General features: G+C 44.5%; 2 protein-coding genes across 4 annotated transcripts in view; both read right to left on the bottom strand.

The window, feature by feature from the left end:
* Positions 1-6761: 6761 nt before the first annotated feature.
* pnn (pinin, desmosome associated protein) lies at positions 6762-33102 on the bottom strand. Its single transcript, XM_084308646.1, has 9 exons — positions 32982-33102; positions 26546-26635; positions 24080-24151; positions 23548-23623; positions 23090-23184; positions 18084-18159; positions 15903-16058; positions 15548-15686; positions 6762-9477 (listed from the first exon to the last, which is right to left on the bottom strand). Exons 1-9 carry the CDS (start codon positions 33098-33100, stop codon positions 7883-7885), a joined length of 2418 nt encoding a protein of 805 aa, XP_084164772.1. The 5' UTR covers positions 33101-33102; the 3' UTR covers positions 6762-7882.
* Positions 33103-37320: 4218 nt separating this feature from the next.
* gemin2 (gem (nuclear organelle) associated protein 2) overlaps positions 37321-60000 on the bottom strand; it is a 30550-nt gene continuing 7870 nt past the window's right edge. For 2 of the 3 annotated variants that reach the window (XM_084337685.1, XM_084337686.1), the window contains exons 5-11: positions 53622-53681; positions 51773-51883; positions 48451-48495; positions 45869-45937; positions 43445-43555; positions 41713-41771; positions 37321-37949 (exon numbers count right to left, since the gene is read on the bottom strand). In XM_084337685.1, coding sequence (XP_084193811.1) covers positions 37910-37949; positions 41713-41771; positions 43445-43555; positions 45869-45937; positions 48451-48495; positions 51773-51883; positions 53622-53681 — 495 coding nt within the window. In that variant the 3' untranslated portion in view covers positions 37321-37909. The remainder of the gene's footprint in view (positions 37950-41712; positions 41772-43444; positions 43556-45868; positions 45938-48450; positions 48496-51772; positions 51884-53621; positions 53682-60000) is intronic. The other variant, XM_084337687.1, reaches the window with a different exon arrangement.

Below are 60000 nucleotides of genomic sequence, written 5' to 3'. Positions count from 1 at the left end.
AAAGCCGATATATCCTGTTTGCACCAGAAGCAAATAAATATCATTTTCCAAGAAGACCTGCCTGCATTGCCTCATTGGGAGACGGACGGTTTGGTATCAGACCAGACAAACAGAACGGCGCGTCAGCCAGGTCCATCTACGGGATCAAACTGCTCAGTAGCTCCATATAGGACGAGAGCTCCTTTAATAGAAGGTTAACCCTTTACTATCACACTACCGACGGTAATTTGAATTGTTTATCTGGCCGAACTAACGTTAACGGTATTAATCCTGCGACCGCAGGTAAACAGCCAATCAAATCCCCATCAATGGAAAATGAACCCGCCCATACCCATGCTGATTGGTCCTTGTGCAACACTAGAAAGCGGGGATCTTTGATTAAACACCTGCTATCAGAAGAATAGACAGTCAGATCCGCATTATGCTGTGGTTAATATTGTGATATTATTCAGGGTACTCCAGTATTCTGTCTTTAATATTGTGATATTATTCAGGGTACTCCAGTATTCTGTCTTTAATATTGTGATATTATTCAGGGTACTCCAGTATTCTGTCTTTAATATTGTGATATTATTCAGAGTACTCCAGTATTCTGTCTTTAATATTGTCATATTATTCAGGGTACTCCAGTATTCTGTCTTTAATATTGTGATATTATTCAGGGTACTCCAGTATGCTGTGGTTAATATTGTGATATTATTCAGGGTACACCATTATTCTGTTTTTAATATTGTCATATTATTCAGGATACTACAGTATTAGGTTTAGGTTTAGGTTTTTATTTTGACACAAAACATATACAGATTTTACTCCATTTACACTTTTGTCAAGGATAGATATTGTGATATTATTCATGCGGTGATGTGAATGCCGTCCATGTTAGTTTACCTTCAATGGAAAAGTGCATTAAATCATTTTAATGCAAAGAAAGTGTCCTCTGTTCTTTCATTTCAGCATGGTCTATCGCAGAACACATTCCATTGTGGGCAGAGTGTCTGCTTGGTTTCATTCCAGCCTTGCCTAAACACCAGCTGACGATTTCACTAATTGACTCACCTCTTCAACTAACTCACCTGGTGCAATGTACTGTATAGTTAAAATGAAAACTTGGCCCACGATGGAATGAGTTTGAGACCCCTGGTCTATCCCTTTCAAAAAATAAAAATAGAAATTTACTTTTTAGTACTTAAGTACATTTAAAAGTAGGACTTTTTTACTTTTACTCAAGTGTGTTTTTAGCCAGATACTTTGACTTGTACTTGAGTCAGATTTTGAGACGGTACCCATACTTTCACTTAAGTATAATATCTGGGTACTTTTTACACCCCTGCCTGACACTCAGGTGCAGAACATAGACAGAACTGTCCTTCTCTCCCTCTCTTGAAATCAGTGTTGGGTTCTCTCTCTCTCCGTGTGTGTGTGTGTCTCTCTCTCTCTCTGTGTCTCTGTGTGTGTGTGTGTGTCTCTCTCTCTCTCTCCTCTCTGTGTGTGTCTCTCTCTCTCTCAAGAGATACCGACAGGGAAGAGATCAAGTGGGCGAGTGAGAGACAGAGAAAATGAGGGGAGGGAGGGAGAGAGAGAGCCATCAGGACTTCTTCTAAGACAACAATGCCCCCTATGGCTGAAAGGCAGAACTACAACCCACATGTTTTTTTTTATCTTCTCCATCAGTGGGGGTGGGTTCATATTGAAGACAAGATTCAAATAAATACCAACTACAAAAGAGTTGTTCTATATGATTTGTTCTCATGTTGATGGGTTTAGAAATCTCTATAAGAGAACAATATATCTAGATACATAATAATATGAGTTTGACATGCTAGTATACTCTGATATATTAAAATAATCCTACATTGGGAATAGCTGCTTTAAGGAGTCAATACCTAAACCAGTTGGAAAATAGACCCCAAGTTATAAGAGATATCTAAAGAATAAACATGAATATGGAGGCATGTGGGCACACATACATGCACACACATAACCACACTATAGTGGTTTGACCTTTAATAATGCATATCCTCTGAACAGGCTGTCATGGTCTCTGTTAGAGATACAGCAAAACTATTAGTTCACTAAAACTACCAGCTAAACTATTAGTTCACTAAAACTACCAGAAAGATTATTAATAGTTCACTAAAACTACCAGAAAGATTATTATTAGTTCACTAAAACTACCAGAAAGATTATTATTAGTTCACTAAAACTACCAGAAAGATTATTAATAGTTCACTAAAACTACCAGAAAGATTATTATTAGTTCACTAAAACTACCAGCACAACTATTATAGTATCAAAGTTTTGCTGGTAGTCTTGTGAACTGAAATAAAATAAAAAGCTGTCATTGAAGAAGTCATTATTCATTGCACACATTGACAATGTCGTCATGCAGCGACACACGCAGGAACACACACACATGCAATTTTTGGGTCGCCGATGAAATGAGTCTCTGCACTTGACCCGTCGTCCTTCCCCCCCCAGGGCAGCCGGGAGCAGACAGGGGCTGTGGCGTGGGGCCGCGCCCCGGGGACCAATCCTAGTGCTCCTGGCCGTCTTCGTCAGGGACGCGACAGCGTTAGCGCTCTGTTCTGCATGTTTTTCCATTGGGTTTATCTTATTGGGAGGGGGAACCCTTGTGAGCATGGGGAGAACATGCGAACTCCACACAGAAAGGCCCGGGAGATACCCCACCTGGCAACCTGGTCCCCAAGCGGGAATCTAACCCTGGACCCGTTTGTGTGCTCTGTGGTAAAGCCGTCATGGTCCTCTCGTGAGACTCGTGTGCCTCATCACGTTTAACTGTTTGTTTGTTTGTTTGTTTGTTTATTAACACAGTTAAACAGAAGTAAAAACAATACATAATAAGTTATAACGCTTGTGAAGGAGAAGTTAGAAGCCTAGAGGCTTATCAAGAACGTCCCCTGTTTTATAAAATCAAACATACAAAAATACAAAATTATGCATATTATAAAATACCAGAATACATTAAAAGATTCGTGTTAATACAAACATACATACACACAGTACATACATGGATATACTGTGTACATAATAATATATAACCCACCCACCTGCCTACAAACCTACCCACCCACATAACCAAATGCATACCTACATGTATGACCTGTTATCTATCTACTACTTTTGGATGAGAATTTTTTTGTAGTTTGCTTTAAAAATAAGCAGAGATGGAGATTTCCTCAGCATAGGATCAGCTGCATTCCAAAGATTGGACCCTCTATACCTCACTGAGAACTGCCTAAGAGAAGCACCACAATAAGGTATATGCACGTCCCTGGACTGACATGTTGACCAATGAATTTAGCTTTTTACATCAAATTATCTATGCATCACATTATTTATCTAATTATTACTTTATCCATGAAAATAAGAAAATCATTAATCAATGAATTATGAATATAGAATATTTATGCAACAGCACTTACACTACATACTTTTAAGAAATTACTCAAATATAAGGTGATACATAAATGGTAAAATGGTAAATGGCTGCTTTTTTTATATAGCATCTTTTATCCAAAGCGCTTTAGTTTGTTCCTCACATTTTGACCCGTTCACTCACACATTCACACACCGACGGCGGAGGCGACCATGCGAGGTGCCAACCTGCTCATCGGCAGCAATTAGGGGTTAAGTGTCTTGCTCAAGGACACATCGACACGCTGCCCAGGAGGAGCGGGAATCGAACCAGGAACCTCCTGATTGCCAGATGACTGCTCTACCTCCTGAGCCATTACCTAAATATAAAACCTCAGTTATCCTAATTATATTTTATTTATAACATAACTGTATTCAAATAGTGACAAAGCGAAAAAGAAAAAACATATATATAAAGGAAAACAAAAGAAAAAACAAATAATGTGTATACGTTTTGTACATAAAACTATGAAATGTTTGTAACCTTTGCTAAATGATATACTGAATTATGTTTATTTTTTGTATTTTCTGTAAATATTTTTTTTTTTCTCCCATCCCAATTTTTGTATCGTCCAATTCAACCCTCCCCTGTCACGAACGCTGTTTCTTGCCTCCCACAAGCCGGCTGCAATGTGGACTAAGTCATACATAGCACTAGTCCCCTCCGATACTTGAGGTAACAGCAGTCGCATCTTTTCACCTGCGCGGCGCGATCTTTCAGCATCGGGGGTCTGCGCTTTGGAGGGGCGCCGCCCCCGTTGCTTCCTGATTCTACTGCGCAGGCGCACCAACCGACCTGTAGGAGTCGCTGTCCACAACGCCCGATCCCCACCCATCAGTTTCCCTCCCCCTAATACTGCCAATGTGTATTAGTACGGACGACCAGCCAAACTGAAAGCAATGTGGAGCGCTGGGCTCGAACAGGGAGATGATCTGTTTGAGCCCAGTCTCCTGTATTCGTGGTGAGCACCTTGCCCACTGCACCACATAGCCGCCTTTGTGTAAATAATCGAATGTAAAAAGGGTAGGCGATTATAAGCCTCGGCTTCAGACTACACCTTTTGTAATCTTTTTTGTTGTTTAATGTTCTACTACTATGCTTTGTAAAAGACCGAAATAAAATCATTGTGCTGCTCAGTAAAGCTGTCACTGTGCTCCGTATGGTCACAGCATTGATAACTGCAGGTAGACTGACATGTATCCTGTAGCTGGATGGAAGGTGAGGCAGGGGTCAAGGGTCAGGGGTCAGTTAGACTGACATGTATCCTGTAGCTGGATGGAAGGTGAGTCAGGGTCAAGGGTCAGGGGTCTCTCAGCAGAAGAGGTTGGGAGCCCGATTGCTTTTACCAACGCGTTCGTGTTTCCGGGTTCCCGTTTTGCGCTCCGATTGGCCACGCACGTTTCTGGTCATGTGACATGTGCGCCAAATAATGTGACGGCAAGTTTTTGGCCTGCAAACGACCTAACGCCTAGTTTATCACTGGTTAAGCTTAGGCACTCTTTCGAAGTTGGTTAAGGTTAGTTTGTCTTAGAGCGGGGCGATAGAACGCCAGCCCTGATTCCAAACTCTAACCTTAACCAACTGCGAAAGAGTGGCCTAAGCTTAACCAGTGATAAACTAGGCGTTAGGTCGTTTGCAGGCTGTTCGACGCGGAAATGGGCGCAGACACTGCTCGTCATGCGATTGGGCGCACACGTCACATGACGAGAAACGTCAGTGGCCAATCAGAGCGCAAAACGGGAACCCGGAAAGACGAACGCGTTGGTAAAAGCATAGACGCACTTGGGACGGCCGGTTTCATACCTTGTTGCAGTTCCAGTTCCAGACCACTCGGTGGCAGCAACAATCCATTACAGGTGTCCAGTTTCTCAGCTACAAACTATCTCCATTAGGAGGCGCAGTCTAATTGATTGAACATTTTATTAACAGATTGCAGAATGGGTACAAAATACAGTACGGCTCAAAACACACAATTGTTAAGGGGATGCAGACCAGAGAAAGACTTTCGTCTTGTTTACATCAGGGTCCCCCATTTTCAATTCATGACATATATGACATACATGACATACAGATAGACAGTACTGCTACATCTATACATTTATGACATACCAGATTTACAAATACAGTACAGTTTGTGATACAAAAAATTATCTAAAAAAAGAGTATATACATTTGACGAAGAAACTACATTAGGAGGGGGTCGGGTGGGGGGTTGGGACAAATAGCAGTCTCCCGTAGGTGCTCTTTGAGAGCGGTTTTGAATGTGGGTAGTGATTCACATTCCTTTACAGCTGTGGCCGTCAGCAGCGCCGTCGGTTGTGTGATCGTAAAGGGTTAACCGGCTGTCTTGTGGCAGTGAAAGGGTTAAGAGAACGTTGGATAAAAAGCTAAAATCAGCTAAATCAGGGGTTCTCAACCTTTCTGCTGCCAAGGCACCCGTGTTCAATAAAATATCCCAGGGCACCCCTACATACGATAAAGATGACGACAAAAGTGCTCGCTAAAGGGGTTCTTTATCCAGAGTACCTTGGTGATCCTTTTGTGTTTTATATAATGATTTTCAGATTTTGAGAAATGGTCAAACTTATCCAAATATGGTATTTTCATGGAAAACAGTGCAGCTGCAACAGATGGCACTTTAGCACTTTTTTCTGTAATCCAAAAAGGCCCTGGCAGCTCTCTGCGGCACCCTAGCCGTGGCACCCCTGGCAGCTCTCTGGGGCACCCTAGCCGTGGCACCCCTGGCAGCTCTCTGCGGCACCCTAGCCGTGGCACCCCTGGCAGCTCTCTGGGGCACCCTAGCCGTGGCACCCCTGGCAGCTCTCTGGGGCACCCTAGCCGTGGCACCCCTGGCAGCTCTCTGGGGCACCCTAGCCGTGGCACCCCTGGCAGCTCTCTGGGGCACCCTAGCCGTGGCACCCCTGTTGAGAACCGCTGAGCTAAATGACTCAAAATAGAGCACCCTTTGCCAACAATGTACACATTTCATGGGAAAGCTATAGGAAGCAATGTACTGGCATCCCATAATGTTCTACGTTGGGAAAAAAACATTTACACAGAACATACAATTACATTTTTGACAAGTCAAGGAATGACAGTAGAGACGTGATCATTTTATCGTTTTTCCTTTTTATTTGAATCAGATCTTTATTGGTACAAAAAAAACATTGTTTTCCAAAAATCCCAGAATGCTCGTACATCACACAGACGATGAGGTTAGAAAAGCATTTTTCAGTCATCAACTGAAAGCCCAACGGTCGCTACGTCAAACATCCCCCCCACGCCGTCGGAGCCCCCCCCGCCCCCCCCCCCCCCCGCCCCGGCACGGGCCCACGATCCACAGAACTACACAAACAAACCACCCGGCAGGAGGGAGGGAGACGCTGAACTGGGATTAATCACTTCAAAGAATTATAAAAACAGGACGAAAGAAAGACTTAAAAAGAAAAAAAATAATGAGTTGGGAGAGAGGACTGAAAACTGGCAGTGGAGCCTTAGTCGAAAAGCCATAACCCTTTCACTACAGACAGTTAACCCGTCTGGTAGTGTGGTAGTGAAAGGTTAATCTTCTGTAGTGTGGTAGTGAAAGGGTTAAGTCAACCAACTCCGTTTACACAACAGTCATGCAGACAAACCACATGGAGATCCTACGTCGAATAAACCTCAGTCCCGACAAACGGCGGTATGCTTCACACACAGACTCCAGACAGACTGTTCTACTTTAAGGGGGGTTTGACTTGGATAAATCCTAAACATTCATAATGTGGTCATCAAAGATTTTTCATTTCATAGAAATAATCTTTGTGGGAAATCTCCCCGTGTTAAAAAGGAAACCCCCCAACGTGAATAAATCTCTGTACTTCAAGAAGGTTTCATGTTGCGTTTTGGCCGATGTGATATTTTACTGTAAATGATCTACGTCGCATCTCCCCCTTTTTATACAGATAACCACACTAAGCAAAGGCTTCATCTTAAAGGGGAACCTGTCCATATTAAGGGTATGTTCCCCCGTGTTAGAGACAGTAGAGTAGGTCACGTGACTGAAACGGGACAGTTAAAGAGGACACCACGCTTTAAAGAGACACGGGAAAGAAGTGGACGCTTCTCTCCGCAGACGTCCACATCGAGCTAAACTCTCGACGACCAAGTGATAACTAAATACACGCTGAGAGGCGGGTTCTGCGACCGCACTGAAGCTGAAAACTGTGCTTTATCTTGAATGGGGAAGTATCATAGTCAACAGAAATATGGTTTCTAAATGTTGGATGGGTCGAGTGATGTGGTGGGTTCTGCTGGACCAGACCACGGTCCTCACCTTGCCTGTCCGGTGTGGTGGGTTCTGCTGGACTGGATCTGGACTGGATCTCACTGTGGGGACCAGACCACGGTCCTCACCTCGCCTGTCCGGCTCGGCCACGCAGCTCCAGAAACTGACTGAACGCAGCTTCAGCGTCTCTTGTCTTTCCTGTCCCTCTCCTTGTGCTCTCTGTCGCTCCTCCTTCCGCCCCCCCTGCCCTCCTCGCTCCTCCTCTTCTCCTTCAACCCCTTGGAGTCCCTCCCTCCTCCTCCTCCTCCTCCTCCTCCTCCCTTGGAAGACTTGTGCTGGTGGCTCCGCTCGGCTCCTCCCTTCCTCCTCTCCCTCTCGGAGGGCCTCCTCCCCCGCTTGCCACTGTCCCTGCTGCGGCTGCGGCTGCTGGATGAGGAGGAAGAGGAGCGACTAGAACCCGAGGAGGAGCTCCCGCTGGAAGAGGAGCCAGAGGAGGAGGAGCTGTGACTACGAGCCTTCTTCTCCTTCTCCTTCTTCTTCTTCTCCTTCTCCTTCTTCTCCTTCTCCTTCTCCTTCTCCTTCTCCTTCTTCTCCTTCTCCTTCTCCTTCTCCTTCTCCTTCTTCTCCTTCTTCCTGCCTCCCCTCTGCTTCGCCTCCTCCCTGCCCTTGGAGGGGGCCTCCCTGCTGGGGGGCTCGGGGTGGGAGAACTGGGGTTCTGAGACCACTGGTTTTCCTTGTACCTCCCGGTTCTTCTCAACTTGCGGCCCTTGGACCAGATCGAGGCCGGGGATAGCGGACTCCGGCTCAGGCAGGGTGAGGGGCTGAGCCTGTGGGGTTGGCGAGGCCACCTGGGGGTCGGTGGGCTCCAGGACTGGTTCCACCAGTGAGGGGACAGCCCGAGGTGGGTGGCTGGGCTCAGGTGCAGCGTGGCTGGGTAAGGTGGGGTCCGAGGCCTGGTTGTCCTGGCTCTTCTCTTTCTGGGGGAGATCTGTGGGCTCCTGGTCTTTCTCTCCCTTCTTTTCTTCCTCCTCCTTCTCCCCCCCATCCATCTCCATCTCTCCTGACACTGGACTCCCCACCTCCTCTCCTATCTTCTTCTCCCGCTCACTGCCCTTCACCTCGTCTCCTGTCCCCTTCTCTCCCTCAACATCCATCACCTCCTCTGTCTTCTTCTTCTCCTCCTCAACATGCATCACCTCCTCCCCAGTCTTCTCCTCACTGCTCTTCACATCCTCCCCAGTCTTCTCCTCACTGCTCTTCACCTCCTCTCCAGTCTTCTCCTCACTGCTCTTCACCTCCTCTCCAGTCTTCTCCTCACTGCCCTTCCCCTCCTCTCCAGTCTTCTCCTCACTGCTCTTCACCTCCTCTCCAGTCTTCTCCTCACTGCCCTTCCCCTCCTCTCCAGTCTTCTCTCCCTCAACATCCATCCCCTCCTCTCCCTCCCTCTTCCCCTCGCTAGCCTCCATCGCCTCCTCTTCCTCTCCCCTCTTCAACCCCTCCTTCTCTCCTCCCATCCCCTTCCCTTCTCCATGCTTCCCTTTCTTCTTATCCCTCTCTGCCTCCCTTTCCTCTTCCTCCTCTTCCTCCTCCTCCATCTCTATGTCACCACGGTTACCTGTCACCTGGACTACCTGACCTGCGGGCTTACCCTCCGCCGATTGGTCCATCTTCGTTGCCACAGCGGCATCCGGGTCGCGATTGGACTGACGGCGCGGGCGAGATTCCATCTTGCTGAGGTGCTCGGAGAACGCCTCACGCCTCTCCTCGAACACCGCTGGAGGGAGGGACAGGAACACATCAGACACACACCAAAGACCCAAACACACACCAAAGACCCAAACACACACCAAAGACTCAAACACACACCAAAGACTCAAACACACACCAAAGACTCAAACACACACCAAAGACCCAAACACACACCAAAGACCCAAACACACACCAAAGACCCAAACACACACCAAAGACTCGTCAAACACACACCAAAGACCCAAACACACACCAAAGACCCAAACACACACCAAAGACTCGTCAAACACACACCAAAGACTCGTCAAACACACACCAAAGACCCAAACACACACCAAAGACCCAAACACACACCAAAGACCCAAACACACACCAAAGACTCGTCAAACACACACCAAAGACTCGTCAAACACACACCAAAGACCCAAACACACACCAAAGACTCGTCAAACACACACCAAAGACTCGTCAAACACACACACCAAAGACGCGTCAAACACACACCAAAGACTCGTCAAACACACACCAAAGACCCAAACACACACCATAGACTCAAACACACACCAAAGACCCAAACACACACCAAAGACTTGTCAAACACACACCAAATACTCGTCAAACACACACCAAAGACTCGTCAAACACACACCAAAGACTCAAACACACACCAAAGACCCAAACACACACCAAAGACTCGTCAAACACACACCAAAGACTCAAACACACACCAAAGACTCGTCCAACACACACCAAAGACTCGTCCAACACACACCAAAGTAGGGATGCACCGATATGAAAATTGGCCGCCGATACCGATAGTTCAACTAACACTATCGGCCGATACCGATATTTGTATATTTGTATATAAGTATTTGTAAAAAAAAAAAAAAAAAAAAAAAATTTTAATGAAATGAAAACAAAGCCTTTCTATACATTTGTCTGGTTGAAAACTTTATTAACAGATTGCAGAATGTGTAGTTGGGTACGGAATGAGCAACGGAATGGAACCGAGCTATGAACGTACTAACGGAGTAATGCCTTGTTTACTGCTATCTTCGGGTAAATAATATGCTTGTTATTGAACGTGTAACACTTCATTTTAACAGCAGATACTTTCTTAAATGCCATCTTCCCGAGAGAGGGTGTTGACGGGGAGTTGTTATTAATAGCATTGAACAGCTAACCGAAAGCTAGCGTTAACTATTGTTAAAGGTTTAGCCATAACGTTACCTTGGCTAAAGTTGCGGCTATTCATAATGCAGCAATAATGACTGCAGACCTGCAAGCAAAGTACAGCAAGTTGACAAAGGAGTATTCCAACGCAAATCACATTTTCACCAGTAACGTTAGTCTTGCATCTAATAGCTAATAACGTAGCTACGTTAGCTGCCCGGCCCGCCGACCGGCGCTCCACGCATGACCAAATGAGACATAATGATTTTACTGCAACAAATGTTATAATAAAACAAAGCCTTTCTATACATTTGTCTGGTTGAAAACTTTATTAACAGATTGCAGAATGTGTAGTTGGGTACGGAATGAGCAACGGAATGGAACCGAGCTAATGAACGGACTCGGAGTAATGCCTTGCTGCTATGGGTAATAATAATATGCTGATGTTATTGTCCGTGTAACACTAACTATATAACGCTAATGCCACAAAACGAATGCCTTGTTAATCATAAATAGTTACTTTGATGCAGTAGATTGTGTGTGTGTGGGGGGGGGACGGCGGGCGTTGTGCAGGTAGATCGCGCGAGTGAACTTTTTTTTTTTGCCTTTTGACGCTACACAAATTGATGGGTATTTATCGGCGACTGCTATCGGCACATTTGAGCTTATCGGCCGATAGGCCGATAGCAGTCAAGGCACTTATCGGCCGATACCGATACCCGACCGATATATCGGTGCACCCCTACACCAAAGACTCGTCAAACACACACCAAAGACTCGTCAAACACACACCAAAGACTCAAACACACACCAAAGACTCAAACACACACCAAAGACTCGTCAAACACACACCAAAGACTCGTCAAACACACACCAAAGACTCAAACACACACCAAAGACTCAACACACACCAAAGACTCGTCAAACACACACCAAAGACTCAAACACACACCAAAGACTCAAACACACACCAAAGACTCAAACACACACCAAAGACTCGTCAAACACACACCAAAAACTCAAACACACACCAAAGACTCATCAAACACACACCAAAGACTCAACACACCAAAGACTCAACACACCAGACTCAAACACACACCAAAGACTCATAAAAACACGCATCAAAGACGCAACATGAGGTGTGTAGGTAAAACAAATCAAAGACGCAACATGAGGTGTGTAGGTAACACAAATCAAAGACGCAACATGAGGTGTGTAGGTAACACAAATCAAAGACGCAACATGAGGTGTGTAGGTAACACAAATCAAAGACGCAACATGAGGTGTGTAGGTAACACAAATCAAAGACGCAACCAGGGTTTCCGTTAGAAAAAATTGTTGCCGGTCTCCGTGACCTGCAAGATTTCAATCTACCGGACAAATGAGATTAATTCCGGTCATAGTTTATTGAGCTTTAAAACAATTGATAGGCAGGCTATATAAAGAATGTCATCCTCAAGGCATGTAGATTTATAATAGTATTGCTTAAAACTAGGCTACTTTTGCGTATACAGTCATTAATAGGGATGCCCCGATCACGTTTTTTGCCACCGATACCGATCACAGATCGTCATGAGCCATATCGGCCGATACCGATACCGATTGTTTTTGATTAAAAAGAAATTAAAATTTATTTTATATAAAAAGTTTTTTTTTTTTTTTTTATAAAATATATATATTATATAATTAGACTTGTACTTGTATTATCTGCGAGACATCGCCACCACGCAACAAGTCAAAATGCTCGCTATCTCCACTGTCTGTGTATACATACTCTGCTTTGATCAAATCACATTCGGCTCTGCAGATTTACCCTAGGCTCTGCAGATATACCCTACTCCCTCAGCTATCCCCGTTAATGACTGCGACGCAAGCCGGGCTTCGAATATGCATCGAATGAGTGTTATAAGACATTGATATCAGGAGCTGTCTGTAGCTACTGCTAGCCGGAAATATAACGTTAAGACAACGCCTCAGTGAACTATTTAGTTGAATGGGACATTTCGTTTTGAACAGTGAGCTAAGCTAACGTGAGCTAACAGAGGTAACATACACTAGTACTAGATAACTAGACTATTGCTGGAGCATTTGTTGATATCAGGAGCTATCAGTAGCTAGCCGGCTAGATACCGTTCAGTTAGACAATGCCTCATCATGTATTAAACTAAAAGTGAATAGTTGACTGGGTCATTTTGTAGCGGTAGCTAACGTTAGCTCATGGAGGTCCCGTCCCACTAGACTAGACTAGACCTGTGTTTACATGCGTGCGGGAGGAGCTGGAGGAGGAGCAGAAGACGCGCAGCACTGTGTGCAGCTCCCGGTGTCTGAGACAGAACTCAGCGAGTGAGATCTGTTTTGACGATCGGCGAAAATAAAACAGTAACGATAGCTAGGTAGCTAACGTTAGCTCAGGTCGAATGCACTATCTAGACTCAGCAGAGGAGCCGCCTCCTCTGTGTTTACAAACTCTACACGGGTGCGGGCGGGGCTAGGGAGGAGGAGCAGTTTGCAGGTCCTGTCTGAGACAAGCGAGTGAGATATCCACTTGATCAGTTTCCGCGATCGGCGAATATGACTCATTATCGGAATTCCCCGATCGCATATTTATACTGAATATCGGCCGATAACGATCGGTGGCCGATCGATCGGGGCATCCCTAGTCATTAATATATTCCAAATAAAATAAGTCCCTCGATACTCCGTGCTGCTGCTGACTTGAAATAAAATAGACCGCGTATGTGGGCAGTCGGTCCGACACTAAACAGCAGTCTGTTATAAATATAATCACATTTTTATGAGCTAACGAATTCCGTTATATTGGACATTTGTATTAATTATATCAAGCGAAGAACTGAGAAAGCAGAGAGACGGCAACATTGTGGTTTGCGTGACGAGTGACGACTCTCTCCACCTCGCAACGACTTATTTGCAAAGAGTATGGCGCTGCAGAGAAGCTGATTCAGCTGTTATTGGCTCTTTTCTGGGAACCGCACAGCAGCGCCCCCCACCCAACATTGGCTGAAAATGGCTGAATTGGAGTACTGCTGGAATACTGCATTGTGCTGATAGTGCTATGGCTCTGCAGCTTCACAAAAGTTTGCACACCCAGCACTAAGCTCTCGCCATTATTATTAGAAGCAACGAGGAAACAAATGTAATGATCGTTTAATTTTAGCCTATTTTAATACAATTCAAATAATCAAATTGTGCTTAGACTCAGGGAATTATTTTCACCGGACATTAAGACCGGAGAGAGTAAATATGTCGGACTTCAACAGATTTTGCCGGTCAAATACCGGTAATTACCGGCTAACGGAAACGCTGGACGCAACATGAGGCGTGTAGGTAACACAAATCAAAGACACAACATGAGGTGTGTAGGTAACACAAATCAAAGACGCAACATGAGGTGTGTAGGTAACACAAATCAAAGACGCAACATGAGGTGTGTAGGTAACACAAATCAAAGACGCAACATGAGGTGTGTAGGTAACACAAATCAAAGACACAACATGAGGTGTGTAGGTAACACAAATCAAAGACACAACATGAGGTGTGTAGGTAACACAAATCAAAGACACAACACGAGGTGTGTAGGTAACACAAATCAAAGACACAACATGAGGTGTGTAGGTAACACAAATCAAAGACACAACATGAGGTGTGTAGGTAACACAAATCAAAGACGCAACATGAGGTGTGTAGGTAACACAAATCAAAGACGCAACATGAGGTGTGTAGGTAACACAAATCAAAGACACAACATGAGGTGTGTAGGTAACACAAATCAAAGACACAACATGAGGTGTGTAGGTAACACAAATCAAAGACGCAACATGAGGTGTGTAGGTAACACAAATCAAAGACGCAACATGAGGTGTGTAGGTAACACAAATCAAAGACACAACATGAGGTGTGTAGGTAACACAAATCAAAGACGCAACACGAGGTGTGTAGGTAACACAAATCAAAGACACAACATGAGGTGTGTAGGTAACACAAATCAAAGACACAACATGAGGTGTGTAGGTAACACAAATCAAAGACACAACATGAGGTGTGTAGGTAACACACATCAAAGACACAACATGAGGTGTGTAGGTAACACAAATCAAAGACACAACATGAGGTGTGTAGGTAACACAAATCAAAGACGCAACATGAGGTGTGTAGGTAACACAAATCAAAGACGCAACATGAGGTGTAGGTAACACAAATCAAAGACACAACACGAGGTGTGTAGGTAACACAAATCAAAGACACAACACGAGGTGTGTAGGTAACACAAATCAAAGACAACATGAGGTGTGTAGGTAACACAAATCAAAGACACAACATGAGGTGTGTAGGTAACACAAATCAAAGACACAACATGAGGTGTGTAGGTAACACAAATCAAAGACACAACATGAGGTGTGTAGGTAACACAAATCAAAGACAACACGAGGTGTGTAGGTAACACAAATCAAAGACGCAACATGAGGTGTGTAGGTAACACAAATCAAAGACACAACATGAGGTGTGTAGGTAACACAAATCAAAGACGCAACATGAGGTGTGTAGGTAACACAAATCAAAGACACAACATGAGGTGTGTAGGTAACACAAATCAAAGACACAACATGAGGTGTGTAGGTAACACAAATCAAAGACGCAACATGAGGTGTGTAGGTAACACAAATCAAAGACGCAACACGAGGTGTGTAGGTAACACAAATCAAAGACACAACATGAGGTGTGTAGGTAACACAAATCAAAGACACAACATGAGGTGTGTAGGTAACACAAATCAAAGACACAACATGAGGTGTGTAGGTAACACAAATCAAAGACACAACATGAGGTGTGTAGGTAACACAAATCAAAGACACAACATGAGGACACAGAATGACAGATTAGATTCCCTAATCCCAGCTCACCATGTAGTTTCTTGGTGGAGTCGTCGAGGAGCTTCAGCGAGGCAGAGCACATCTTCCCCGGCTGGTAGAAGATGTGAGGCTTGGTCTTGGTGCGGATGAACTTCACCAAATGGTTATTATGGCTGGTCCACTCCTCTTGCTATGGGGGGGGACGGGGGGGGGGGCAAGCGGAGAGGAAAAGGACAGAGGGAGGAGAGGAAAATAAATCCTTAATTTATTATCCAATAGCCAGCTCTACCAGCTCTAGCTCTATGTCCTCACCAGCTCTACCAGCTCTAGCTCTATGTCTCACCAGCTCTACCAGCTCTAGTTCTGTGTCTCACCAGCTCTACCAGCTCTAGCTCTATGTCCTCACCAGTTGGGCCAGCTCCACTTTTTGCTCCAGCAGTCTGAGCTCGGTCTGCTTGGACCTCCGCTCTTCAAACAGCTCTCTCCTCTCACTCTCCACCTTCTTCTTCTCAGTCTCCGCCTTGACCTCCAGCTTCTGCTCGATCTCACAGCGGCGCTTGTGCTGTGGGGCGAGAGAGGGGGATGTAATACTAGCAGGCCTCTACGCTAACCTTTTTACCAACGAGTACATAGCTCCTAAATGAAGACATGTAGGAGCACATAAAGACATGTAGGAGCACACAAAGACATGTAGGAGCACACAAAGACATGAAGGAGCACACAAAGACATGTAGGAGCACACAAAGACATGTAGGAGCACACAAAGACATGAAGGAGCACATAAAGACATGAAGGAGCACATAAAGACATGAAGGAGCACATAAAGACATGAAGGAGCACACAAAGACATGTAGGAGCACACAAAGACATGAAGGAGCACACAAAGACATGAAGGAGCACATAAAGACATGAAGGAGCACATAAAGACATGAAGGAGCACACAAAGACATGTAGGAGCACACAAAGACATGAAGGAGCACACAAAGACATGAAGGAGCACATAAAGACATGAAGGAGCACATAAAGACATGTAGGAGCACACAAAGACATGTAGGAGCACACAAAGACATGAAGGAGCACATAAAGACATGAAGGAGCACATAAAGACATGAAGGAGCACACAAAGACATGAAGGAGCACACAAAGACATGTAGGAGCACATAAAGACATGAAGGAGCACACAAAGACATGAAGGAGCACACAAAGACATGAAGGAGCACATAAAGACATGTAGGAGCACACAAAGACATGAAGGAGCACACAAAGACATGAAGGAGCACACAAAGACATGAAGGAGCACATAAAGACATGAAGGAGCACATAAAGACATGAAGGAGCACATAAAGACATGAAGGAGCACACAAAGACATGTAGGAGCACACAAAGACATGAAGGAGCACACAAAGACATGAAGGAGCACATAAAGACATGAAGGAGCACATAAAGACATGAAGGAGCACACAAAGACATGTAGGAGCACACAAAGACATGAAGGAGCACACAAAGACATGAAGGAGCACATAAAGACATGAAGGAGCACATAAAGACATGTAGGAGCACACAAAGACATGTAGGAGCACATAAAGACATGTAGGAGCACACAAAGACATGAAGGAGCACACAAAGACATGAAGGAGCACATAAAGACATGAAGGAGCACATAAAGACATGTAGGAGCACACAAAGACATGTAGGAGCACATAAAGACATGTAGGAGCACACAAAGACATGAAGGAGCACACAAAGACATGAAGGAGCACATAAAGACATGAAGGAGCACATAAAGACATGTAGGAGCACATAAAGACATGAAGGAGCACATAAAGACATGTAGGAGCACACAAAGACATGTAGGAGCACATAAAGACATGTAGGAGCACACAAAGACATGTAGGAGCACACAAAGACATGAAGGAGCACATAAAGACATGTAGGAGCACATAAAGACATGTAGGAGCACACAAAGACATGTAGGAGCACACAAAGACATGAAGGAGCACATAAAGACATGTAGGAGCACATAAAGACATGTAGGAGCACACAAAGACATGTAGGAGCACACAAAGACATGTAGGAGCACATAAAGACATGTAGGAGCACACAAAGACATGAAGGAGCACATAAAGACATGTAGGAGCACACAAAGACATGTAGGAGCACAGTGAACAATTTTAACGCGCAGCGGGCCGCATCTCTTGGGGACGATTTGCCCACCGGCGTCACACGTCACTTTGGCGCCCTCTAGCGGCCCGGGTGTGCATATTTTTTAATACTATACATATCGAATTAAAGCCCCATTTGTTGCCTGTCGATTGCCATTTCAAGCGACAAATCCGTTCAGCGGTTCTCGAGTTACATTACCAAAATTGCTCGTAATCACTCATTTCTGAACGGATGTTCTGTTGCTCTGTATAAAGACATGATCCATTGTGTCGGAACGTCTAAGTCTGTTTTTCAGCGAGGAGTATCGGGGGGTTGTTGGACAGGGTTGACGAGGCTGAACCGTCTTCACGTCCATTGCTGCCACGTGTCAGTGAGGCATGGAAATACATCCACTTAATATGTAAATAACACATGTTGACCTTACCCTCTCTGTGGACACGTTGGACTCCTGTTGGAACTTCTGTAAGGTCCCCATAAGCAGGCCGAACATACGCCTGTTCCTGAGGGGCCACACACACATACAGACACACCGTTAGCCATGTACCCGCCAACATCACATCCTTTATGAAAAAATTTTCATGTTCACATCAAGAGTTTGTTCACTGAGCTGAACTTATAGAGCAGTGGTTCTCAAACTACGGGTCGCGACCCAAATTATCATCAGATTAACTTCTAGAGCTTGTTCCCTTCTCATCTCTGTATATAAACACCAGTGGCGAATTATCAGGGCCTTCAAGGTATTCAGAGAAGGCCCTGTGAGCCTCAGAAGAAAGAAAATATGAATTTTAAAAATTACTTTTTTAATTTTAATTTTTTAATTTTTTTTAATCAAATGTATTAAAATAGTTTGTGTCGCTAATCTGTTAAAACCGCACTGTTTCACTCGCCATAGTTGTTTTCGACCCATTCACTGCGCATTAGAGCGTTTTTGTACAGGAGAAAATAACAGCCAATCGGAGATTTCTTTTCACAAGTCTCTGGGCAGACTTTCCTCCATCGGTGCACAACGAAAAGGTCAAAAAAAATCGGGATATTTTAAAACGGCTCATACACTGCGTGGTTTTCCTAGGGAAACAGGAGATGGCTTTCAGGGGCCATGATGAGAGTGGAACATCTTTGAACCGGGGGAATTACCTGGAGCTTTTGTCATTTTTAGCAGAATATGATCCAGCTTTGCACTAACATCTGACCACTTCCAAGGTATTTATTGGAACCTCAAGTCAAATACAGAACGATTTGATAAGTGCTGTTGCTGATGTGATGAATGACGAAATTAAAGAAGAAATAAGGAACGCGTCATGTGTAGCTCTAATGCTGGATGAAACGTCCGATGTGAGCAATGCTGCACAGCTGTCGATTGTTCTTCGTTATGTAACAGACGGTGGCGTAAAAGAGAGGTTCATTAAATATGTGGATGTGTCGGGGGGCAAAACAGCAGAAGAGGTTGCAACCCTGGCTCTTAATTTCTTGGAGGAATATGCATGCACAGATAAACTTGTAGCGCAGTGTTACGATGGTGCACCCGTTATGGCCTCGGGACTAAACGGTGTCCAAGCCAAAGTGAAGGAAAGGGTCCCCGATGCGCTTTTCATACACTGTTATGCACATGTCCTTAATTTAGTTTTATCTCAAGGTGTAAAAAAAATTCAAGAATGCAAAATCTTCCTCTCACACCCGTCTTCCATGGCCGCGTTCTTTACTAAATCGCCCAAACGTACGCAAGTGCTTGACCAGATGTGTCAAAGGCGACTGCCACGAGTTGCACCAACTAGGTGGAATTTCACATCAAGATTGGTTTGCACTGTATTTGAACAGAAAGATGCTCTTAAGGACGTGTTCCAGTACATAGTTGACCACCATGAGGAATTTGACGATACTGCTACAGGCGGTGCTGATGCTCATATATCATACTTGAGCACCTTTGAATTTAGCTTTTTAATTTCAACATTTTACGAAATGTTTTCCCATGCAGATGTTCTTTTTGACATTTTGCAGAGCAAGTCATTTGACATGCAGTTTTGTTTGGCTCGGGTGGACGAGTTTTGCATTCGCATTGAGGAGCAGAGGCCACGTTTTGAGCAACTCTATGACGAGACAGTTAACACCATCGGTGTGCCACCTGGGCGCAGAGCGTGCGGAGATCCACGTACATACTACAAGAAGGTGCATGATGGCATTATTGACAATATTCTAAATCAAATGACAACTCGTTTTAAAGATCACGAAAAGCTTTCATTCCTTTCCTTTCTGGATCCCACGCAGTTCACCATCTATAAGAAAACGTTCCCTGAAACTGCTTTCACAAGCCTGACTGACAGCTACGGGCCGCGTTTTGACTTGCCACGGCTGAAAACCGAACTCGGTGTCATGTATTCTATGGCAGATTTTCAGGGAAAGGACCCATCTGACCTTCTTCTATTTCTTCAACAAAAAAAACTCAGTGAAAGCATGAAGCAGCTATATAAACTGACGTGTTTAGTTGTAACTATCCCTGTCACCACCTCAACCGTGGAAAGGACATTTTCTGCCCTCAAGCGCATTAAAACATATGCAAGGAATACAACCGGACAAGCCCGACTCTCTGCATTATCCTCCATGTCAATTGAAAAAGAAATGCTCCTGGATCTGAAAAGGACTGATCAGCTGTATGACCGGGTCATTGAAAAGTTCACCCAAACGGACAGGAGGATGGATTTCGTCTTCAGGTGAACCACGTCAAAATGGTGAGTGAAACAAATTAATTTATATTGATTATATTGATCTGCCGCTGCGCATTTTATTTCCACACAAATATATGTCTGTCTTGAAATATTGGCTGGGCTGCTGTGCGTTTCATTTGGTAATTCTTGACTTGATCTTTCTTTGCATACCGTAACTTCCCTCTAAGCACAATTTGAATTGTATTAAAATAGTTACATTTGTTTCGTTGTTGAGTCACCATGCATGTCTAATAATGACAACTCGCTGGGAGGCGGAGATCGGCATTGGTTTCAGCGATCACGCAACGTTGAACCACGCGATAATGTTGCCGTCTCTCTCTGCTTTCTCAATTCTTCGCTTGATATAATTAATACAAATGTCCAATATAACGGAATTCGTTAGCTCATACAAATGTGATTATAACAGACTGCTGTTTAGTGTCGGGCCGACTGCCCACAGAACGGTCTATTTTATTTCAAGTCAGCAGCAGCAGCACGGAGTATCGAGGGACTTATTTTATTTGGAATATAATATTAATAATATATAATATTATGAAGGCCCGGTTAACTCCGGTACGCTTCGCCACTGATAAACACCTACCTCTTGTTTTCCCTTCTCATCTCTGTATATAAACACCTACCTCTTGTTTTCCCTTCTCATCTCTGTATATAAACATACCTCTTGTTTTCCCTTCTCATCTCTGTATATAAACACCTACCTCTTGTTTTCCCTTCTCATCTCTGTATATAAACACCTACCTCTTATTTTCCCTTCTCATCTCTGTATATAAACAGATACCTCTTGTTTTCCCTTCTCATCTCTGTATATAAACACCTACCTCTTGTTTTCCCTTCTCATCTCTGTATATAAACACCTACCTCTTGTTTTCCCTTCTCATCTCTGTATATAAACACCTACCTCTTGTTTTCCCTTCTCATCTCTGTATATAAACACCTACCTCTTGTTTTCCCTTCTCATCTCTGTATATAAACACCTACCTCCGTTTTCCCTTCTCATCTCTGTATATAAACACCTACCTGTTTTCCCTTCTCATCTCTGTATATAAACACCTACCTGTTTTCCCTTCTCATCTCTGTATATAAACACCTACCTGTTTTCCCTTCTCATCTCTGTATATAAACAGATACCTGTTTTCCCTTCTCATCTCTGTATATAAACACCTACCTGTTTTCCCTTCTCATCTCTGTATATAAACAGATACCTGTTTTCCCTTCTCATCTCTGTATATAAACACCTACCTGTTTTCCCTTCTCATCTCTGTATATAAACAGATACCTGTTTTCCCTTCTCATCTCTGTATATAAACACCTACCTGTTTTCCCTTCTCATCTCTGTATATAAACAGATACCTGTTTTCCCTTCTCATCTCTGTATATAAACACCTACCTGTTTTCCCTTCTCATCTCTGTATATAAACAGATACCTGTTTTCCCTTCTCATCTCTGTATATAAACACCTACCTGTTTTTCCTTCTCATCTCTGTATATAAACAGATACCTGTTTTCCCTTCTCATCTCTGTATATAAACACCTACCTGTTTTCCCTTCTCATCTCTGTATATAAACACCTACCTCTTGTTTTCTCTTCTCATCTCTGTATATAAACACCTACCTCTTGTTTTCCCTTCTCATCTCTGTATATAAACATACCTCTTGTTTTCCCTTCTCATCTCTGTATATAAACACCTACCTCTTGTTTTCCCTTCTCATCTCTGTATATAAACATACCTCTTGTTTTCCCTTCTCATCTCTGTATATAAACATACCTCTTGTTTTCCCTTCTCATCTCTGTATATAAACACCTACCTCTTGTTTTCCCTTCTCATCTCTGTATATAAACACCTACCTCTTGTTTTCCCTTCTCATCTCTGTATATAAACAGATACCTGTTTTCCCTTCTCATCTCTGTATATAAACACCTACCTGTTTTCCCTTCTCATCTCTGTATATAAACACCTACCTCTTGTTTTCCCTTCTCATCTCTGTATATAAACACCTACCTCTTGTTTTCCCTTCTCATCTCTGTATATAAACACCTACCTCTTGTTTTCCCTTCTCATCTCTGTATATAAACAGATACCTCTTGTTTTCCCTTCTCATCTCTGTATATAAACAGATACCTCTTGTTTTCCCTTCTCATCTCTGTATATAAACACCTACCTCTTGTTTTCCCTTCTCATCTCTGTATATAAACACCTACCTCTGTTTTCCCTTCTCATCCCTGTATATAAACAGATACATCTGTTTTCCCTTCTCATCTCTGTATATAAACACCTACCTCTGTTTTCCCTTCTCATCTCTGTATATAAACACCTACCTGTTTTTCCTTCTCATCTCTGTATATAAACAGATACCTGTTTTCCCTTCTCATCTCTGTATATAAACACCTACCTCTTGTTTTCCCTTCTCATCTCTGTATATAAACACCTACCTCTTGTTTTCCCTTCTCATCTCTGTATATAAACACCTACCTCTTGTTTTCCCTTCTCATCTCTGTATATAAACACCTACCTCTTGTTTTCCCTTCTCATCTCTGTATATAAACACCTACCTCTTGTTTTCCCTTCTCATCTCTGTATATAAACACCTACCTCTTGTTTTCCCTTCTCATCTCTGTATATAAACACCTACCTCTGTTTTCCCTTCTCATCTCTGTATATAAACACCTACCTCTTGTTTTCCCTTCTCATCTCTGTATATAAACACCTACCTCTGTTTTCCCTTCTCATCTATGGTCTGGTCCTGGATGAGGTCTCGGCGTGTTCTCTCCTTGGAGGTGGCTACCACTGACGACTGCAACGCCGGCTGAAAGGGCAAAGACGCAGATTAACTCATGTAGAACTGGACATCCTAGAGCTTCGGTCTGATAATGTACACCAGGTTTTGGTGGTGGTGGAGGTTTGGGAGACCAGAGTATGATTGGGTGGTGGTGGAGGTTTGGGAGACCAGAGTATGATTGGGTGGTGGTGGAGGTTTGGGAGACCAGAGTATGATTGGGTGGTGGTGGAGGTTTGGGAGACCAGAGTATGATTGGGTGGTGGTGGAGGTTTGGGAGACCAGAGTATGATTGGGTGGTGGTGGAGGTTTGGGAGACCAGAGTATGATTGGGTGGTGGTGGAGGTTTGGGAGACCAGAGTATGATTGTTGGGGGAATAGGTTTCTCTTTACCTTCTTGACATCGTCATCATCCTCGGCGTCACTGTCGTGACGGGAGTCTCTCCTGGCTCTCTGGTCCCCAGCCAGCCTGGACACACAAAAGGTAGCTTTGTAATCGCCGGTTCCAGGCTGTAAATGTACTGCAAGTACGCTTTGCTCGCAAAACGTACCGCAAAGTTCTTGAAATGGTCCCAACTTTCAAGATGTCAAGACATTGTGATTAGAATGTAAAATTGTAATTAATCACGGCAGCTCTCGGTAAACAGACGAGACTCTCGATTGAAATTTTGACAAGTTGGACGGGACCATGTGTCCAAAAAGATAAACCCACTAAATATCCTTTAACCCTTTCACTGCCGCACTACCAAAACGGTTAACCCTTTCACTGCGACAATACACAGAAGGTTAACCCTTTCACTGCCACACGACAGAAGGTTAACCCTTTACTATCACACAACCGACGACAGCAGTCGGTTGTGTGATAGTAAAGGGTTAACCTTCTGTCGTGTGGCAGTGAAAGGGTTAAAACACGATGACCTCTCACCTCAGCAGGGCCCCTTCGATGTCCCGCTGCTTGGCCGGGGGCCCGCCTCCTCCCATGTCGGCAAGACTCCGTCTGCAGAACACAACATTCAAATCAAATCAAATCTATCTAAGGCCCGACAACACACGTTAAAGGGGACCTGCATTGCTATTCCTTGCACTATTTGGGCAACTTTACACAATTCCTGTGAGTCTATGGAAGACATCTGTAAGGTTTATATATGTTTTATATTTCTAATTGAGTACTCAAAAGCATAATTTTCCAGCCTCAAGATTTCAGCCCGTTATTGGCCTGGCTCCGCCCATAAGCACTTTCAGTGACAGTCACCCACACAGTCTGCGAGTGGCAGACAGAGAGAGATGGAGGAGAGAGCGAGAACTGTGTAAACACAGCTGCCTGTGTGAGATACGCAGGTCCCCTTCTCTCTCTCTCTCTCTCCCCCGTTTGAGGAAGTCTTCCACTGTGCCGCGCGCTATAGACGGGGCGTTAGTTTTATGCTCCCGAATCGAGAGAGAGGGAGAGAGAGACAGGCCGAAAGACGACAGCGCGACGCGTGTGTGTATGTGTGCTCTGCCGCGAGGGTCTATCCGATTCTCCCTCTCTCGCTCTGTCAAATCCAATCGGATCACTATCCGCTCCATCCTCGCCACATGACGTCACCATGCAAGTCGAATCAGAATGACCCGATTTTTTCGAACCAGGAAATGAATGACGGCAATCCGCCAATATGGTATTTAGAGACACAAACACATTGATACTAACTCTTATTACTATAATACAATGATAGACACTGAAAAAATACATTTATAATGCATGTCACCTTTAATGTCCCCATGGGCCAGACACGTCTTCTTTAACCTCTTCCACCTGTGGAATATTTTCTGAAAATCCACCTAAAATATATACCTAGGTAAATGGAGGATTGCTCCACTTCTACAAGGTCCATTTGCATATTCTATGGACCTCAGTGAATGTATTCAGTGTCAGAAATATTGCGTCTATTACTAGGCTTGCTTAAATTGTCATGAAACAGAGAATATGAAATGATTTTTCTTTGCATCTTTGACAGTGAACAACACCATGCTAATAATGACCAGACATGAAGAACTGCCACTGATCTTGTGCAGTACCTTCTTGAGATCATGTGTACAAAAAATCTAAGGAAATGAATAAAGGGAAGATGATTAAACAGAAGGTTCTGTAGATACAGTACTGAATTCTCCCATCCAGACCAATGCAATTTGAAACATTATTATAGAATATAGAATAGGAGGCATATAAATTACCTTATTATAGCCAATTCTCACATTTATATATATACATATATTATCTTTCAAATGCCTGAGTTCAATTTGGATTTAGTATCACCAGGCGTGCATAAGAACAGATAATGAAATCTACTGTACTTTTTTATTTCCCCCCACAGTGCAACCGTTTTGAAACTAATTTCAGATCTAATTGTTCCTACATGTTAATAGGGAAGAGAAACTTGAAAGCCTTTCAATATTTGTCAACAACTTTACCTTTTGTGGCTTATTATCCCGAATAATAACAGTTATTGAAATAATTCATACAGAACGCTGAACCTTGAACCCCATAGAATCTTCCAGGAAGTGTAGTTTTACTTTCAACGTAGAACCAGACCTGTGGACGTCTGCTACAAGAATACTACAATTCCCATGGTTCAAGTTAAATCTATCTAATGACACTTTTAACCTATTGCTAAACTAACGTATTGATGATATACATTCTACATGCTGTTGTGACATGTTTATGATGTTAATACTTGAAATTAAAATCGGTCATAAAGATATTGATTTATGACCAGATGTCATTTCGGGACCCTTTCACTGCCGCACTACCAAACGGTTAACCTGTCCCTTGCGACAATACACAGGTTAACCCTTTCACTGCCACGCTACAGAAGGTTAACCCTTTCACTGCCACGCTACAGACAGTAACCGTCGGTAGTGTGATAGTAAAGGGGTGGCCTTCTGTGGTGTGGCAGTGAAAGGGTTAACATTACTCCTGGTCACTGGCTCCCTCCACCTCGTGAAGTTAGTTGAGAGAATGCCAAGAGTGTGCAAAGCTGTCATCAAGAGAAAAGGGTGACTGTAGTGATGCACGATAATCGGCCACCGATATAATATCGGCCGATAGTCTTTTTTTATTTTTTAAACATCGGTATCAGTCCGATAAAGATAGGGCGTTTTTTTTTTAGATTGAAAAAAAGATTTTAATCGTTTTTCTTTTACATGTTTTTTTTGTTTGTTTTTTTGAAAACAAGTTACAAAAGCAAAACAAATTATAATTTATGAGTTTTGGAAAATAGCTCTTTATTTGATTATCATAAAAAAGTGTTTTCTATACAGAGATATCGACATTGGTAAATATCGGTGTCGGCCAGAACAGCAATATTAGTATCGGTCATCGGTATGGGTGCATCTAGGTGACTACTGGCTGTACCTGAGCAGGCCGATGCCTCTGCCTCTGCCTCTGCCACCTCCTGTTCCAGGCCCGGCTATGGGGCCTCCAAGCCGCCGGATCTGGCCCGGTCTGGAAGACGGACAAACACACACAACATGAAGCCATCACTCCATCAACTGGGGCAGGACGCAACTAGAGCCATAGAAATCCACGTTCACGGACGGAATTATTCATTCCCACTTATTAGACACTATTTCTGATTGTAAAATGAGCGTAGAAAGCAAAATACAGAATTCTGAAATACGGAATTTGGAAAAAATTAAACTAATTTCATATGGCTCTAGACCAGGGGTTCTCAAACTTTTTTATACCACAAGTTCCACAACCCCATTTTATTTAGGATTTTCTTTGGCGACCCCACACTTAATGTATCGCGTAATTTCAGCGTGGAAATAAGGAATATCAAAATAAAAGTTAAAGCACACGTTGTTTCGAAATTACAGAACTATGTTATCAATGAAATGAATGAATATTATCAAAAAAGCAATGGAATTGTTTCTGTATACACATTTATAAAACGTGGTATATTTAGCCAAAATATGTTGCCAGAACATGAAAAGAAAATGCGCTCACGTGCGCTTTGGCAGAGATCCGCTTCTACTCTGAAAATCTGCCCTCACAAAGGCAGGCCTGTACGCTGCGACGAGATCGTCGCAAATTGCCCCCTAATTTGGCCGGTGCGAATGAAAAATTATATCTACTCGCAAGCTTGCGAATAGTGATTTCACCCCTTCATTCGCATTTCACTACACTAACATTAGCCTACAACCAGGGCTGTACAGGCGACATAATGTTGCGGTTGTAATTTCATTAGACAGACCAGCGCGGACATTTAATAACATGCAATTTAATTGACACAAGCAATGGGCTAACGTTAGCTGGTGGTCCCGAGTGAAGCAGGGACGGCGGAGCTATAGGCTAACGTTAGCTGGTGGTCCCGAGTGAAGCAGGGACGGTGGAAAAGTGAGGAAAGGGGGTGGGTTATATTGACAAGTGACAACGCTTGACAACAGAAGTTTAAACATAACTTCATATTTATTAGTTATTCGTTTCTGTATATCATCCACTGTGACTTTCCATCTCCGTGTTAGACTCTTCCTGTTTACATTCGAGTGTGACGTCATCACCTACGGCAGCTTAGACGATCAAAACGCGAACCTAGAACAAAACCCGGGGGGGGGGGCTGGCTCTCTTGTGCGTTCTCACCCCCTCTCTCTCTCTCGCTCTCTCTCTACATTCAATGATTTAAAGTAGCCAAACGTTACAGACAGTATAAATACTAACTGGATAGTTGATGATAAACATTTAATTTCATTTCACTAAAATCATTAAGTCTGCTATAAGCCATTATCCCTTTGTGTGTAATTATTATTTTCTCACAGTAGTATATATATATATATATATATATATATATATATATATATATATATATATATATATATGTGTGTGTGTGTGTGTGTGTGTGTGTTTGGCTAAAGTGGATAGAAAACACAGTACTGTGCAAAAAAAGGGCACCCAAGAGTTTTTATATAAATAGTCTTAGATGTAAATAATTTTTTTATTAGTGTGTCAGTAGACTACTCTTAGTACATTTTCATTAAATAATTTTTTAAAGCATCTTCATGGTTTAATAATGCAAACATATAATAATAATAATAAATAATTTAGGACCTGCTCCGAGGTCACCATTTGGCACACATGCGAACCATGCATACAATGTTGTATCTGCGATGTTGTATGATGTTGCAGGGACTTATTATAATCATCATATTGGCGTGACTGTATGCATCAAAGGGTTAAATCAAGCATTTTTAAGTGCTTTAGGAAATGTCAAAATATTGCGATATATATTGTGTATCGTGATATGGCCAAAAAATATCGCAATATCATTTAGAGGCCATATCGCCCAGCCCTACTATAATGGTAAAATAGTTATTTAAAAATGTGCCCCTAAAAAATATTCTTTGCCCCTAAATTTCTCATTTAGGGGCAAGTGTGCCCCTAGTGAAAAAGCTTAGCGTACAGCCCTGAAAGGTATGTTGATGCGAAGGGGACACGTTTTCTCAGCGCAGCATTACACAACACTGGGCACTCGTTCCGGACTGATATCCAGAACTTTGCGAGGGCCCGTCCAGTGAACGGGACTTTCAGTAGCTCGTCACACGAAAGATCATTGAGCACCTCCTGCATTCTGTTCCTACAACAAGCCATCAAGCTGAGTAAACTGAGTAAGACAAAGCCAGTGATGAAGGATAGAGATAGTGATGGAGGATAGAGACAGTGATGGAGGATAGAGACAGTGATGGAGGATAGAGACAGTGATGGAGGATAGAGACAGTGATGGAGGATAGACAGTGATGGAGGATAGAGACAGTGATGGAGGATAGACAGTGATGGAGGATAGAGACAGTGATGGAGGATAGAGACAGTGATGGAGGATAGAGACAGTGATGGAGGATAGAGACAGTGATGGAGGATAGAGACTAGGGCTGGGCGATATAACGATAAATATCGCGATATATTTTAATAATCGATATCGAATATCGAAATTTAAAAAAAAATCGAAAAATCGTTTTTTTTTTTTTTTTTTACCTGCAACGGGGCAGTTTTAAAACTAGAGACAGTGGACAGACTTGTCTTTCTTGCCTGCAACTTAAAGTAATGGCTTTGCTTGTCCAAATGACAATACTGACCAAATTCAGATTTATTTTTCTCTTGTCCATTTATTTTGTTTGCTTTCTAATTTAAAATACATTTTGAAACCGTCTGTACACAGTAGGCTATGTGTGCTAGCAGAACTAGACTCCAGTCACGAGTCACAGTGCACATGTGCGGTGGTTTGTCCACCAAAAAAGCGCCAAAAGATCGAAAATAAACTAGCAGAGCCAGAACTGTTCAACTCCTCTGGAGCCACAGCCAGCAGAGAAGCCGGTTTACTTTAGCTTTTAAACCAGCTGCAGCCTGAGAACTGGAGTGTGAGGGGATGTAACACTAAAGATAGCGGCAATGACAAAGAATTGCTGCAAAATAAACATACATCTGTTGTTAAAAAAAAAAAAAAAAAAATTAATACTTATAACAATTCGATAATTATCGATATCGAGAAATAAAATAAAATCATCATATCGTTATCGCGATATGATTTTTTTCCATATCGCCCAGCCCTAATAGAGACAGTGATGGAGGATAGAGACAGTGATGGAGGATAGAGACAGTAATAGAGGGTAGACAATAGGGATGGGTAACGAATTCGGTACTTTTGAGGCACCGAACCGAAACACGTCGGTACTACCGAGTAACGAATCAAGTGAGAAACCAAAAAAGAAAAAAAAAAAAAAATTTACTTTTTTATTTTCATGTCAACGTTCACACGCACAATATATGCTTACCTAGGATTTGACTTGATTCAACAACAAAGCAGTCGGAGCAATGACAAGCCGAAAACTGTCGAAATTGTAGTTATTTGAAGTTTGGATTTTTTTTTTACGACTGAGGTAGGTAAATAAAATTTCTTGAGACTAAAGTACTGAAAAAAGGTACCGTTGGGTACCGGTATCGATTCACAGGTACCGGTTCAAATGTGAAAGGTACCCATCCCTAGTAGACAGGACAGACACTGTGTGGTTCTGCAACATTAGTCAGTTTAATCTGATATTCAGTTCCAGTGCATCCATTCTGATGTTGACCATTAAGCCTACTTAGTTATATTATTGAATTAAGTCTGTAGCATGAAGGCTATATAGCTTACCAGTGTTTAAACGTTGTCTTGCCGTTGTAACCTATGCATTGATTTCACACCAATTGCAGCAAGCAGGGTTTCCGTTAGAATTTTTTTTTGCAGGTCTGAGTGTCCGGTAGATTTCAATCTACCGGACAAATGGGATAAATTCCGGTCAGAGTTTATTGAGCTTAAAAACAATTGATATGCCTATATAAAGAATGACATCATCAAGGCATTTATAATATTTTAACTTAAAACTAGGCTACTTTTGCGTATATACAGTCATTAATATATTCCAAATAAAATAAGTCCCTCGAGACTTCGTGCTGCTGCCGACTTGAGGTGTCGGTGGGCAGTCTGCCCGACCTTAATAAACAGCAGTCTGTTATAATCACATTTTTATGAGCTAACGAATTCCGTTATATTGGACATTTATATTAATTATATCAAGCGAAGAACTGAACATTATCGTGGGTTTGCGTGATTTATATCTCCACCTCCCAACGACTTGGTGCTGGTCATAATGTCCGGTGAAAATAATTCCCTCTAAACACAATTTGATTATTTGAATTGTATTAAAATAGGCTAAAATTAAATAGCCTATGCGATGAACAAAACAATCATTTGTTTCATCGTTGCTTCACCAAGCAGCCGGTCTAATAATGACATTCTGTTGTCAGCGCGAGCTGGCTGCTGATATATTTACGTGAAGCATGGAGCAGCAGTGTTTTTAGGTCCGGTCTGGAAACCGCTCAGCAGCGCCCCCACCCAACAGCTGAATTGCCAATGGCTGAATTGGAGTACTGCACCCTGCCGGCCGGCAGATGGATGCTTCTCGCAAATATATCAGCAGCCAGCTCGCGCTGACAAGACAATGTCATTATTAGACCGGCTGCTTAATGATTGTTTGTTTCGTTCATCGCATAGGCTATTTAATTTTAGCCTATTTTAATACAATTCAAATAATCTAATTGTGTTTAGAGGGAATTATTTTCACCGGACATTATGACCGGAGAGATTAAATATGTCGGACTTCAACAGATTTTGCCGGTCAAAAACCGGTAATTACCGGCTAACGGAAACGCTGGCAGCAAGTCATGGAAGACACCCAGGGATCAATTGGCTTGATATGATGGCCCTCTGCCATTATCCAGTCGTAGGCTACTTACTAATCAATTGCAAATTAATCAAGGACAGAAACTCAGGCTACTCAGCCTAGCAGCCACGGTCCTAATGTAACCGGCTGGACGGGCTCTGCAGGACTGAGCTACAACCGTTTCAACTGCAATGCGATTAAAAAAAGGGAAATGGTTTCTTTCTCTCCGGGTTGCCAGGTTGCACAAAACAAATTCAGGATGGTCTCACACAGAAAGTCAGGTGAGAAAACTCAACCCTTCACACATTCTCCACAGATTAAAATCCTGGTTTCCTGATAAACAAGTGAATTATCAAAAGGCATGTTCTTCTTTAGAGATCGGTAACATCTTAGTTCTGATTCCATGTCCGTCCGTGTCTTAAGGCCCACCTTTAGATTGGGTTCGTCATCGTACAGCGCAACGAAAAAAATAAGTTGTCATCCAAATAACCAGAAAGCAAGGTAACAGTAAAGTGCAATAACAATATACATATTGTATATATTATATAATATGTTATACCCGTATCACTGTACATATTCACACTACCACTCTGTATACATCTGATTAGCAGCACTATACTCAGCAGTACTAATTTATATACGTTATACCCCATTTAATCACATTGTATATTGCTAATACACTTTAAACTTGTTTTCGTTGTGCTGTACTTGTGCTGCAGCTGCACGATGACAAATACATTTGAATCTAATCTAAAGGGAGGTATCAATGTTGAGGAGAGTGAATGAGAGTTAAAGAGTCCTTCATAATCAGTATTCACTACATCATCACCAGAGAGAACACGACACTCACACACTGCTTATCATCCAGGCAGTGAGGCCAGCATATACCTTGAACACACACACATATCATGTATGTATGTATGTATGTATGTATGTACAGCCCCCCCCCCCCCCCCCCCACCTACTCCAATGTACAGTTTCTTCGTCAAATGTACTCTTTTTTAGACTCTTCTTGTATCACAAACAGTACTGTATTTGTAGATCTGGTATGTCATAAATGTATAGATGTAGCAGTACTGTCTATCTGTATGTCGTGTATGTCATATATGTTATGATGAATTGAAAATGGGGGACCCTGATGTAAACAAGATGAAAGTCTTTCTCTGGTCTGCATCCCCTTAACAATTGTGTGTATTGAGCTGTACTGTACCCATTCTGCAATCTGTTAATAAAGTTTTCAATCAATCAAACGTTGGTCGTGTGTGGGGACTTAGCTAGCTAGGAGGCTAATTTTAACCAGGAACGAAGAAGACTCTCTATCTCTCTCTCTCTCGCTGTTTTACCAGTTCTCCTCTTTTACATGTTTATTATTTACACACCGTGGCTAGTCTACAGTTGTTGTTAAGAGAACTTAGAAGAACAAACTAACTGTGTGACTCAATCAGTCCGTGTCTCAGTTCCGGGGCTCACTGTTAGCTCACTGTTAGCTCGCCGTTAGCTCGCCGTCGCCAGATGAGCCGGCTCTCGGATGATTAATAACCGCTCGGGTTGAGTTAGTTAGTTCCCCGACAGTATATATATAATATAACGTCTCTCACCTCGCCTCGTTGGGGTCTCGTCCGGTCAACTTGCGGATGTTCTCGTCCACGTTCTTCAGGCCCTGCTTGGCCTTGTCGAGCTGCTCCTGGAGACTCCGCACCGCCGCCTCCGCCGCCATCTTAGTTCAGTAGTCTGTGCGTCACGTCACGTCACGTGCTCCTCCTCCTCCTCCTCGCCCCGCGGTGCATCTCTGGGAGAGGAGCGCGTTCACAGTTGATATCTCGCAGACACGCTGACGTCACGAGACCGCCGCCATCTTGGTATTGGGGAAACAAACGGATTTCTTGATTGATTGAAAACTTTATTAACAGATTGCAGAATGGGTACAATACAGTACAGCTCAATACACACAATTGTTAAGGGGATGCAGACCAGAGAAAGACGTTTGTCTTGTTTACATCAGGGTCCCCCATAGTGACATTTATGACATACACAACATACATGACATCATGATATTTATGACATAGGGTCATACATGACATACAGGTATATAAGACTGTTACATTTGTGACATATACGATATGCAAATATGCAGTACTGTTACCCATAGATCCTGACAGAGAGTATACATATGATGGGGAGGAGACTGTACATTAGGAGGGGGTGGGGGTGGGTGGGAGAGAAATATACATACGGTGGGGAGAGAATATGTGCTGATTGATTGATTGATTGATTGAAGAGTTTATTAACAGATTGCAGAATGGGTACAGTACAGTACAGCTCAATACACACAATTGTTAAGAGGATGCAGACCTGAGAAAGACTTTCGTCTTGTTTCCATCAGGGTCCTCCATTTTCAATTCATCATATGACATACACGACATACAGATAGACAGTACTGCTACATCTATACATTTATGACATACCAGATTTGCAAATACAGTACTGTTTGTGAGACTCCGGTATCGCTTGCCTGACCGCAGCAGTTCAAAGAGGCAGTTGTTTGGGTGGCTGGAGTCTTTGATTATTCTCTTAGCCTTACCCATGTGTAGCAGGGTGGATTATCCCTACTTTATGAGTGATTGATTGATTGATTGAAAAGTTTATTAACAGATTGCAGAATGGGTACAGTACAGCTCAATACATACAATTGTTAAGGGGATGCAGACCAGAGAAAGACTTTCGTCTTGTTTAAATCAGGGTCCCCCATTTCAATTCATCATAACATATATGACATACATGACATACAGATAGACAGTACTGCTACATCTATACATTTATGACATATCAGATTTGCAAATACAGTACTGTTTGTGATACAAAAAGTGTCCAGAAAGAGTGTATATATACACTTGACGTAGAAACTGTACATTGGGGGAGGTTGGGTGGGTGGGGTGGGGTTGGGTGGGTGGGTGGGGGCTGTACATTGGAGGTGGGGGGGGGGGGACACTGTACACTGTACATTGGAATACTGACAAAGCCATACTTGGTCATTTACTGTACAACTGGGTTAGGCCATTTGTAGGGGACAGTTTCGAATTGCAGTCTCCCGTAGGTGTTCTTTGAGAGTGGTTTAGAAGGTGGGTAGTGATTCACATTCCTTTACAGCTTTAGGTAGGGCGTTCCACATTGATGTGGCATAATTGCGAAACGTGTTTAGTCCCTTGTTTGAGCCGAATCTGGGTTTAACATGATTTGTGGAGCTCCCTCTGGTGTTGTGATCGTGGTATTCACTGACCTTTGGGAAGTATTTCGACATGTACATGGGTACCTTGGTCGTATAGTGTATCTTGTAGACCAGGCCCATTGCAAGTTGCTGTACTCTGTCGTCTACTCTAAGCCATCCTAGGTTGTCAAAGTGGGCAGGGGTGAGGTGGGTTCTAGGAGTCAGGTCAAGCAGTAGTCTGACTAGCTTGTTTTGAGATGTTTGTAATTTGTTTTTTAGTGCCTTTGAGGTGCTTTGGTACCATGAGGTGCAAGCATAGTCGTAGTACCCTTGAATGAGTGCTCCTGCCAGAGTCTTCAGGGTATTCTTGTTTACCAGAGAGGAGATCCGGTACAAGAATCGAGTTCGTTGGTTGACTTTTTTTATTACATTGGATGCCATTTTGTCACAGGAAAGATTAGCCTCTAGGATGGAACCCAGGTAGGTAATTTCTCCTTTCCTTCTGACAATATTGTCACCCACTGTAACCGAGAAGCCGTCGGTCTTGCTGAGTTTGTTATTTGAACCGAAGAGAATGGATCAGCGAGCCATATGCAGATTTTGCCTAGTTCCGAGCTGAGGGCTTTTTCAACCTGTAACTTGTTCTTGTCAGAGACCAGCAGGGCTGAGTCGTCCGCAAACAGGAACAAGTTGCAGTCACAAGCTGATGACATGTCATTTGCATAAATTAGGAATAGTTGCGGTCCTAGTATGCTTCCTTGTGGAACACCACAGCTCACTGTGAGGGGGGGGATAGGGTACCGTTTACCTCCACCATCTGTTCCCTCCCCTCAAGGTAGGATTGCATCCAGCTCACTGATAGACTATCAAAACCAATTGCTTTTAGCTTGTCAATCAGAATGGAGTGATTGACAGTGTTGAAGGCCTTTTGTAGGTCCAGCATGACCATGCCGCAGTATTTGCCCTCGTCCACCTCTTGTTTGATGTGGTCGTTCAAATAGAGAAGGCATGTGTCAGTGGAGTGGGATGTTCTGAAGCCAGATTAAAATTCGTAGATTCGATTTTTTTCCGCCAGGTACTTTTCGACCTGTTCGTAGACAATTTTTTCCATGACTTTTGAGATGGAGGTGAGAATAGAAACAGGGCGGTAGTTGCCTGGGTCTAATTTGCTGCCCTTTTTGTGCAGAGGGGTCACCCTCGCAATTTTGAAGTCCTTGGGGACGTGTCCCTGTTGTATGGAGAGGTTTATTATGTGTGTGATGACTGGGGTGATGGCGGCTGCTGAGTCTCTGAGGAATTTAGAGGGGATGTTACATGGCCAGTGGCCTTGTTAGGTTGGAGGGCGCTCAGTTTATTGAGTACCTCATCTGTTGTTACCATTTCCAGCTTGAAGTCGTCTTTTGTGGACCCCTAGGTTTTTGTAGTAAGCTACTATGTGTTCTACCCCGTAATGCCCTGAGTGGGAGGGTAGTTTGTTTACCAGTGTTGTGGCTATGTTTGTGAAGAAAATGTTTTAAGTAATTGGCTACATCCAGGCGGCTACGTGGTGCAGTGGGCAAGGCGCTCACCACGAATACTGGAGACGCTGGGTTCGCCTGTTCGAGCCCAGCGCTCCACATTGCTTTCAGTTTAGCTGGTTGTCCGTACTAATACACATTGGCCGTATTAGGGGGTGGGAAACTGATGGGTGGGGATCGGGCGTTGTGGACAGCGACTCCTACAGGTCGGTTGGTGCGCCTGCGCAGTAGAATCAGGAAGCGATGGGGGCGGCGCCCCTCCAAAGCGCAGACCCCTGACGCTGAAAGATCACGCCGCGCAGGTGAAAAGATGTGACTGCTGTTACCTCAAGTACCGGAGGGGACTCGTGCTATGTATGACTTAGTCCACATTGCAGCCGGCTTGTGGGAGGCAAGAAACAGCGTTCGAGACAGGGGAGGGTTGAATTGGATGATACGAAATTGGGATGGGAGAAAAATAGAAAATGGGAGAAAAAGTGGATACAAAAAAAAAGGTAATTGGCTACATCCAGCTTGTCTGTGATGAGCGTGTTGTCCGTTTTTATGTTTATGTTTGAGAATCTGGTTTTAAGTTTTTTACTGGTGACGAGCGCAATGTCCGCTGCGCCACCCAGCCGCCTTATTATTATTATTATGATCCACTTGTTCTCCTTATTGTTCTATTTTTTCTCCCATCCCAATTTCGTAATTCCAATTCTTCCCTCCCGTCTTGAACGTTGCTAGACTATGCCTCCCACTGGTGGGCTGTAGGGAGGATAGAAGCCTTGCATCACGTGTCCCCTCCGGTACACGAGGAGGCAGCCCGTTGCATCTTTTCACCAGACAGCGCGGACTCTCAGTGGCGAGGAGTAACACGTGGGAGGCTCACGCTGCCCCCGATACTTCCTGTCTCTGCTGTACAGGCGTCACCCAACCGACCTGTAGGAGTCGCTGTCCACAACGTCCAATTCCCACCCACCGGCTTCCCCACCCTCTAACACTGCCAATTGTGTTAGTATGACAGCCGGCCAAGCCAGTAGCAACGCAGAGAGCTGGGCTCGATACCAGCATCTCCTGCGTTAGTGGCGAGCACCTTGCCCACTGCGCCACCCAGCCGCCTTATATTTGTTATTATTATTAACTACAGTGATTGTGGCTGCAATTCTGAATGGCTCGTTTCAAGAGGGAGCAATCTTCTGCAAAAACAATGCATAACAAAGGGAGAGACCATTTTCACAATAGGTCCCCTTTAATAGAAAAAAAAACACACACATAGTCTCTTTAACACCAGTTACATCATACCAAAGTACAATACTCGAGTCAAACGACTTGGTTCCTTTCCACCCGTGGTTTAGTCGGCAACATGTAGTGGAGTTGTATTATATTTGTCTAATAACCACCGATCATTTCCCCCAGAATACATTAGTGACCCATTTTGACCTTACTGTGACCCTTTCTTTGTGGCCCAGAGTCGTTGAGAAACACGGGCCTATGTAGACGGTTACAGACGGTTACAGACAGCCTACAGACTGTTACAGACGGTTACAGACAGCCTACAGACTGTTACAGACAGCCTACAGACGGTTACACTCTTACAGACGGTTACAGACACAGTTACAGACGGCCAGAGACGTTAATCTCAAACAGTACAGCTGTGACTTTGGGCTCAGGCCTTTTTGTTTGTTTTTTTTCTCTCCAGAAAGTGGGACAACAGAGAGACCTCTTTGCCCGGTGAGCAGAGCCAGTTCAGTTGAAGCCTTTAAAAGAATGGACGTCGGCCTCTTTCTGGTCGATAAAAGGTTCAGGACAGCATCCACTTCAACTCTCAGTCCTCCTGATCTGCCAAGTCGCTCTGCTCAAAGTACCTGCAGAGGAAAGAGCAACAACGATCCATGTTAAGACGACTCCCATCGACACACGAGAATACATACCGTGTCGGCCAGGACTCGCGCCCCACCGGCTGGCCACCCACGGACACGGACCGAGCCGGAGGCCCCGCTGACACCGGGAAACTAGATTCAAGATTCAAGAGTTTATTCATCACAGTAAAGGCCAATGAGTGTTCTTGTTATAGATTATTATTATTATTATTGTTAGTATTATTATTATCTATATATTATATTATATATTAGAACTTTGCACTGTTTAGACTGTCTTATTTATGTTTGGACACTAGAGGGCTCACCACCCATTACAGCCCACTCCTATAAATAGCCAAGGTGATCACTGCAGTCTTTGTGCACCTGTGTATTAGGATACAATTTTCTACCCGTTTCACTGTTTCACTGTTGGATCTGAGCAATTGACAACTGTTATGTTTAAACCCTTCATTCACTATCATTTACCTTTGGACAACAATAAACCCTGTAAACCGAACCGGCGGCAACTTTGGACATTCAATTCATTCAACATCACAACTTTGGGACCGAGTAGGATAAGTAATTTGCGGGTGCATCGTGGACGCTTGTCTATTCATTGGGGAGCGACAAGCGGCCACTACAATCACAGACATACCCAGGGCAATGCGGTTGGCCATGCCCGCTACGATTGTGCAATAAAATAGTAATAGTAATAATAATAAAAAGATAACTAGAATAGACATGGTAAATAGACATGTTAATAAATCGCTTCAAGGCACTGGATCCTATGTACACTCCTATACAATGTGCAGTTTTTCTTCTATGCTATACTTGCTGTTACTAACTATACCAGGGGTGGCCAACCCGCGGCTCTTTGCCCGCCAATGTGTGGCTCCTCCCTCCATAAAAAAAAAGAAAAAGAAATACCTTTTTTTTGTCATTCATTCCATAAGAACGTAGAATAACCATTTACAGATTTCTTTTTTTAATGGTTCATTTGCATGTTCTTGGTATCTGATTCTAGGGACATCTATGGATCTCAGGGAATGTTTTCCCAGTGTCAGAATATAGTGTCTGTTACTAGGCTTGAGTAAATTGTAATGAACCAAAGGAGAATATCAATTCAATTATATATATATATTTTTTTTTATCTTTGACTGAATAACACCATGCAAAAATGTACCAGACCTGAAAAATCTAAGCAAATTAATAAACGGAAGATGATTAAACAGAAGGTTTTGTAGATACAGTACTGAATTCTGCCATCCGGACACATGCAATTTTAAATATGATTATAGAATAGCAGGCCTATAAATTACCTTATTATGGCCAAGTCGCACATCTATAGATCGGGCCAAATCTCCCCTTTCCAATGGCAGAATTCAATCTGGATTTAGTATCACCAGGCATGATTCACAAGTACAGTTAGTTTTTAATAATGTAAATTTCTCCAAAATGTTTCATCAGATTGCAACGCCGTTTTTTGCTAGACGTTCACAGAAAGGTAGAGAAACTAACTGTGTTCTGTATTATGGCAATAACGTTCAGGTTTGTGGGCGATAATCCCGAAAAATTAAAAAGTGTATCCAGAAATCAGATGATTGCTGGCGTGAGCTGGGTAGGGTAGTTTTTCAAAATTCGAAAGTCCATCGAAAGCCCTGGGTCTCTTCCTTCAAAAGAGTACTCACTTTTGGCTGCTCCACTTCCTCCCGTCAATATGCGACGGTTTCTGACTCAATGTCCTGACATTTCTATAATCTTATATTTCACTAATAATAGTTACAATCATTGGTAAACAAACGTAATGCAAAAAATATACACTTTGACTGCTGTTTTGACAGGGTTAGGGTCTTTACTCTTGGCTACATTTGAAAAGAAAACGCAACATTAATTCATACATTCTGTAGAGATGGATTTATGGCCTGATGTCATTTGCGGTCCAGTACCGGACCGCTCGGGCTTAAGAGGTTAACCCTGTGAGGCCCAAATAAAAAAGGCATTAGCAACATCAGAGGCCAGAGGGTGGGACCTATAAACACATGAAGGGTGCCGTGACTGAAAAAAAGGTTGAGAAACGCTGGTATATGGTGTGGCTCTTTGTGGTACCACAGTAACTTTTGTGGCTCTTAGTCTCCGACTGGTTGGCCACCCCTGGACTATACTATGCAACAATCACAACAAGTTATTTTCTTAAAGTGTCCTTTTCCTTCCTTTAAAGTGTCCTTTTCTTGTGTGTTTAAAGTGACCTATGGTGCGTTTATGTGTGTGCGAGTGCAGAATGTTGTGTTGTGTGTGTGTGTATGTGTGTGTGTGTTCATGTGTGCTTGTGTGTGGACAGATCAGTGTTCATTGTTCTGATGGCCTGAAGGAAGAATCTGAGCCTTAGTCTCTCTGTTCTTGTTGCGTGTATACAGAGGCGTCTGCCTGACCGCAGCAGCTTGAACAGGCTGTTGTTGGGGTGGTGAGGGTCTTTCATTATTCTGCAGGCTCAGGATTTGCACCTCCTATTGTATAAGTCCTGCAGGGGTGGTAGTGCAATACCCGTGGTACGCTCGACTGAGCGCACCACTCTCTGTAGGGCCTTCTTGTCTTGTGCCGTGCTGTTTCCAAACCAGGCAGTGATGTTCCCAGTCAGAATGCTCTCTACAGCCCCGGAATAGAAGGAGTGGAGTATCTTCCCTGATACTCTGAACTTCCTTAACTGTCTCAGGTGATAGAGGCGCTGCTTCGCCTTTTTTACCACAGTGTCTATGTGAGTTGACCATGTCAGGTCCTCTGTGATGTGGACTCCCAGGTACTTAAAACTGCTCACCCTGTATTCTGCTGTATTCTCCTAAAATCTACGATCAGCTCCTTGGTTTTACCAATGTTCAGGAGCAGGCTGTTATCCTGACACCAGCGTGCCAGTTCATCAACCTCCTCCTGTAGGCCTTCTCGTCGTTGTTAGAGACCACCACTGTGTCGTCCGCAAACTTCACTATGGAGTTGGAGCTGAACCTGGCCACACAGTCATGTGTGTAGAGTGAGTACAGCAGGGGGCTGAGGACACAGCCCTGACCGCCTGGAGCCTGTCGGTCAGAAAGTCCAGGATCCAGGCGCTCAGGGCGGAGCTCAGACCCAGATCAATCAACTTGTCCACCAGTCTGGTGGGGACTATGGTGTTGAACGCTGAGCTGTAGTCAATGAACAACAGTCTCACATAGCCCCCCTTCTGGCTGTCTAGGTGAGAGAGGGTGCTGTGCAGTATCTGGGAGACCGCGTCGTCAGTGGACCTGTTTGTCCTGTATGCAAACTGCAGTGGGTCCATGTTACTGGGGAGGGAGGCACAGATGTAATCCTTGACCAGCCTCTCAAAGCATTGCATGGCCACAGAGGTGAGTGCCACCAGTCTGTAGTCATTTAGGCCTGCTGGGGAGGTGTTTTTTGGTACAGGGATTATAGTGGACACCTTGAAGCAGGCAGGGACCACGGACTCGGCCAGGGATAGATTAAATAATAGTGGTGAACAATGGAGCCAGCTGATTGGCACAGGACCTAAGTATTCGTCCTGTTATCCCATCCGGGCCTGCAGCTTTCCTAGTGTTCACCCCCAAGAACGCTCCCCTCACGCTCAGTGTGCTCCTCCCCCGCGGAGGACCGGGGTCTCTGCCATTGGTTCTCAGTGAGTGCTGGTCTCTGATTGGTTCTCAGTGATCGGTTCTCAGTGAGTGCTGGTCTCTGATTGGTTCTCAGTGAGTGCTGGTCTCTGATTGGTTCTCAGGGGTCTCACCTGGCCACCAGGCAGATCAGTAGGTTGAGAGCAGACAGTCTTTCATCCTCATGACTCTGCTGTGAAGATAAACACAAGGTGAGGTCACTACCAACACCAACACCCACACACACACACACACACACACACACACACACACACTAGGGTTGCCGCGGTGATGTAGAATTTCCCATGACTAATAAACTCATGACAACACCGGTATTACCGGTGACACCGGACATTTTACAAAATGACACTCAATATCTGTAGAGCGCTTACTTTGATCTCTCTGTTTATGTTAATGTTATTTATGCCTTACTCCTGTTTTTATATTTAGGACTGTGTTTTTATATTTTTACTGGCACCTAGGGCTGCATTTTAAATTTCGTTGTAACAACTGTAACAATGACAATAAAGATCTATTTTATTCTATTCTATAAATGTTATGCGGCTACATTGATCCACCGTGTCTGTCCGTCTGTTTTTTATACATTTTCAATGACTAGTATCCATTTGTTGGACAGACAGAGGCGACGTGCTAATTTAAAAATAAACCAACGGACAGTAATACTTTCCATCAATTTTCTATCCGTTCACTGACGAGTCTAATGTAGCTGCAGGCTTATTTAGTGCATCACGCAAACATACTGTTGCTGATCTAGACGTGAAACTTAAGCTACTCTGTACTGCTGTCTGCTGCACAGACCTGATCAATAGCTCTGCTGTCCAATGCAGACATTTCAGTTTATTATGTTGTCTGACTGAAGTATTGATAACACACTTAGTATTTTACAAATTTGAGTTTATTTTCTATTTGATGAACACGGGCACTGGGTTTCAATTAGGGGTGGGAATCACCAGTTTCATCACGATACGATACGATATAGATTCTTTGGACAACGATACGATATTTGCCAATATCACGAAGTCTGCGGCGATACGATACGATTTTATTGGGGATGTCCGATATTATCGGCCTACCGATATTATCGGCCGATATTGGCATTCAAATGTGATATGGGAAATTATTATAAACTTTTTTACATTTATTTAACCTTTATTTACCCAGGCAAGCAAGTAAGAACTAATTCTGATTTTATTTATTGTCAAAAGTATGCATAATGTTGTGTTAATTCCACGACAAGAGATATGTAATGTTAATTACCTGAAATTATTCAGTTTTTTGGGCGGGGAAACCCTGCATATATCGGTATCGGTTGATATCGGTATCGGAAATTAAGAGTTGGACAATATCGGTATATCGGTAAAAAAGCCAATATCGAGCATCCCTAGATTTTATTCGATTCAGGTGCCTGCGATCGATAGATCATATCATAATATGCCCATTAAACACAAACTGTAACATTTTCTATAAAAAATAATAATAATAATAACATGGGGGCAAGTAGTGTACTTGGTGGATGATGGCTGAACGCAGAGTAACACAGACTACCGCAGCAAGCCCAACACACACAAACACACACACACACTAACCCCAGGCAGACACACACTAACCCCAGGCCCACACGCGCACACGCACACACACACACTAACCCCAGGCACACACACACTAACCCCAGGCACACACACACACTAACCCCCCCCCCCCCCCCCCCCCACACACACACACTAACCCCAGGCCCCCACACACACTAACCCCCCCACACACACACACTAACCCCCCCCCACACACACACACTAACCCCAGACACACACACACACACTAGGAGAGGGGTGCAGTACCAGTACCTACCAGCGTGGAGCGCAGCACGCCACTCCTCCTGGCCAGCTGTCTGATCAGAGCGTGAGCTTCAGGGAGAAGAGGCTTCTCTAGACAAGCGAGCAGAGAGAAGAGCCAGCGACCCTGTATACACACACACACACACACACACACACACACACACACACACACACACACACACACACACACACACACACACACACACACACACACACACACACACACACACACACACACACACACACACACACACACACACACACACACACACACACACACACACACACACACACACACACACACACACACACACACACACACACACACACACACACACACACACACACACACACACACACACACACACACACACACACACACACACACACGTTTGGCTCAATATGGTTTTAGAACATTTAGAACATGGTTATAGCCTACTAGAACTAAACCACACTGTCTGACTACCTGTTACAGAGATATAACTAAACCACACTGTCTGACTACCTGTTACAGAGATATAACTAAACCACACTGTCTGACTACCTGTTACAGAGATATAACTAAACCACACTGTCTGACTACCTGTTACAGAGATATAACTAAACCACACTGTCTGACTACCTGTTACAGAGATATAACTAAATCACACTGTCTGTCTACCTGTTACAGAGATATAACTAAACCACACTGTCTGACTACCTGTTACAACAGAGATATAACTAAACCACACTGTCTGACTACCTGTTACAGAGATATAACTAAACCACACTGTCTGACTACCTGTTACAGAGATATAACTAAACCACACTGTCTGGCTACCTGTTACAGAGATATAACTAAACCACACTGTCTGGCTACCTGTTACAGAGATATAACTAAACCACACTGTCTGGCTACCTGTTACAGAGATATAACTAAACCACACTGTCTGACTACCTGTTACAGAGATATAACTAAACCACACTGTCTGACTACCTGTTACAGAGATATAACTAAACCACACTGTCTGGCTACCTGTTACAGAGATATAACTAAACCACACTGTCTGACTACCTGTTACAGAGATATAACTAAACCACACTGTCTGACTACCTGTTACAGAGATATAACTAAACCACACTGTCTGACTACCTGTTACAGAGATATAACTAAACCACACTGTCTGACTACCTGTTAGAGATATAACTAAACCACACTGTCTGACTACCTGTTACAGAGATATAACTAAACCACACTGTCTGGCTACCTGTTACAGAGATATAACTAAACCACACTGTCTGGCTACCTGTTACAGAGATATAACTAAACCACACTGTCTGGCTACCTGTTACAGAGATATAACTAAACCACACTGTCTGACTACCTGTTACAGAGATATAACTAAACCACACTGTCTGGCTACCTGTTACAGAGATATAACTAAACCACACTGTCTGGCTACCTGTTACAACAGAGATATAACTAAACCACACTGTCTGACTACCTGTTACAGAGATATAACTAAACCACACTGTCTGACTACCTGTTACAACAGAGATATAACTAAACCACACTGTCTGGCTACCTGTTACAGAGATATAACTAAACCACACTGTCTGACTACCTGTTACAGAGATATAACTAAATCACACTGTCTGGCTACCTGTTACAGAGATATAACTAAACCACACTGTCTGACTACCTGTTACAGAGATATAACTAAACCACACTGTCTGGCTACCTGTTACAACAGAGATATAACTAAACCACACTGTCTGGCTACCTGTTACAGAGATATAACTAAATCACACTGTCTGGCTACCTGTTACAGAGATATAACTAAACCACACTGTCTGACTACCTGTTACAGAGATATAACTAAACCACACTGTCTGTCTACCTGTTACAGCAGAGATATAACTAAACCACACTGTCTGGCTACCTGTTACAGATATAACTAAACCACACTGTCTGACTACCTGTTAGAGAGATATAACTAAACCACACTGTCTGACTACCTGTTACAGATATAGAACTAAACCACACTGTCTGACTACCTGTTAGAGATATAACTAAACCACACTGTCTGGCTACCTGTTACAGAGATATAACTAAATCACACTGTCTGACTACCTGTTACAACAGAGATATAACTAAACCACACTGTCTGGCTACCTGTTACAGAGATAGAACTAAACCACACTGTCTGACTACCTGTTACAGATATAGAACTAAACCACACTGTCTGACTACCTGTTAGAGATATAACTAAACCACACTGTCTGTCTACCTGTTACAGAGATATAACTAAACCACACTGTCTGGCTACCTGTTACAGAGATATAACTAATTCTAACAAGCTGTTTAGAGATGATCCTCCTCAGGCCACTAAGTTTATGAACACGAAGAGGCAGCCACATATCAGAATCATTAGTCAGTCATTCAGCCTGAACTCACCAACTGAGGAACAAAGTCCTTCTCTTCAAACCAGCTGATTAGAAACTCTAACACTGCCGAGACTGTAGCCTGGAGAGAGAGAGAGAGAGACAGAGAGAGAGAGACAGAGAGAGAGAGAGAGAGAGACAGACAGAGAGACAGAGAGACAGAGATACATCTAGTGAGCTATGCCTGAAAACAGTTATTGTGTAGCTAAGAAGTGTTGTGTTTGGGTGAAACAATGTTTTGTTGAATCGTTTAGGTGGAAAAAGAGAAAGTTAACGGGCTTGGAAGAAGACATGATGGGGGGGGGGGGGCGGGTTGAGCAGTTTATTGAATATTTTTGGGGGAAAGATCACAAGTGTTAAATATGTGTGGAGGGGATCTTTAAGTAATTTTTTTATTGATCTTTTCCCCCCTCCTTTTTCCTCCGATTTTCTCCCATCCCAATGTTAGTCGTTATGCCAATTCCCACTCCCCTTCCTGGTCGCTGCGCACCTACCCCCTACCATCGGTCTGGGAGAGTGGAGGCTATCACGTGCTTCCTCCGACACACGTCTAGCCAATCAACCGCTTCTTTTCACCTGTCAGCGCGGACTCTCACTGAGAGGGTGTAACGTGTGGGAGGATCACACTATCCCACTTAGATCCTATCCGCGCTTAGCAGGCGCCCCGACCGAACTGTAGGAGTCGCTGTTTACAACGACCCGGACCCACCCCGCCAGCTTCTCCCACCCTCTAATACAGCCAATTGAACAGGTGAATCCAGCGTCTCCGGTGTTGGTGACGAACGCAATCTCCGTTACGCCACCTGACCGCCTCTGGGATCTTTAAGTTCTAATATAATAACATAGTTATGGCGGAGCCTGTCTCCGAGGACACAGTATACATTTGGTTGCATCTGTGTGTGTGTGTGTGTGTGTGTGTGTGTGTGTGTGTGTGTGTGTGTGTGTGTGTGTGTGTGTGTGTGTGTGTGTGTGTGTGTGTGTGTGTGTGTGTGTGTGTGTGTGTGTGTGTGTGTCTCTCTCTCTGGGTCCGACCTGCCTGTGCTTTGGCGCAGAAAGTTCCAGAGGCACGAAGACGAGCGTGTGGGAATGTTTCACATCCAGGTACAAGTATTTTTGGGGAATTATTTTCAAGTAGTTCTTTGTGTAGTTGTGGTACACCTTTTTACCACAAGAGGGCAACGACAATGGCTTCAAATGCTGCTACCGAGACTACTTCAAGGTGTTGTAAATAAAAAATAAATAAAAAGAGATAATAATAATAATTACAAAAAAGAAATACAGGAAATTAAAAAAGGCAGACGGCACCCAAAGTTGGCCTCATAATGTTCACTATTTTTATACATATAATTGTGTGTCCTAACAGCTAGTGTTTAGTCACTCAGTTGCATTTTAAGAAATCATTTTTCACAGATTTTGTGATATGTGCTCTAGCTGTTTCACTGTAAAATCCATGAGGAAATGAAAGCAACTATTATCAGCGTGCGGCTCGAACGTGCGTGCGTGCACATATACTATTGATCATCTAGCGTTTATTTGAAAACGATTCATAAATAGGCCGACAAATATCAACGTTCTGGAATATTCCAGTAAAAGGCGATTATCATAGAATAGGTTGTTTTTCACCTGAAAACGGGTGCTTTTCAAAATGCTATCAAACGGAAATGAAGCGATAAAAAACCAATCTGCCTTGACAACACTGACTGGAAAATTATTCTTTGATAAGCGACGGGCAGATTAGACACATAATTATAATAGCCATAATTTAAAACATAGATTAGGCGATATTAACGTTAACATTGACGCCGATGGTGGCATTCAAGGGACTAAATGTGAATTAACCCACGGCACTCAGTGTTAACCCTTTCACCGCCGCACTACCAAACGGTTAACCCTTTCACTGCGACAATACACAGAAGGTTAAGCCTTTCACTGCCACACGACAGCCGGTCGTCGTCGGTTGTGTGATAGTAAAGGGTTAACCTTCTGTCGTGTGGCAGTGAAAGGGTTCAAATCGGTGTCGATTGTACATCATAACCAGCTAGTGTTACTCGGTTGCATTTTGAGAAATCATAACATGATTTTCAGACTTCTGGTTGGGCAGTCTTGAGTTTTGGTTTTGAATTTAATGTGGACTCTATACCCAGCTAGCGTTCTCTATCGGAAACAACCTGTGTGCTAACGGCACATCAATCTCAATGAAAACCACAAACTGCATGAAAGCACTGAGTCACACACTTCCTGAACAGGCCACAGGAGACGACATAAGATGCCCCACGTCCTTCGTCCATTGGTTTCAAGATAAGTATGAAATAAAAAGTAGCATGTAAAAAGAAGTAAAAATAGAGGTCCCAGTGTTCAGTATGTACATATGTACAATGTTCGATGCAGACTAGAAGTAACTGAGTTACCATACAATATACTATATACTATGCAATGTACTAATATACAATACTATATAGTGCAAAGCAGAAATGGGGGGGAATATTCATGACCAACTATTAGCATGCGGACATATGTGCCAACGAGCTGCCATTGTAGTTACTATTGGAACGAGCTGCAGTGTAATAACAGTTGGACGGTGTGACTGGTCTTTACCTGGTTGAGTCTGCTGACGATACTGAGGAAGGGAGGGAAGCCCACCTGGACAAACAGACGGATCAATGACGGATCAATAACCCATCAATAACATTCACCAGCTGCACATCTCATCATGTCATCGTTCATACAGATGGGTGTCTCGCTAGGCAGCCAGGGTGTGATCACAGGACTAGTAGTATTGTAGCATTTAGCATTTTTAGATGATATATTAGATTAGATTTAGATTATATATATTGCATATATTTAGCGGTTAGCATTTCGTTTTTTATATTATATATTAGATTAGATGTATTATATATTGTAACTATTTATTGTAGGGCAAATATAACAGAGGGCATACGTACCCTCATCTCGCACCTTGTTGCCCATAGGCACATGTCCAGAGTTAATTATATTGTTTACACTGCCTTTTTATTCTATATTTATTTTTACTTCTCCACTGTACTATAATTCTGTGACCTGTACCAAAAAAAAAGAAGCCTACTTTGCTGGAACGATTAATTTCCCACGTATCCAGTTCAAGTTCAAGTTTCTTTAATAGTTGTCATTAGGCCTGCCACGATAACAAATTTTGCTGGGCGATTAATTGCCCCCGAAAATATCGCGATAAGCGATATTATTGCGACCGGTTAGAGATTTTTTTTTGAGAAATTTATTTCCCAAAACTTTTATTTTGAAGCCCACCGCTCCGTCTTTTCCGGTGTTTAGACTTTTATTTTGAAGCCCACCGACCGGACCGGAAGTATTGTTGTTATTATCCTAGCTTGCTGATGCTGCTGGTGGACTGGGGCCAGCTAACGTTAGCTTGCTGATGCTACTACTACTTCGACATGCTGCTAGTGGACTGGGGCCAGCTAACGTTAGCTTGCTGATGCTACTACTACTTCGACATGCTGCTAGTGGACTGGAGCCAGCTAACGTTAGCTTGCTGATGCTGCTGGTAGATCGACATGCTGCTAGTGGACTGGGGCCAGCTAACGTTAGCTTGCTGATGCTACTAGTAGATCGACATGAGCTAATGATAAAACAAATGTTGAGATTGTTGGTGAACAACTAACTTTAAGTTAGTTTTAACGTTAGCTACTAACGTTAAAACGCTAACGTTACACTACAAATAACGCTACTTGGTTAAAAGGAGCAACACTATTGAGAAATGTAGTTAAGCTATGTGGTGTGCTCTCTGCTCTGTAGTAAAGCCAGCGGCCCGCCTCCCAACACGGACAGTGACTGACAAGGGGCACTGGTTCCGCCTCATTAAAACAAACGCGCAAATAGCAATTAATCGCGCCCGTCAAAATCATTGCATTAATTTTAATTATCGCGGCAATTAATCGATTTATTGCTTATCGCGGCAGGCCTAGTTGTCATACAGAAGTACAGAATACTGTGTGTGTGTGTGTGTGTGTGTGTGTTTGTGTGTGTGTGCTTGCGCGCTTAGGCTCATTAAGACTTTCTCCACGCATATACATTTCTGGAGCATTTATCTATCCACTCTGGTTGGATGGTGTATTGTACTTGTTGCTGTATAATAACAATACATTGGAATCTAATCTCATTTTGAGATCAGTCGCAAATCGCTTCCCGTTGTTGATTCCTCTGATTTTACACACTTTATATATATATATATATATATATTTATTCAAATGATTAATCCTGCACTGCACTGTCTTTGTCCTGTGTCTGTTGTTGTTATGTGAAAAGAAAATGTATTGGAAAAATGCATACTCTGTAACGCTGAGACAATTACCAATGTGGTGCCGGTTTCACACATGGCTTCATAAAGGAATCTCAATCTCAATCTGCTGTTCGTTTTCGCTCTTCTTGACAAGCTAGTCCTAGAATATGACACGCCCAGTGATGATGTCACGGTTCGCAAGGAAAAAACAAAAAAATGTCGGTTCCAGCTGAGCTGATTGAATCTATAAATCTAAGTGACTCTGGTCTAGTTATGAATCTAAGTGTCTCTCTGGTCTAGTTATGAATCTAAGTGTCTCTGGTCTAGTTATGAATCTAAGTGTCTCTCTGGTCTAGTTATGAATCTAAGTGTCTCTGGTCTAGTTATGAATCTAAGTGTCTCTGGTCTAGTTATGAATCTAAGTGTCTCTCTGGTCTAGTTATGAATCTAAGTCTCTCTGGTCTAGTTATTAATCTAAGTCTCTCTGGTCTAGTTATGAATCTAAGTGTCTCTGGTCTAGTTATGAATCTAAGTGTCTCTGGTCTAGTTATGAATCTAAGTGTCTCTCTGGTCTAGTTATGAATCTAAGTGTCTCTCTGGTCTAGTTATGAATCTAAGTGTCTCTCTGGTCTAGTTATGAATCTAAGTGTCTCTGGTCTAGTTATGAATCTAAGTGTCTCTCTGGTCTAGTTATGAATCTAAGTGTCTCTGGTCTAGTTATGAATCTAAGTCTATCTGGTCTAGTTATGAATCTAAGTGTCTCTCTGGTCTAGTTATGAATCTAATATGAATCTAAGTGTCTCTCTGGTCTAGTTATGAATCTAAGTGTCTCTCTGGTCTAGTTATGAATCTAAGTGACTCTGGTCTAGTTATGAATCTAAGTGTCTCTCTGGTCTAGTTATGAATCTAAGTCTCTCTCTGGTCTAGTTATGAATCTAAGTCTCTCTGGTCTAGTTATGAATCTAAGTCTCTCTGGTCTAGTTATGAATCTAAGTCTCTCTGGTCTAGTTATGAATCTAAGTGACTCTCTGGTCTAGTTATGAATCTAAATGACTCTCTGGTCTAGTTATGAATCTAAGTCTCTCTCTGGTCTAGTTATGAATCTAAGTCTCTCTGGTCTAGTTATGAATCTAAGTCTCTCTGGTCTAGTTATGAATCTAAGTCTCTCTGGTCTAGTTATGAATCTAAGTCTCTCTGGTCTAGTTATGAATCTAAGTGTCTCTGGTCTAGTTATGAATCTAAGTGTCTCTCTGGTCTAGTTATGAATCTAAGTGTCTCTCTGGTCTAGTTATGAATCTAAGTGACTCTGGTCTAGTTATGAATCTAAGTGTCTCTCTGGTCTAGTTATGAATCTAAGTCTCTCTCTGGTCTAGTTATGAATCTAAGTCTCTCTGGTCTAGTTATGAATCTAAGTGTCTCTGGTCTAGTTATGAATCTAAGTGTCTCTCTGGTCTAGTTATGAATCTAAGTGTCTCTCTGGTCTAGTTATGAATCTAAGTGTCTCTCTGGTCTAGTTATGAATCTAAGTCTCTCTGGTCTAGTTATGAATCTAAGTGTCTCTCTGGTCTAGTTATGAATCTAAGTGTCTCTGGTCTAGTTATGAATCTAAGTGGACCAGTAGGGGTCAGAGGTCAGACGAGTTACCTTGCTGTAGTCCAGCGCTGGATCAGGATCTGGGTCAGACCTGCAGAGACCTGAGTAAACATTCTCTCCTAAACAGAACCTCTGCCAGCCCTCCTCGTCTGTCAGCTGGGGCTGAGAGACACACACACACACACACACACACACACACACACACACACACACACACACACACACACACACACACACACACACACACACACACACACACACACACACACACACACACACACACACACACACACACACACACACACACACACACACACACACACACACACACACACACGTTAGCTTTCACACATCACATAGAACGAACACTACATATAATTAAATACACCTTTTATAAAACAATTGTCAAAGTTAGCACATTGATAGCGCATCAACACAAATGTGTAGTAACGCAACAAATGTTTTTGACACATAACCCATATTTTTTTATATATATATATATATATATACTGTACATACAATTGTATTAATTGTCAACGTGTACATACCAGTTCATATATCAAGAAAAATGTATGTAATTTTATTGACAGACTTCTTCAGACACACATTTCTGAGTACATGATGGGCACATTTTAATTATTGACGTGCGTTTCTTGTGTGTGTGTGTCGGCCCCCCAGTATGCCAGGACAATAATAACCTAGAATAATAATAATAATAATAATAATAATAACATGGTGCTGTGGGAGGGGGGGGGGAGAGAACTTCAGTTGGACTTGTGACTCTGTTTTGATTCCACATAGTAGAAGGGGATGTTTTTGTGACTCTTTATTTCTCCCCATGTGAGTTTTTTTTATTAGCGATTTGATTCGATTTCATCAATCTAGTCTCACGTTAGTGCTGCAAACTCTCTCTGAGCTCCATTGGGAAAATACCGCCCCCTATCGTCTCTCCCTGTTGTACTGCACCCCTTTGGAATGGATTGCATGAAACACATGGGGGGGGGGGGGGAAATCCAGCTTCCTCATTTTACTTCTCAGGCAAGTCACCCGAGAGGATCGGATTCTTTGCAGAGCCCCAAAACAGCGTGGAATACATATTTCCAGTACCCAGCTTTGGATCAATAAACGCGAACGATATTTGGAATGGCAATCAGGAATTGGAATAATCTTTTTGGAGAACATCTGATCCGACTTTGGGAACCCCTGAGCTAGAGCGTCACACGCGAAGACATGAGGGAAAGCAGTTGGAGCGTGCGAGACAGCAACTCGTCAGATTTTACTAAAAGAGAAGAGAAAAAAACTATTTGATTTGATTCAGAACAATTTGATCATGGGTGAATATTTATAAAAAATAAAAACCCTTTTTTATATATACATTTTGCCAATAGGGATGTATCAGTAGTATTGGCAGTGGTAGTAGTCGTAATAGTAATCCAGTATATATATTTTTTATTTTCTAAAAAATAAACCAGTTCATTTCTTTGATGGCTCAAATGTCTGCTCTAGTCCAGTGGTTCCCAATCCTCTCCTCGAGACACCCCAGCCGGTCCATGTATTTGTTAAATTCCACCACCAGCACACCTGATTCAACTAATAAAGTAAACTAAAACCGGCGACCGTCGGTTGTGTGATAGTAAAGGGTTAACCTTCTGTCGTGTGGCAGTGAAAGGGTTCAAATGTAACAAAAAATACGGGAGAGCATGCCCCCCAGACCCCCCTAGAGGGTCCGAGGTTCACCCACCACAATCTCACAAAATCCTGTGGGAAACACTGGTGTAGACTCCCTCCCTCCCTCCCTCCCTCCCTCCCTCCCTCCCTCCCTCCCTCCCTCACTCACTCACTCACTCACTCACTCACTCACTCACTCACTCACTCCCTCCCTCCCTCCCTCTCTCCTCACCATCACAACGTTGTCGTCCAGAGTCTGACTGCTCCAGTGTCTCCTGTGTCTGTCGATGCTCTGAGGGACAAAGCAGGCATCACACACAGCTGGGGGACAAAGCAGGCGTCACACACAGCTCTGAGGGACAAAGCAGGCATCACACACAGCTCTGAGGGACAAAGCAGGCGTCACACACAGCTCTGAGGGACAAAGCAGGCGTCACACACAGCTGGGGGACAAAGCAGGCATCACACACAGCTCTGAGGGACAAAGCAGGCGTCACACACAGCTGGGGGACAAAGCAGGCATCACACACAGCTCTGAGGGACAAAGCAGGCGTCACACACAGCTCTGAGGGACAAAGCAGGCATCACACACAGCTGGGGGACAAAGCAGGCATCACACACAGCTCTGAGGGACAAAGCAGGCGTCACACACAGCTCTGAGGGACAAAGCAGGCGTCACACACAGCTCTGAGGGACAAAGCAGGCGTCACACACAGCTCTGAGGGACAAAGCAGGCATCACACACAGCTCTGAGGGACAAAGCAGGCATCACACACAGCTCTGAGGGACAAAGCAGGCATCACACACAGCTCTGAGGGACAAAGCAGGCATCACACACAGCTGGGGGACAAAGCAGGCGTCACACACAGCTGAGGGACAAAGCAGGCATCACACACAGCTCTGAGGGACAAAGCAGGCATCACACACAGCTCTGAGGGACAAAGCAGGCATCACACACAGCTCTGAGGGACAAAGCAGGCGTCACACACAGCTCTGAGGGACAAAGCAGGCGTCACACACAGCTGAGGGACAAAGCAGGCATCACACACAGCTGAGGGACAAAGCAGGCATCACACACAGCTCTAAGGGACAAAGCAGGCATCACACACAGCTGGGGGACAAAGCAGGCATCACACACAGCTCTGAGGGACAAAGCAGGCATCACACACAGCTGAGGGACAAAGCAGGCATCACACACAGCTCTAAGGGACAAAGCAGGCATCACACACAGCTCTGAGGGACAAAGCAGGCGTCACACACAGCTCTGAGGGACAAAGCAGGCGTCACACACAGCTGAGGGACAAAGCAGGCGACACACACAGCTGAGGGACAAAGCAGGCATCACACACAGCTGGGGGACAAAGCAGGCATCACACACAGCTCTGAGGGACAAAGCAGGCGTCACACACAGCTGAGGGACAAAGCAGGCGACACACACAGCTGAGGGACAAAGCAGGCATCACACACAGCTCTGAGGGACAAAGCAGGCATCACACACAGCTCTGAGGGACAAAGCAGGCATCACACACAGCTCTGAGGGACAAAGCAGGCGTCACACACAGCTGAGGGACAAAGCAGGCGTCACACACAGCTCTGAGGGACAAAGCAGGCGTCACACACAGCTCTGAGGGACAAAGCAGGCGTCACACACAGCTCTGAGGGACAAAGCAGGCATCACACACAGCTGGGGGACAAAGCAGGCATCACACACAGCTCTGAGGGACAAAGCAGGCATCACACACAGCTCTGAGGGACAAAGCAGGCGTCACACACAGCTCTGAGGGACAAAGCAGGCGACACACACAGCTCTGAGGGACAAAGCAGGCGTCACACACAGCTCTGAGGGACAAAGCAGGCATCACACACAGCTCTGAGGGACAAAGCAGGCATCACACACAGCTGGGGGACAAAGCAGGCGTCACACACAGCTCTGAGGGACAAAGCAGGCGTCACACACAGCTGAGGGACAAAGCAGGCATCACACACAGCTCTGAGGGACAAAGCAGGCATCACACACAGCTGAGGGACAAAGCAGGCGTCACACACAGCTGGGGGACAAAGCAGGCGTCACACACAGCTGGGGGACAAAGCAGGCATCACACACAGCTGAGGGACAAAGCAGGCATCACACACAGCTCTGAGGGACAAAGCAGGCATCACACACAGCTGAGGGACAAAGCAGGCGTCACACACAGCTGAGGGACAAAGCAGGCATCACACACAGCTCTGAGGGACAAAGCAGGCGTCACACACAGCTGAGGGACAAAGCAGGCGTCACACACAGCTCTGAGGGACAAAGCAGGCGTCACACACAGCTGAGGGACAAAGCAGGCATCACACACAGCTGAGGGACAAAGCAGGCATCACACACAGCTCTGAGGGACAAAGCAGGCATCACACACAGCTGAGGGACAAAGCAGGCATCACACACAGCTCTGAGGGACAAAGCAGGCGTCACACAGCTCTGAGGGACAAAGCAGGCATCACACACAGCTCTGAGGGACAAAGCAGGCGTCACACACAGCTCTGAGGGACAAAGCAGGCGTCACACACAGCTCTGAGGGACAAAGCAGGCGTCACACACAGCTCTGAGGGACAAAGCAGGCGTCACACACAGCTCTGAGGGACAAAGCAGGCGTCACACACAGCTGAGGGACAAAGCAGGCATCACACACAGCTCTAAGGGACAAAGCAGGCATCACACACAGCTGGGGGACAAAGCAGGCATCACACACAGCTGAGGGACAAAGCAGGCATCACACACAGCTCTGAGGGACAAAGCAGGCATCACACACAGCTCTGAGGGACAAAGCAGGCGTCACACACAGCTCTGAGGGACAAAGCAGGCATCACACACAGCTGAGGGACAAAGCAGGCATCACACACAGCTGAGGGACAAAGCAGGCATCACACTATATGTATATTGACTGAACACTTTTTGTTTACATACTTTTGACTTTTTCTATTTGATACTTTTTATCTATTTTTATCTAGCACAATCCCAGGAGCTTATACGGAAAAAAGCATTTCATGGAAAAGTATTCTGTATTTTACTATGACTATTAAACAAACTTGAAACTTTTTGTGAAAAAAATGGTACAGTACAGTACAGTGTTGCTCGAAGGCATGTGAACCCCCCCCCCCCCCCCGGAACAGCCAGACCCCCAAACACCCCACACATCAATCCCCACCACATGCCCATCCAAGACACACCCCCTGATAAAGCACGTCACGACAAGACACACCCCCTGATAAAGCACGTCACGACAAGACACACCCCCTGATAAAGCACGTCACGACAAGACACCCCCCCCTGATAAAGCACGTCACGATAAGACACCCCCCCTGATAAAGCACGTCACGATAAGACACCCCCCCTGATAAAGCACGTCACGACAAGACACCCCCCCCCCTGATAAAGCACGTCACGATAAGACACCCCCCCTGATAAAGCACGTCACGACAAGACACCCCCCCTGATAAAGCATGTCACGACAAGACACCCCCCCCCCCCCCCTGATAAAGCATGTCACGACAAGACACCCCCCCTGATAAAGCACGTCACGACAAGACACCCCCCCTGATAAAGCACGTCACGACAAGACACACCCCCTGATAAAGCACGTCACGACAAGACACACCCCCTGATAAAGCACGTCACGACAAGACACACCCCCTGATAAAGCACGTCACGACAAGACACACCCCCTGATAAAGCACGTCACGACAAGACACACCCCCTGATAAAGCACGTCACGATAAGACACACCCCCTGATAAAGCATGTCACGATAAGACACACCCCCTGATAAAGCACGTCAAGACAAGACACCCCCCCCTGATAAAGCACGTCACGACAAGACCCCCCCCCCCTGATAAAGCATGTCACGACAAGACACCCCCCCCCTGATAAAGCATGTCACGACAAGACACCCCCCCCCTGATAAAGCATGTCACGACAAGACACCCCCCCCTGATAAAGCATGTCACGACAAGACACCCCCCCCTGATAAAGCACGTCACGACAAGACACCCCCCCCTGATAAAGCATGTCACGACAAGACACCCCCCCCTGATAAAGCATGTCACGACAAGACACCCCCCCCTGATAAAGCATGTCACGACAAGACACCCCCCCCCTGATAAAGCATGTCACGACAAGACACCCCCCCCCCCTGATAAAGCATGTCACGACAAGACACCCCCCCCTGATAAAGCACGTCACGACAAGACACCCCCCCCCCTGATAAAGCACGTCACGACAAGACACCCCCCCCTGATAAAGCATGTCACGACAAGACACCCCCCCCCCTGATAAAGCATGTCACGACAAGACACCCCCCCCTGATAAAGCATGTCATGACAAGACACCCCCCCCCTGATAAAGCATGTCACGACAAGACACCTGATAAAGCATGTCACGACAAGACACCCCCCCCCCCCTGATAAAGCATGTCACGACAAGACACCCCCCCCCCCCTGATAAAGCATGTCACGACAAGACACCCCCCCCCCCTGATAAAGCATGTCACGACAAGACACCCCCCCCCCTGATAAAGCATGTCACGACAAGACACCCCCCCCCCCTGATAAAGCATGTCACGACAAGACACCCCCCCCCTGATAAAGCATGTCACGACAAGACACCCCCCCCCCCTGATAAAGCATGTCACGACAAGACACCCCCCCCCCCTGATAAAGCACGTCACGACAAGACACCCCCCCCCTGATAAAGCATGTCACGACAAGACACCCCCCCCTGATGTCACGACAAGACAAGACACCCCCCCCCTGATAAAGCACATCACGACAAGACACCCCCCCCTGATGTCACGACAAGACACCCCCCCCCCCCCTGATAAAGCACGTCACGACAAGACACCCCCCCCTGATAAAGCACGTCACGACAAGACACCCCCCCCTGATAAAGCACGTCACGACAAGACACCCCCCCCCCTGATAAAGCATGTCACGACAAGACACCCCCCCTGATAAAGCACGTCACGACAAGACACCCCCCCCTGATAAAGCACGTCACGACAAGACACCCCCCCCCTGATAAAGCATGTCACGACAAGACACCCCCCCCTGATAAAGCATGTCACGACAAGACACACCCCCTGATAAAGCATGTCACGACAAGACACCCCCCCCCTGATAAAGCACATCACGACAAGACACCCCCCCCCTGATAAAGCATGTCACGACAAGACACCCCCCCCCCCTGATAAAGCATGTCACGACAAGACACCCCCCCCTGATAAAGCATGTCACGACAAGACACCCCCCCCTGATAAAGCATGTCACGACAAGACACCCCCCCCCCCTGATAAAGCATGTCACGACAAGACACCCCCCCCTGATAAAGCATGTCACGACAAGACACCCCCCCCTGATAAAGCATGTCACGACAAGACACCCCCCCCCCTGATAAAGCACATCACGACAAGACACCCCCCCCCCTGATAAAGCACATCACGACAAGACACCCCCCCCCTGATAAAGCATGTCACGACAAGACACCCCCCCCCCCTGATAAAGCATGTCACGACAAGACACCCCCCCCTGATAAAGCATGTCATGACAAGACACCCCCCCCCCTGATAAAGCATGTCACGACAAGACACCCCCCCCCTGATAAAGCATGTCACGACAAGACACCCCCCCCCCTGATAAAGCACGTCACGACAAGACACCCCCCCCTGATAAAGCATGTCACGACAAGACACCCCCCCCCCCTGATAAAGCATGTCACGACAAGACACCCCCCCCTGATAAAGCATGTCACGACAAGACACCCCCCCCCCTGATAAAGCACGTCACGACAAGACACCCCCCCCCTGATAAAGCATGTCACGACAAGACACCCCCCCCCTGATAAAGCACGTCACGACAAGACACCCCCCCCCCTGATAAAGCACGTCACGACAAGACACCCCCCCCCTGATAAAGCATGTCACGACAAGACACCCCCCCCCCTGATAAAGCATGTCACGACAAGACACCCCCCCCTGATAAAGCACGTCACGACAAGACACCCCCCCCTGATGTCACGACAAGACACCCCCCCCTGATAAAGCATGTCACGACAAGACACCCCCCCCCTGATAAAGCATGTCACGACAAGACACCCCCCCCCCCTGATAAAGCACGTCACGACAAGACACCCCCCCCTGATAAAGCATGTCACGACAAGACACCCCCCCCCTGATAAAGCACGTCACGACAAGACACCCCCCCCTGATAAAGCATGTCACGACAAGACACCCCCCCTGATAAAGCATGTCACGACAAGACACCCCCCCCTGATAAAGCACGTCACGACAAGACACCCCCCCCATATAAAGCACGTCACGACAAGACACACCCCCTGATAAAGCACGTCACGACAAGACACCCCCCCCCCTGATAAAGCATGTCACGACAAGACACCCCCCCCCCCTGATAAAGCACGTCACGACAAGACACCCCCCCCCCTGATAAAGCATGTCACGACAAGACACCCCCCCCCTGATAAAGCATGTCACGACAAGACACCCCCCCCCCTGATAAAGCATGTCACGACAAGACACCCCCCCCCTGATAAAGCATGTCACGACAAGACACCCCCCC

This window comes from Notolepis coatsorum (assembly GCF_963971535.1).
Source record: "Notolepis coatsorum genome assembly, chromosome: 2".
Taxonomy (NCBI): domain Eukaryota; kingdom Metazoa; phylum Chordata; class Actinopteri; order Aulopiformes; family Paralepididae; genus Notolepis; species Notolepis coatsorum.
The sequence above is the reverse complement of the archived record's forward strand: the minus strand, read 5'-3'. Positions and strand labels throughout refer to the sequence as shown.

Bases quoted from the DNA above. Each gene is read 5' to 3' on its own strand.
- pnn (XM_084308646.1), bottom strand. From the start codon at position 33,100: ATGGCGGCGGAGGCGGCGGTGCGGAGTCTCCAGGAGCAGCTCGACAAG. The intron at 16,059-18,083 runs GTAAGGTCAACA...CTCGCCCCACAG, and splicing joins CCAACGTGTCCACAGAGAGG to CACAAGCGCCGCTGTGAGAT. The intron at 15,687-15,902 runs GTGAGGACATAG...CCCCCCCCATAG, and splicing joins AAGTGGAGCTGGCCCAACTG to CAAGAGGAGTGGACCAGCCA.